The sequence below is a fragment of the Eschscholzia californica genome, unplaced genomic scaffold, assembly GCF_041429995.1.
Source record: "Eschscholzia californica isolate CP2 unplaced genomic scaffold, dmEscCali1.0.p SCAF_5, whole genome shotgun sequence".
Taxonomy (NCBI): domain Eukaryota; kingdom Viridiplantae; phylum Streptophyta; class Magnoliopsida; order Ranunculales; family Papaveraceae; genus Eschscholzia; species Eschscholzia californica.
The window spans coordinates 27652595-27724093 of record NW_028238472.1 but is presented as its reverse complement, the minus strand read 5'-3'; the positions used below and the strand labels follow the sequence as shown (position 1 = coordinate 27724093).

The 71499-nt window shown below is 41.1% G+C and overlaps 3 protein-coding genes and 1 non-coding gene across 12 annotated transcripts; 2 read left to right on the top strand and 2 right to left on the bottom strand.

Annotated features, from left to right (window-relative positions):
• Positions 1-14716: 14716 nt before the first annotated feature.
• Positions 14717-20501, bottom strand: ZCW7. 4 transcript variants are annotated; one of them, XR_015225237.1, is made up of 5 exons: positions 19789-20498; positions 19533-19677; positions 17767-18534; positions 15104-16505; positions 14717-15006 (listed from the first exon to the last, which is right to left on the bottom strand). XR_015225237.1 is itself a non-coding variant. In XM_086640580.1 (5 exons), exons 1-4 carry the CDS (start codon positions 20318-20320, stop codon positions 15129-15131), a joined length of 1005 nt encoding a protein of 334 aa, XP_086496706.1. In that variant the 5' UTR covers positions 20321-20501; the 3' UTR covers positions 14717-15006; positions 15104-15128. The 4 variants fall into 4 exon arrangements, 1 of the variants encoding a protein (XP_086496706.1); XR_015225238.1 differs by having other exon boundaries at positions 15104-15292; positions 18375-18534; positions 19789-20496; XR_015225236.1 differs by having other exon boundaries at positions 15104-16495; positions 17765-18534; positions 19789-20472.
• Positions 20502-29810: 9309 nt separating this feature from the next.
• On the bottom strand, positions 29811-36422 carry NPGR1 (no pollen germination related 1). Of its 6 annotated transcripts, XM_086644408.1 has the most exons (7): positions 36360-36422; positions 34765-35211; positions 34045-34290; positions 33694-33952; positions 31223-32436; positions 30994-31141; positions 29811-30343 (listed from the first exon to the last, which is right to left on the bottom strand). In XM_086644408.1, exons 3-7 carry the CDS (start codon positions 34234-34236, stop codon positions 30033-30035), a joined length of 2124 nt encoding a protein of 707 aa, XP_086500534.1. In that variant the 5' UTR covers positions 34237-34290; positions 34765-35211; positions 36360-36422; the 3' UTR covers positions 29811-30032. The 6 variants fall into 6 exon arrangements, with proteins under 6 accessions (XP_086500534.1, XP_086500536.1, XP_086500539.1 ...); XM_086644410.1 differs by lacking the exon at positions 36360-36422 and having other exon boundaries at positions 34395-35203; XM_086644413.1 differs by lacking the exon at positions 36360-36422 and having other exon boundaries at positions 34892-35183.
• A 28386-nt stretch (positions 36423-64808) lies between these two features.
• On the top strand, positions 64809-65204 carry LOC147538073 (uncharacterized). Its single transcript, XM_086642944.1, has one exon. It carries the CDS (start codon positions 64809-64811, stop codon positions 65202-65204), a length of 396 nt encoding a protein of 131 aa, XP_086499070.1.
• Positions 65205-67278: 2074 nt separating this feature from the next.
• TRNAS-UGA (transfer RNA serine (anticodon UGA)) lies at positions 67279-67365 on the top strand. The gene has a single exon. It is a non-coding gene; the product is annotated as a tRNA-Ser (tRNA).
• The last annotated feature ends 4134 nt before the right edge of the window (positions 67366-71499 follow it).

Below are 71499 nucleotides of genomic sequence, written 5' to 3'. Positions count from 1 at the left end.
CTTTAGGTTTGGCAACAGGTTTGCCTTTTCCTTTTGACGCGGTTTTCTTTTTCTATTTTCCACCTTTCTTGAACCCTTTGTCCTTTTGTACCATAAGAACGTCCTTCATAGTCTCCACTATAGCGACGTCCTTTTCGGTTGTTAGAGGCATAGAATGAAGTTCCTCCAACGTTTTATCCCATCCATTCATGTTGCAGTTCATCTTAAATTGATTAAAACCACTATAGAGGGAGTGAAGGATAGTGTCGGTAGCCGTTTGTTGGCTATAAGGGAAACCTAGTTTAGCCAGCTTGCCCATGAGTCTGATCATTTGACGAACATGAGGCCCAACTGGTTTTCCCTTTTCAAGGCGCATGTCCATAATTGCTTTAGAGGTTTCAAACCTCTCCAATCTCGACTGTTTCTGGAACATTTCCCGAAGTTGTCGCACCATGGAGTAAGCATCCATGTCTATGAACTGCTCTTACAGAGTCGGTTCCATGGTTGCTAGCATTAAACAAGTTACAGGCTCTGCCTTTTTTCCGCACACTCCTTTCTTAATCTATCTCTTCTTTAGTCGAAGTATCATCCAATACAGGAATTGGAGTTTCTAGTACAGTTGCTAGCCTTCCATCCTGAGAACTATTCCCAGGTTCCTCTCCTAGTCGAGGAAGTTGTGCTCATTCAGCTTCTCCTTGTCGAGAAGTGAGCGGAAGTTGAAAATATCTTATGTCATCTTTAAACTACATAAAAGAAATGGTAAAGTTTTAAAACTCGTTATCGTTTTGAAAAACTTAGTTTTCCCACATTATTCAATAAAAATCGTCCCCGATTGAATAAGTGATTCCATGATCGCAGTTCTTCGGAGTAAAGCGGACGAAGGCCCTACCCTTTAACTCCGTCGTTCCGAGTGAGTGAACTACTTCACTGATCATACCTTATGACTCTTGGTTGATAGATTTCATTAATTAATGACTAATCTATCATTTTGCCTCAAGTATCCAAGATTCTCTTGCTGATCTCGTTGAGTAGAACCATTTAGACGTGTAGGCCTCTTCTATAGACCTACCCGCATTGTCCCAAGGTAGAGGAGGTACTCTGCGAAGGCCGACCCACCTTCCTCGAACAAGGGCGCAACGAGTGTCTTAATCTGGGTAGGCGATTACTCAAGATTACGTTTTGGGGACTTTTAAGCTAGTCTAGCGTTTGTTATAGTGAACTATTTAGCCTAACTAACATCCACGATATAAAGCATAAATAAGTAAGTAAATGCGCGCGAGAAAATAAATCAAGCAGACATGGATCCTCGTATGGCCCCTAACCTAGAAGATCTAATCTCCTTTGGTTTGCTTCTTGTTTCGCCTTTTGGTTCGTCTAGATCTCCATCTTTGAACCTCCATTGATTTCTCCCACTCGCCTTTGGATTCCTTCCTTGAGTTTCTTCAATGGACTCATAGACCCTAAACTCTAATTACAAGACTTTAACGATTCGCAGATCATATAAACTAGAAATTAAAATTAATTACAAATATGCACCTATTTGTGCTTAAAACAATAATACAGAAACAAATCTATGGCCATACTAGTTTCCCGCATTCACATCACATGCATTCATATAATATTTAAGGCTAAGAATTATATATGCATGATTATCTTGGGAGACACTTTTGTCGACATCACATGTCACATTACGGACCTTAAGTCTAAATTCGAAGAATTCGACTAATGGTGCGTTCCGGTTTTATCGTTTATGATTTCTAAAATCAACTTCAAGAAAAACTCTGTTTCAGGGTTTGAAAGCCCGGGTCAATTTCGGAAAAAATATTGGTTCGATTCTTAATGATTTCATAAATCAATTTAAAGAGAAATCCGTTTTGGCCTTCTGATGGTCCGGATTAGTTTTGGAATTATTTGGTTGGAATCGAAAGAAAATTTGGCTAAAACTCCCACTCGAATGATGGTCCCTTTTCTTGGTCCGAAAAGTCTCGAAAAAGCCCGGGACAAGTCCTAGACAAGTCCCGGCCCAAGCCCACAAAAGGGTTCGGACAAGGTCCGGACATAGCACGGCCCATAGGGGCGACATGTCCTTGCCGAGGCCTATCAAGGCCTGGTCTCGTCCTGGCCGGAGTCAGGACACTAGTCCTTGTACCAGACGCGTCTGGTGCTGGACTGGACCAGCACTAGGTGTCTCAGACCTAATCCGAGACACCCAGAACCTCCCAGACGCGTCTCCAAGACGCGTCTGGTCGAGAGCTTTGGAGGCGTCCTAGACGCGACCTGGACGCATCTTAAGATGTGTCCCAGCTGCTCTGGTGGTCGTGTCCTATAGGCGTCCAGTAGCAATCTGGTTGCAGCTGCTGGACGCGTCCAGATGCTTCCATCGCAGCTGGTGGTCGTGTCCTAGACGCGACCTGGACGCGTCCCAGCTGCTCTGGACGCGTCCTAGACGCGTCCAGATGCTTCCATCGCAGCTGGTGGTCGTCCTATACGCGACCTGGACGCGTCCCAGATGCTCTGGACGCGTCCTAGACGCGTCCAGTAGCAATCTGGTTGCAGCTGCTGGACGCGTCTCCTGGACTCGTCTCAGCAGCTGCTCTAGACGCGTCCAGCAGCTTCTGTCTAGCCAGGAAGCTTCCTGGCCGGACACTAGGGTTTCCAAAACCCTAGTTTCCAAAAAAAAAAAAATCTTTTTGCAAATCTCTATTTGCTATTTTCCAAATTTTAAACTCTTTCTAAATTTTGAAATCCCTTTTAGAACACTTCTAAATTTCTCAAAACTTTTAGAAACTTTTAAAATTTCCAAACTTTGTTTCAGGGAGTTTCATAAAACTCAAAAACACTTCTTTTAATCAAGCAATTTTGGATCAAATTTCTAGGTTTTTGAAACTTTTTCAAGAACAATTCTGAAAACCAATTCAAAATCAATGAAATTCAATGTTTTGAAACACTTTCAATCATCAATTTTGATTTTTTAATTTGAAAAACTAGTTGAATCGTATTTATTATAATCAAATTATGAGTTTGAAGTACTTTTAAAACACTTTTAAAATACTTTTATAAACCCAATCTATTAAACTACCAAGCATATCAAATATCAATTAGATCGATTTTTAGCAAAAACTAGTTAATTGCAAGAGGCTCTGACGCCACTGTAGGGAATTATACCCTTATACCAGTGTTTATAGCGGATAACGACATCTAATGTCTAACACTAGTATCCCCAAGATCATCATGCAAAACTAGTAATTAACTAATAGGAAGATAGTAGATTACCTTAATCTCTATTTCCCTCGAGCTAGTTGAATAGATTAAAGAAGACCAAGAGCTTCAAACGTAGATCCTCTACTTGGACACCGAAGGGTGTATTTAATATCCCTCCTTGAAAGCTCGCTAGCACTCCAATGGTGGTTTGATAATATGAAGACCTTATCTTGCTTGACTAGAAGATAGCTTGGGAATTAGCTCACTTACTCCTCTCTACTTGATGTGGTAGAGTAAGAAAGCTTAGAGAGAAATTCCACACCTTATTCTCTGCCCTAAGAGTGTTTATATAGAACCCTAATGAGACTACACTTCCTCAAAGGTTTCCCAAAATACCCTTTAGAATAAGATTTAGGGAAATAGTCGAAAATAGCAATTAATGATATTTTTTCAATTCCCTAAGGAGGAAGTGTCCACACACCACGAAACTTTGCGTGCATACTACTAGGTATGTTAGAAACTCACCCTCCAAAATTCAGCCCAATCCGAGTCCCGGAAGTACCCGAACCGGCATAGGCCCAAAATCCTTATCTCGGGCCTTTTTGCTATCTTTTGCCCAAATTCTATTTAGGCCTGTGAGATATGTTTATGGGACATTCCCAATGTTATATCACACTCCCACTAGTTATATTATCCGATTAAATACCCATTCTTATGTGTAATCCGATTTAGGATCCGATCGAAGTTAGCCGTGAATTACTTCGTAATTCGACGATCGTAGTTGGTTTCTAGCTAAACACTATGACCCCTAAATCAATCGGAGTTGATGATCTTCTTCATCAATTGTCCTAGCCGATATATTGCTCGCATTTCCATCTTAGTAGAAGGACATCTCCTTCAACTCCTTTACTTTTGCAGGAGGTGTTTTCTTTGACAATCCATTTTGTAATCGTTCGAACTAAGTTGACTTGATGAGTAAGAGAAACTGATCACAAAAGCAAGATTCAGTAAGTTGAGGGGTTTGGTCAGTAAACAAGCCTTAAGCTTAGGATTGGTTCAAATCAAAAGTAAAATCTTAAGTAAAACAGAGTTAACAGAAAAAATGGAAGAAGAAAAAAAATCAAGGAAATATAAATATACCATAAAATAATTTCTGAATGAAGAAGCACTTATGATATAGTTGAAAATTGTCGCAAATGTTAAACTAAAAGCCACCTAAAAACAAAAGAAACAAAAGATGGGCTAGACGAACAATAAAGTTAAGGAACTTAAAAAAATACAAAAAGTGTGAGATGAAGATAAACCTTTTACTTCACAGTTAGAAGAAGGGAGAAAGAGCAAAAAAATTGAAGAAATAATTTATTTCTAGAAAAAGTTTTATGAGTGGCTTCAACTGCAATCAATATCTCAAACAACTACCTTCCCCATCTTTCTTTTCACCATTTTTATTTGTGGGCTTTGAACGCATCCTAACCTAATGGAGCCATTCTAACACATAAAAATGTATTTTCAAACCATGATATGAAATAGAGAAGATTAGTAAAAATATCAAAGTATAAACAAAAGTAAAATTGGCTTTATAAGAAATAATCTAAGGAAAAAATTGGAACTCCAACACATTTAAACAATCTTAAAATATAAATGTAATGGAACCAATAGTTTGAAATACTTACAAAGCGACTATAGAGGAAGATAGATGTGTTAACGGTTATGCCTACTTTTTCGAGCTATGAACTATATCATCTGAGTTCAACCATAACAACACTCTGAAAGGACTCAATGGATTAGTCTGTAACTAAATAGAGCCCCTATTTCCTAATTTTGATGTTAATTCACTGAAGTAGGATTGCTAACGAACTTAGTAATACAAAACACCTTCAACATTAAACAACCAAAAACTGTAAAAGTGGAAAGCAAAACAAAATAAAAAAACTAAGAATGGAGCCTAAAATCAATAAAAATCTAGATGAGGTTATAAAAGCATATTATAATGAATTTTTAAAATTAATTGAGATGCCATAATTTTCCCATAGTCAAATCAACATCTCTCTCGACCATAAGCCGAAGTCCACTGGTAATCTATGTAGTTGGTCCCGGTCTCGATCTTGGTCCGGACGAAGGCCGAGACCGAGACGGAGATGGACCGAGATTCTCGGCCGAGACAGCAAGTGTAGTTAGTAGCTAATGACCTACTACTAAGGCATAAAATAAATCCTAATCTCCTAAAATTAGGTTCTTGTGTTCTTTACTTCTTTATTAGTTCTTAATTCTAGTTTTTACTACTTATTCTAACTTAATAATTGTGTAAATAAATCCTAATCTACTAAAAATTTGAAAGTTTCTATAAGGCATAAAACCTAAAAATTCTATATAGTATTAATGTTATTTATATTAGATTCATTGGGAATACAATAAGTACTTAAGATTTAAGAAGATAATAAATAGTAGTACGCAATTAGATCTAAGAGTTTTCAAAAAAAAAAAAAATTCTAAATATTTAGAAATTACCGTCTCGGGTTGTCTCGGCCGAGTTCCGCCGAGAATCTCGGTCAAACCCTAACTCGGGATCTCGGCCGAGTCTCGTCTCGGGAGAGGGCCGAGACCGAGACGAGACCCGAGATTCTCGACCGTCTCGGTCGAGACCAACCACATAGCTGGTAAGTGTTCATTCTTTTGATCAGAAGAAGATACCCATTAATATACTTCATTACAACTCCTAATAGTTCATCAAATCTAATGATAGAAACCTTTACTCGAGTTGTTACAAAATGAGGTAGGAAGAAAAGCGTACCTGTCAGTAGTAGTTTGGTTTCGAAGTCCTAATTGGATTAGTCGAAAATCCTAATCCAAATCCGAGGGATGGAGAGGGAGAGAGACCAAGAGAAAGCGACAGAGAGCAAAAGATAGAGATAATGTAGTGTGTATGGGTGTGAGAAAGGGGGAGAGAGACAGACATATAAAGAAAAAGCAAAAGAGTATTTGGTGTTGTGAGAAGGATGATGAGGTGAGTAAGAGAGATGAGAGATGAAGAGGGAGAACGTGAGTGTGGCGGATATGAAAGATCAGGTGTACAACATTCAATCATACCTAAGAGCAGACTGAGCGGTTTGGTGAATTTGTGCATTTTCCCAAGTTTGCAAAAGGTTCAACTGGATTATTACCACTTGCTCCCTAAATGACATGAAAACAGATTAGTTCATACTATATCAAATTAAGAAAGATCAAAATTGGGTTTCTTTGAACACTTACATCAAGATCTTCCGGAAGACCAATAATTGCTTTTCCAATTTTGGTACTAATCGTGGACTTCAAAAATTTTCATAATAATTCCCGAGAAGCAATTTTACAGTCTAACTGGGATTGATCGTGGTTGTTGTTTCAAAGTTCACTGCCAAGCAAGACCGAAGATTCCTTTAACATATGACAATCCTAACCACTATGCGAGAACATCAATAAAAGAGCAAAAAAGGGGGTTTAGAGTAACTCAAAATAAAATCTTATAAAAGCATGTATACCTGCTGTTGGCAATTTGAACCATTGCCTTGGTTGAATTAAAATTAGGAGAGACACATCCCTAGGATTATGTCTCTCCATCATCTATATATACATAGTTCAGATTTCATTTTAAAAATATAGAAAAATCAATTAGTTTTCTGAGTTTATATAGAGTTTGCATTAGAAGTCTAAGAAGTTAAGAGAGTTCTCTACTTATTTGGTTCGAAGTTTCTTGAAGAACGAAGTGTTACGCTTCAAGAAGGTAAGACTGTTTTATACTGGGAGACGATTCATATATACAACCCGGCCTAGCACCATTGCGGGACGAATAACGTCTTAAGGAGAGAGTATCCAATACTCGACTCGGTCATAAAACTATTACTTATTCTTTTACTTATTTGCTTCTATAATTTGTGGAGCGGAATCATTATCGAATTGTGTATTCGAGAAGGACAATTAAACTAATTAGTCCAACAATCTTAAGACGTTATTCCGTGTATTCGCTCGACAAGCAGTGTATTTGATCAAACCTTTTCGACCTTATAGTTAGTCTTAAAAACAAAATAAACGTTTTTCCTTGTGTTCTGACTTAGTTATCTTTGCGTGAGAAAAAATGTTTGGTTTCTCTGTCTTCTTTAATTCTCTGGCAAAATCACTTTGGGTGGTTAAATTAGAATTCATTGAAACCATTAGAATTGAAACTGTTAGTCAATTGGCATAAACTATAATAATTTATTAGTCACTGGAACCAAAACAAATGTTGGCTATTGGACGTAAATGCATAATGTTTGGATAGGCATTCACATGAACATCTACGTTAGTTTGGCCACATCTGGTTAATTAATTGTTGTTGCCTTCTCATATCAAGTGAAGTCAAATCACCAACTTGAGTTTCTGGTATTGTTTGTTCTAAGTTACTGTTTATTTGATCCTGTTGTGTATTCTAACCCTTCCCGTAAGTTCAACCCTCACAAGTAGGAGCAATTAATTAACCTCCACAAATAAGAATACATAAATCGGGTACACTTATCATCTGTTTGTCACTGTTAGAGAACTTAAACCGAGATGTCACTGGCTATTGAACGTGGGTGACTATTGCATGAAAAGGAACTTTAATGCTCTTCTTTGTGACTCTTCACTGTATCATATTAATTAGATAAATCTGCCCACTTATACCAAGTAGTATTATCATATTGATTTATATTATATTAACTGAAACATCACTTTGCCGATTAAACCTATTTATGATATGTTCTGGAGTATGAGTCAAATACTAAGTTGATTTGATTTTGATTTATGCTAGAGTTTGTTGATGTTTCATTTATTCTGTAATTTCAAGTTTGAATTTTAGAATTTATCATTAAGAAGTTCTACAATCAAGAAAGATCTATTATCATTCACAATTCTTATTAGTCTATAAATTGTGTATTTAATAGACAAATGGGAAGTGATATTGGAAACAACATTTCTGTCCCTCCAACTCATGGAGAAAATCCTGAGAAGTTTAGTGGAGGAAAAGGAAAATGTCAAGGGAACCCAAAGAAGTTCAAAGGGACTTGTTATACTAGTAACAAGAAAGGACATCATGTCAAAAATTGTCGCTCCAAAACTTGGAAGAAAATTTTCAAGAAGAAAAAGACAAAAGACAAAGTGAGTGATAACTTGTCTGATAATGTTAAGATGATCGATTTATGTGTCGTTATTTCTGAAGCAAACTTGGTAAATAATCAAAGAGAATTGTGGGTAGACACTGGTGCTACTCGTCATATTTGTTCAGATAAAGGAGTATTCTCATCTTACAAAAAGGTGGAAAATGCTGAACCTTTATTAATGGGAAATTCAGCAACTTCAAAGATTGAAGGGAACGGGACAATCATTCAGAAATTCACATCTGGCAAGGAAGTAACTCTGAAAAATGTGCTTCATGTACCCGACATCCGACAAAACTTAGTTTCTGGTTCTTTATTAAGTAAGAATGACTTTAAGCTTGTATTTGAATCAGATAATTTTATTCTTACTAAGAATGGGATGTACGTGGGAAAGGGGTATTTAAGTGAAGGTCTATTCAAGATGAATGTAATGACTGTTATTTCTCAGATTAATAAAATTAACAATTCCGCTTATATTGTTGATTCTTGTATTAAGTGGCGTGAGAGGTTAGGACATGTTAATTACAATTCTTTAAAAAGATTAATCGTCATGGACCTTATACTTAAATTCGACTTAAATCCCAATCATAAATGTGAAGTGTGTGTCGAATCAAAAATGACTAAGTCGTCTTTCCGTTCAGTTGAAAGAGACACAGAACCGTTAGAACTGATACATAGTGATATATGTGACTTAAAAACGGTTCAAACAAGAGGCGGGAAAAAATACTTCATCACGTTTATAGATGATAGTACTAGATATTGTCATGTTTACTTGTTAAGAAGTAAAGATGAAGCCGTAGAAAAATTTAAAATATATAAGAGTGAAGTTGAGAATCAACTCGATAAAAAGATCAAAACTTTACGAAGTGATAGAGGTGGTGAATATGAATCACCATTTGCTGACATTTGTGATGAAAGTGGTATTATCCATCAAACAGCGGCTCCTTATTCGCCTCAGCAAAATGGAGTCGCTGAAAGAAAAAATCGAACTTTAAAAGAAATGATGAATGCTTTACTTATAAGTTCGGGATTACCCCAAAATTTGTAGGGGGAAGCTTTGCTTTCAGTAAACTATATTTTGAACAAATTGCCTCGTAAGAAAAAGGATAAAACTCCTTATGAGTTGTGGAAAGGAAAAAAGCCTTCCTATAAATATCTCAAAGTGTGGGGGTGTTTAGCAAAAGTGGCGATTCCTACACTAAAGAAGGTCAAAATTGGACCAAAAACTATAGATTGTATTTTCATAGGATATGCACATAACAGTAGTGCATACCGATTTCTTATACATAAATCTAAAATTCAAGAATTACATGTTAATACGGTAATCGAATCAAGAAATGCTACATTTTTTGAGAACGTATTTCCATGTAAATTAGACGATGAGAAAATTTCTCAAAAGAGAAAATTTGAGAATATTAGTAACAATGAAAATACAAACCAAAATGATAAAGAGAATGTGGTTCAAGAACCACAAGCAGGAGAAAATAAAGACGAACCCGAAGAGGCAAGAGACAAAAAATTGCCAAAACATACGGTCCTGATTTCCTCGCATATTTATAAGAACAAGAGCCTCAAACATACAAAGAAGCCATGTTTCTCCTGAATCTCAATTTTGGAAAGAGGCTGTAAATAACGAAATTGAGTCTATCCTTCAGAACCATACATGGGAATTACTAGATCTTCCACCGGGGTGCAAACCATTGGGTTATATATGGATGTTCAAGAGAAAATTAAAAACGGATGGTTCTATAGACAAGTACAAAGCAAGACTTGTAGCAAAAGGATTTAAACAAAAAGAAGGATTAGACTATTTTGATACGTATTCTCCGGTTACGAGAATACTATCTATTCGGGTGTTAATTGCTATAACAGCTTTATATAATTTAGAGATACATCAAATGGATGTTAAAACAGCTTTCTTGAATGACGAATTTGAAGAAGAAATTTATATGGAACAACCAGAAGGGTTTATAGTATCTGGTCAAGAAAAGAAAGTTTGTAAATTAGTAAGGTCATTGTATGGGCTAAAACAAGCACCAAAACAGTGGCCCGAAAAATTCGACAAAGCCATGTTGTCAAATGGTTTTAGTATTAAGTGTGATAAATGTGTCTACACTAAATCTACTACCAACGGAATTATAATTCTATGTCTGTATGTAGACGACATGTTAATAATGGGTAACAATTTAGATATGATCAAATCTACGAAGAAAATGCTATCAAAAGTATTTGATATGAAAGATTTAGGTAAAGCAGACTTAATTCTTGGAATCAAGATATGTTGAACTTCTAATGGAATAGTTCTATCTCAATCACATTATATTGAGAAAATTTTAGAGAAGTTCAACAAAAATGATAATCAAGTTGTTAAAACTCCAGTACACCTTAGTCTACATCTAACTAAAATACGGGTCATAGTATAACCAATTAGAATATTCTCGGATAATTGGTAGTTTGATGTATCTAATGAATTGTACACGACCTGATATTGCATACTTATTAAGTAAATTGAGTAGGTTTACGAGCAATCCAAATACAAATCATTGGAGTGCTCTGATAAGAGTTCTTAGATATTTAAGATATACTAAGGAGTATGGGTTACATTTTACCAAATACCCTGCAGTTCTAGAAGGGTATACTGATGCAAATTGGATTTCAGATACAAACGATTTTAAATCCACAAGTGGATATGTTTTTACTAAAGGTGGTGCATCAGTTTCATGGATGTCCTCAAAACAAACTTGCATAGCAAGATCAACCATGGAGTAAGAGTTTATTGATTTAGACAAAGCTGGAGAAGAAGCTGAATGGCTTCGTAATTTTATAGAGGATATTCCAATTTGGCCAAAACCGGTGACTGCTATTAAAATACATTGCGATAGTAAATCGGCAATTGACAAGGCACATAATAAAATGTATAACGGAAAATCTCGACACATACGTCGAAGACACAATACCGTTAAACATTTGCTCTCAAGTGGAATTATAACAATTGATTATATAAAATCAAAGGATAACCTAGCGGATCCGTTTACAAAGGGGTTATCGAAAGAGCAAATGTACAAGCTATCAAGGGGAATGGGCTTAAAGCCTAAAGTAAATGAGTAAATCGCAATAGAAACCCAACCTAGTTGACTGGAGATCCCAAGATCTAGGTTTAAAAGGGACAACATAGATGTGAAATACTCGTTAGTAACACTGAAAGAGTTATTCTCTTACCCATTCCTAAGTATCAGTGTTGTCTGTCAGGTGATAGGATAAGCGATGCTTTTAATGATGTCTATATTCTTGTGTAAACAAGTGGGGTACGTCAGGGTACTCTTCATAGGACATCACCTATGTAAGTGTAGAACTGATGTCGGTTCTATGAGAACGTCTTAAGGCGGAATTCTCTAAAGCACTCATGAATCCAGGAGCTATCCAGGGCCGAAAAGGCCACAACCAAAGAATCAAATATGTACGGAAGAAGTTGTGTGTTGGTTATTGTATCGACTTACTGCGAAAATTGAATAGTTCAAGACACCATATGTTCACTAATCAATTAGTAAGTCCTGTAGTCATACACTAAGGAAGGTTCAAAGCCAAAAACCACCTCTCCTAATGCAGCAACTTCCATATGAACTCTCTTAGTCTGTATGCATTGTCAGTTTGCATAGTCTTCATATAGAATAAATTTTAATTCATGTGGGGGATTGTTGGCAATTTGAACCATTGCCTTGGTTGAACTAAAATTAGGAGAGACACATCCCTAGGATTATGTCTCTCCATCATCTATATATACATAGTTCAGATTTCATTTTAAAAATATAGAAAAATCAATTAGTTTTCTGAGTTTAGAGTTTGCATTAGAAGTCTAAGAAGTTAAGAGAGTTCTCTACTTATTTGGTTCGAAGTTTCTTGAAGAACGAAGTGCTGCGCTTCAAGAAGGTAAGACTGTTTTATCCTGGGAGACGATTCGTATATACAATCCGGCTTAGCACCATTGCGGGACGAATAACGTCTTAAGGAGAGAGTATCCAATACTCGACTCGGTCATAAAAGTATTTACTTATTTGCTTCTATAATTTGTGGAGCGGAATCATTATCGAATTGTGTATTCGAGAAGGACAATCAAACTAATTAGTCCAACGCCTGCAATATAATGGTAGAAGTGAGCTGCAAATTGCTTGAGTTCAGAGTTGTTTACAACAGGTGCGGAGGAACGCCAATCCTCGATAGAAGCTTGGTTTGTGATATCTCCCACTCCAAAAGGCCGTCATAACTTTCCTTCTAGCCCTTTAACACACTGAGATTGTTGTTGAATTAACAAATTGTCGTAACTTTCCTTCTAACCCTTCAACACTTTGAGGTTGTTGTTGAATTAACAAATTGTCACTTTTAGAAGATGAATTGATATCTAGAAGGACCAAAACCAAGTTTTTCTTGCCTGAATAAAACACCACATCCGTCTAACCCGCATCATCTTGAGATTTCACCCACAGCATCTTGAAATTTCAGCCCTAAATATGACCTAATACAATCTTTGTGTTTGGAAGATGACCTAATACTAACTCAAACCCTACATTAAATTGGAAGCACTAAATCAATTTTCTATATTTGAAACAGAGGGAGAGAGACAGAGAGAAAGAAATACCTGCAGGGAGAGCATGAGAGAGGCTGAGGAAGATGGGAGAAGGTGATGAGAACTTGCTGTATACCCAAGTCAAGGTTAGTAGCTTCATGTTTACTCTCTCTCTCTCTAAGCTAGCCACAACATGGAGCTTTCCCCATCTCTTTATCTCTCTAAAACTTTTTTGGGGGTCTGAATCTTATCTCTCAAGAGATAAAATTGAGTGAACACTATTCTTTGCATTAGGTTGATTGGTTTTTCTAACTGATCTTTCTCTCCATTATTTTTATCTTTCTCTGAAGAGGCATACCATTTCTGTTCGATAGAGAGAATGAGAGATAGTGTGAGAGAAAGAAGAGAGAGGCGGGCAGAAGCTGCGTGAGAGAGAAAAGGTGTTTGAAAAGTTGAGAATGAGGGGAAAGGATAAATTTGGGGGGAGAAGTGCTTTCAAAAATGGCATAGGAAAAGTGCTTTCAAAAATGGCATATTTCCCAAGATGCTCTACCTTTAGATTTAAGCCATTGGATGGTCTCTCATGTGATTTTAAGCCATTAGATGTTTGGAGAATAAATCTTAGAGATAAATTTGTGTAGTGAAATCCTAGTCATTGGGAGGAGGGAAGAAGATACCCTCCTCCCTTATTATATAGATATAGATGTCTTATTTTCTTTCATACATAGTTCTCGCGAAGGGAACTGTTCCCTTCACCGAAACCAAACCTCGAGAAGGTTTCGCCAAACCCTCCTCGAGGATCAGGGTTTAGTTAGAGAAAACGACTCACTGACAGAGAGGGAGAGAAGATAGGCAAACATAATGTGTGTGTGTGTGAGAGAGAGAGAGAGAGAAATGATGGTGGTGGTGGTCGGAGGTGATAACGGAGATGGTGATCGGGAGAGGAAAGTCTTTGCACCCCGAAAAACATATGATGTACAAGATGGAATTTTACTGTCTAACATTACCCGCATGGAGAAGAAATGGTCAAGTAAAAATATTTCCGACTAACAATGTTTAGTGTTGTTAAAGGGTAATGGCAAGGGCAGTTTTTGTAATTATATGTATTTAGATAACATAAGGTCACCCTTCACAATCACACGGTCACAAACTCGAGCTCAAACCTCATGGTGTGAGAGAATCACGAGTCAGTATATGAACGTCCGAATTTAATGAAAAATCAGAAGAGATAACAAAAGGTGGGTAGTCACGTGGGTTGTTGGGTTAACTACTTGGGTTTAGATTAGGTTAAACGGAAGGTAAAATCGTATTTCACTTTTTGTTAGGATAAAATGTGTTTTCATGTGGTTTTGAACTATTATATATAACTATTCTTTTTGAAAAAAGAAGTCCTAACAAGTCAATTATGCGAATTATGTGAAGTGAATCCAAACCGCCAATCTCCCATAAGCGTGAGGATAGTCTACAGAATTCATAACCCTTCTTGGATATGCTTACCTTGTGACACTTCTAATCAAATCTACCGAACTTTCGGATATTAAAGGAAACTCCCTATATGACAATCCTCTTTTGCAATCAATTTAGCTTGGGTTATCATAAGCTTATTTTTTGAAAGTCTGTTCCACTAGAAGAGATTCTCAAAATGAACCACCAAAAGATTAACTATGGAGTAAATTTCATTTCCCAGAACCCTTTAACTATTGAGCTCTTTATGAATAGAAACCCTAGTGAGCTTCAACAGTATAATCTGTTATATAAAATGGAAAAAAAACGAGATAAAAAGTTAAAAACATAAACCCACACAAAAAATTGGGTTCCTGAAAAAGTGATATTTGATGAAGTTCCATTCAGTACCATATAATCATGAATCTTGGGTTAAATGTAACTTGAATAACTCTAAATATTTGGGAGTAACTTTTCTTATATCAAATTCATGGGAAATGTGAAGGTACTGAAAATTAAAAATGTATGCTACATGTACAACAATATTCGGGCAGAACCCTTTCGGCAAGACTAAAGATAACATTCTGCAAGCAAGGTGTCTATCTTACCACATCATGTCTCAGCCTCTGCGCCATTGGCACCAATAGTTCCTTCCCAAATGCTCTCTTTGTCCTAATCCTGCAATTACCAAAACGATTTCACATTTACTTGAGTTGCTCATAATAATCACAAACTCCAGAATAAAGAGATCCACATTTATGGCAGGGAATTGAACCTTAAATCTCTTGGGATGTGGATCATCAGAGCCAAAACGAACACGTGAATGAATACTTGGGGCTTTCACTTCTATACTGTCCTACGGAAGCATCGACTCGACTTATTCTTTCTTGTATAGTATTTCTTGAGTTTCGAAAAAGATCATACTTCTCCCAACTTATCTCGTACTCGGCTCTAAGCCTTGATCCTTGCTATTCAATGGTTCAAAATGTCAATCAAATGAATATATATTACATGATTAGACAGAAAATTAAATACATGCAAACAACAAAACTACATGCTGCCAATAACTATGCAACATATCATCTCATGTTAGCCCAGAGTACACCCGAAAATCATTCACCTGAAAGAGTTCCCTAGTTATGACTGAGCATCAGATGTGATCTGATAAAGTTAGATTGCTAGGTCCATGAAAGCAAAAAAATTATTCCTAGGGGAGAAAAAAAATGATTCCTAGGGGAAATTAGTTCTTTTTAGTTCCAGCCTTCAACGTCAGACTAAATGATGAACAGTCTAATTCAAGAGCTAGGTATATGGAGGTAGTAGTAAGATAGGTTGAAGCACAGGTTATCAAAGGCTTCGCCTACAACTTCCGAGTGACCACAAAAAATACTTTCTCGATTAAGAATCATTACATGATAACAATTGGATGTCAGCTTTACATGTAAAGCATAGGTATTACAAGGATGGCATAAGCATATTATAAACTGATAGAAACAACATCTGAACATTCATAACAAACCCTTAAGGCCATGATAGTTTAACATTGAAGCCATGATAACTACCTTCACTTTATTTGATACCTAGCAATTACATAGACCAATATCCTTTGACCTACTAGAATATAAAGGAGTACACACTTAGCATTTGGACATTTTAAAACTACACTTTCACCATATGCTGATTTAATTCACTAATGTATGGTGCATAATTATACATATTTATCTATTATATAAAACGCAATGGTGTTTTTTGAGCCTGACCGTTGATTTATCTCCGGATATTCAGGTTCGTAAGATTATCTATATAATAAGAGAGGAGGGTATCTTTCCCCCTCCTCCCAATGGCTAAGATTTGCTCTCCCATGTCTGTCTCTAATGTTTGGGATTTATTCTATCAAAGTTTGACGGTTCGGATTTGATTAAATATCAACAAAGGGTTGAGATTATAAGAAAGAGCATCTTTTCAAAGATTCCGTTTTTCTTTCAGAAGACTTAAAGGCACCCATATTGTTGTTGTAGGCGCCCCATTTACATATGTACCCCTTAAAACTTTAGCCTTTGAGGAGCGCCTATAGTTGCAATTTGGGGCGCGTATAAATCACCTCACGTAACGGATTTGATAGAACTGTCTGGATTGGACCAGGTGCGGGTAGCCTGGCCCACTTTTTCTTTTTGAAACTTAGAATGAATATATTATTGAAATAAAATAGCTATGTACATATGCTATGGGGGCTAGAAGTGATATTTCACGATATCCAGGCCTCCCAATTAACTACTACATCCAAATATGAAACATTCTTAAATTTCTCTATTTTCCTAATCCAGGAGTAAATGACACCCTTGACATCTTCAATGTCTATCACTGAGTTTAGGTTCTTTTCCTTAAAGATCTTGCTATTCCTGTCCTGCCAAATACTCCATACAATCGCAGCTGGGACCAGCTGCCAAACCTCCTTTCTGTGCTTCCTCTTGGACAAACCATCCCACTGAGTTATCATATTATGTATGGTTTCAGGATGACACCAATGTGTTGCCATAAGCTTGGCAAAATAGTTCCAGATGGCTGCTGCCACCCTACAATGGAGGAATAGGTGATCAGCCGATTCTTCCTCTTCCTTGCATAAAATGCACCTATTAGGGATTTGCAAACCCCTTCTCTTCAAAGCATCCACCGTGGGAACTTTCTGAACTAGGATAGCCCACAAAAAGAATCCCACTCTTGGTGGCAAAGCCTTGATCCAAACTGATTTGGATACACAAGGCTCTAGGAGGATGCCATCTCTATCCAACCTTTTGTAACAGTTAGCAACTGTCAGAGGCTCACTCTCCTCATTGCGCCAAACTCGAGAATCCGGTTCATCCAAGAAATTTGCTTCTTGGATGATTTGCAATAGATGGACATATTGCTGCATCTCCCAATCATTCAGGTTCCTCCTAATTACAATATCCCAAGAGTCACTTTCAGTATTATACATCTCTGCCACAGTAGCCAAAGGCCTAACTGCCAACCTGAAGACATCAGGGAAGCTTAAGCTTAAGCTACTCGACCCTATCCAACTGTCCGTCCAAAATTTGATTTTCAGACCATCCCCCAGGACCCATCTAGTAATATTATGGTAGTCCTTTAGGTGAGCTGTGATGCCTTTCCAAACTCCGCAGCCAAAAGATATATTCTTGCATTTTCTAACCCAAAGGTCACTGCTCGTGCCATACTTACTAGAGATAACCCTTTGCCATAACTGGTTACTCTCCTGATCCATCCTCCATAGCCATTTAGTGAGGAGAGCTTTATTCATGTATTCCAAATTTTTCACCCCCATGCCTCCTTTGCTTCTGCTTGTACGAACCTGGTTCCATTTCACCCAGTGCATACTCTTGTCACCCATAGTTTTGTTCCATAGAAAAGAGCACATTTTACTATCAATATCCTTCAGCACACCTTTGGGTATAGAGAACAACATTTTGATGTGAAAAAAGAGGCATAGAGTAACAATATCGTGGATTCAGGTCGAACCTTTGTTGGTATTAATAACTCTTAAACTAATAAGTTTATAACTCTACTTATTCTTTGCTTAAAGAATATTTTCGCAACCAAAGAAACAACCTCGCCCACATGTTCCGTATTCTCATTTGGAATATTTAGATGTATGAACTTATTAATTTAAGATTATTTTCACATTGAAAACTTTTGTTTTGAATTTCAAAACAAAATCGATTTGTGTTAAACTAAAACCAATTTCTTCTTATATGGTGTCTTAATGTTCTAGGTTAATACGCACCTCACTTAACGCACTTGATACATATATACGCCCCATACGTTGAATCCCCTAAAATTAGGGGATCTGCCCCAAAATAGTCGTAGCTGTTGGGTTGGCCCCAACGGCTGTTATTAGCCCCAGTCCCATACGTTGGGCTTGCTCTAACAACCTTCCATTGAAGATGATCGCAAGCTAGTGTGGAGCCAATCCATATGGAGTAACTATAAGAACAAATAAATAAATAGATAAAAAAAGAGAACGTCGGAAAGAGGGTATAACCAAGCCTTACTTTTTGCATTGAGCGACCACACAATACTTTCATAGCATTGCAGAAATCATCATATTTTTCGAACTGAACCACAACTTTGCACTGGAGACCAGATCCAACACTCTTATCACCCTCTTCCACATTCTTATCTAGATCATTGTCAGCAGCAACATTAAGATTCCTATTTGTCATGAGCAAAAGTAAGATCATGAGAGACAAGAATTTGTCAGATTATACAGCTATACTTCATACTAGAATCTAAAGGTGACAAGCAGAACGTCTGATTTATTAAAATCAGAACAAAAAACATAAAAAGAACACGCTATATTCATTTATGCACTTCCAACCATAAATATGTACATTATAAAGTTCCCTGCCGTTATTTCGATATAGGTCTAGCAGCGAAGTCAAAGTAAAGTGGCAAAATTTACCGTAATTTTTGTGTACCACAAAAGTTCCCTGCCGTTTATTTGACATAGGTCTAGCAGCAAAGTTAAAGTAAAGTGGCAAAATTAACCGTAATTTTTGTATAATGCAAAAGTAGTATGGCATGATATTGTACTTTACTAACCATAAGAAAGCCAATCTACACATTCCTATTTTTTTTTACAAACTAAAAACCTAAACTGTTTTGATGTTCTTGGTGCAATCACTACAACACTCAAGCTACAAGGCAGTTCATCATAAAGCAAAAGCTAGTTTACTCCCAAAATAAAAGAGATCTTTTGTTGGACATGTTTAAAAAAATTGATTCTTTAAGTCGTGGTACATGAATTCACAATAAGCATCTATCTACTAGTAGCAGACTAGCAGTACCAACTCCATTTTCCAAGAGCAAACACATATAGCTATTAGACTTTTATTCTTCTAAGTACTTGAAGCCGACATACAATCCAGTAGGTAAATAATTAAGTCGCTTTTATTTGTGTTCAAGAAAGATTTGACTGACGAGCTACATGATGACATTGATAAGGGACAGTTATTACAGAATTACAAGAACATGATTCTACACGAATTCCAGAGCAATGTTTAAAAGTCTCGGTAATGTTATTACCCATAAGAACATTTGGAGATTGTCATACTAGTCTTGGGATTTCACTAATCAGGATTAGATACAACCTTATTCATTGACCAATTATAATGCAAAACAAATATGGAACAATAACACTTCTTTATAACCTTATCTTTCCAAATACAGAGAAAATGGTATGTGTAACCAACAAAGAAGGCTTTGAAGAAACTCTTGGTTCTGCAAACCATCTCGAAGGAACGCCTCTCAAAACAAGCGTATCGGGATGTTGTTTTCCAGTCCTTGAAGAAACCCCTGAAAATGATACAAAAAAAACAACCCAAATGCTCAAATTGATCAAACACACAATGAACTATATTGAGAAAACTGAAAAAGGTGCAAAGTTTATCAATTTCAAAGTCATACCACGACTATCAAATGCATAAAACTCTTCCCAAGATTTTTTCAAGCCTAGATAATCATCAGAAGGAGGAAGAACAGCACTTAATCTAAACTTAACTCCTGCTAAATTTAAATCAATTCCATCCAGTTGTTTTACAAAAGAATCTCTCCATTCAAAAAACTTTCTTTCTATAATCTTCCACTCCTCTTTTCCTTCATCATCTATCAAAACCTCTTTCTTCTTGTAGTTAGCAATAAACCCTAAATCTCGAATGTAAAGAGTACCAGATGCGACTGGATCCTCGCGCTTTCGTTTCTTGAGATCTTTGAAACTATGAATGTCGATATCTTCTTCAGGAACCACAATGGAAATGGAGAGAGAGTTTTTAAGGAAGTCAATGAGAGAACGTTTGAGTTGCCATTCATCGATGGGTTTTACTGAGAGATCAGATCGGTGAATTGTTAGTAGAAGCTTCACACGAGGTACAACTGAAAGTCCATTCTCTATTTCTAGGGTTTCTGTTGGCGCCAGTGATTTCAATTTTGAGGAGCTCATCTCTCTCTATCTCTGTCTCAATGTGACGCAGCTTATCTCTCCAGAACTAACGCAGCTTCCTCGGGTCGGGGTGGGACGGGGGACTGCTGGATTACTCTCTCATCCGATCAAGCCGGCCGGGCAAGTCCCCCACACATCTGTCATTCTAAAACAAATCCTAGTGTGAAGTCCCTCACACATCTTGAATTGGTCGGTGTTACGGGAAATAAAGAAATTTTTCGGGGCGCAAAGTTTTGAGTGGAAACAAAAAAATTTAGACTTTTTGTTTCTCCCAAACTTTCAAGCCTTCATACTTTTCAACTTCTTCTTCACTCTTCTTCTTCACTCTTCTTCCTTTCTCACATCCACCATCAATTCCGGCGACATCCACTACAAATTCCGACGACACCTGTATCATCTTTGGCAACACTTCTTCTTCTCACATCTTTTCATTTTTTTCTTTTTCTCCTCTCTCTTTCTTCTCTCTCTATCTCCGGCGGAGAGGAGGAGCCCCTTCACCGGAGCTCAGGTTTTTTAGACGAGATCTGCTCACGTCTAGTTTCAAACCAGACGAGATCCGGTGAAGGGGTTCCTCCCCTTCGTCGGAAATAGTGAGAGAAAAGAGACTAGTGAGAGAGAGAAGATAGAGAGTAGAGAGAGAATATGATTCTCCAACGAGTTTTGTCGATCGGCGACTATGCCGGCAATATTAAATAGAGGGTGTGTTTGGGACAACATTTTTAGGTTACCTTCGCTTTAAAATTGTAATCAACTGTGCGAAGGATGTAGCTTTGGAAAGCAATAACTTAGAGATATTTTTTCAGTTGGAAAGGCACGAAGAGCTAAGGAACAACTAGAGTTGGTGGATTCATAATTCTAGGCCAAATGAGACTTCTTCTCATGGAGGTAAAAGGTATTTTCTTACTTTTACCGATGATTATAGTAAGAAAACATGGGTCTCTTTTCTGAAGCAAAGTCTGAAATATTTAAGATGTTTAAAGATTTTAAGGCTCATGTAGAAAAACAAAGTGGTCGTAGTTTGAAATCGTTTCGTATAGACAGATGAGGAGAGTCCACTACTAACCAGTTTTCTCATTTTTGCAAAAGTCACATAATGAAGTACCAACTCACAGCTATTATACACCCTAATAGAATGGAGTTTTGAGAGGAGGAATAAAACTATTATTGAAATGACACGTAGCATGGTAAAAGGAAAAATCCTACCAAAAGTATTTTGGGTAGAAGTTGTGTCTTTTGTGGTGCATAATATGAATAAATCTCCAACAAAAAGTGTACTTAATATGACACCAGAAGAAGCATGGAGTACTCATAAACGAAGCGTTGTACTTCTTCGAGTATTCGGTTGTGTAGCATATGCACATATACTAACTGAGAAGAGAAACAAGTTTGCTGGCAAGAGTCAGAAATGTATCTTCATTGGTTATAGTGATAGAACTAAAGTCTATAAATTATTTAATTCAAAAACATTTGAAGTTATTGTTAGTTGGGATGTTGAGTTTAATGAAGATGAAGCTTAGAAAATCAGGCGAAAGAAGAGAAAAATCAGATGGGTATAAATCTGAATGAAGAAACAGTTGGTAGTACACAACATGAACTACAAAATGCAAATTCTCCATCCTCTACCACATAACTAGAACCATTATTAGATAATTCCAACAGTTCAAACAATGATGCAACAGTTCGTAATTCACCAAGGTGACGTATTCAACTAGCACGTTTACAAGTTTATGTCATAATTAATGATAATGATGTATCTAATGAGGAGCTTGTAAATTTTGTGTTATCTGCAGATTGTTGTCCTCTTACCTTTTCTTTTATTTCTTTTTCAGGATGATAAGGACAAGAAAATTTGAGATCATTAGAGCTTCATCGAATTAGCATATATTTACTAATATTTTGGTTTAATTGTAATCATTTCTTTTTAGTTTAGTTCTTACATGTCATCTTCCTTCATAAAACTTAGCGATGTCCAGGAAGTACCATGAGGTCTTTTCTATATATATTTAGGTTGGAAGCGATAAACTCCAAACTTGTATTAAGAGTTTGAAGTCAATGTAATGTGTTTTATTTGATAAATTGTGTTAGTTTTAGTTATCTCGTTTTGGTTTTTTGATTTTCAAATAGGGACAACAGTAACAACAACAAATATTGCAGGTGGATACCACAGAATTCAACCAATTTTTTTTCTATAATGAGTTATTTGTAACGGCTTTAACACAAAAGGCCATTACAAATAGCCAACATTTATAACGGCTTCCTAATGAAAACCCGATACAAATAGTATATTTGTAACGACCTACTATGTAGTAGCTGTTACGAATAGGCTTCCATATTTGGCACCAAACTTTCTCCCGCCACTTAAGCAAACTTTTTTGTAACGGCTTATGTCTAGTGGATCCGTTATAATTCATTTTTTTGTAACGGTTACTGTTCGTTACAAATGTATTTGCAACGGAGTTCTTTGTAACAGCTGAAAATTTTTATAACGGTTTGAAGCCGTTACAGAAGATCTTTGTAACAGCTTGTCGGCATTTGTAATGGTTTTGGTCGTTAGAAATGTGATGTATTTTTGTAGTGTGGATTGATTGTTAGTTTCTGATTTTTAGGAGTTTTCTTCGTGTTCAAATGAGCCTTGATCATCTATAAATATGTGTCTCTATTAGTGTTAATTGATCATCTTATTAAAAGTAATAAAAGAATATTTTTTTCAGTTGTACTTTTATTCTTTTGCTATTCAGTTTCTTCTGAAATTACGATCAAACTCAGGCAGGAAATGTTGAGAAGCAACCTGCCAAGAATTTCATAAGAAAGCTAGACTTCTTTCAACAAAAAAAGAGAAAATTGGACTCGCTGGGTAAAAAGGTGAGATAAAAAGGGGCTAAGCGGGTATTACACGCTGGTAAATCTTTCACTGGTGGAGGGCATATCTAACTAGTACGGGAATAAAAGTGGTGTAATGAGGATGATGGGAGTCAAAACTGATCAGTACAGGTATTTCCATCCTCTACAATATGTTTGTTTCTCTTTAGATCTACTAAGAGCATCTCCAATGCAAAACTCGATTTTTAATTTCGGTGTGCCACATAGGATTTTTGGAATTTTTTGTTAAAAATTCTCTCCAATGTGAAACTCAACTAAGATCTCAAAGATGACGTGTCGAGGGTGGACAAGAGATATCTCAAGAGGACACTATATTTCTTGAGTCTCCTCTTGAGATATCTCTAATTGTACGTCTAACTTATCAAAAGTTGAATTTGAACCAATAAAATTGAAGCCTTCATATATTTCCAAAATAACTAATTATTTTTTTACAAAAATAACCATACCACGTAAGTTAAAAAAACAAGTTTATGAGATGTTTGGTTGTAGGATGCCTACTAAATATGGATTTGGTATGATTGAAGATTCCTTGGTCTTTGACTACCAAAAATTCAAGGACTCTTGAATCCTAAGGATTCCCAAGTCCAAACATGGTATTTGACTATAATTCCACCCTGCCCCTAAGATTTGCTAAGATTGAAGATTATTAAGCCCTAATTTCAAACTCAAAATCCAACTAAATATCTTAAAAAAAAAAAATTTATTCATGATAACTGTGTTTTTTCATAACCTTTTTTTTAATGAATTTTTTTTTTTATCGAAAATCATTTTTTTCTAGATTTCTTTTTTGAAAATCGGTTTTATGGGAACCTTTTTTCTTTTGAAAACTCGTTTTTTATTTCGAAAACAATTTTTTTCCGAAAACATTTTTTCACCAATTGTATTTTTTTCCAATTTTTTTTTTTCAGAAATCTTTTTTCGAAGAAACCAATTTTTCAAAAACCGTTTTCCTTCTGCAAAAACACTTATGTTCAAAAAACATTTTTCGTGGGAAAAAAGCGGTTCTCGTGTAAAGAATACTTTTTATGAGGAAAACGGTTTTCGTGAAAAAAAATGGTTTTGGGAAAAGAAACAATTTTCAGAGGGAAAAAAGTTTTCGTAGAGAAAAAACGGTTTTCGTGAGGAAAAAGATTCTCGTGAAAAACAAATTTCGAGAAAAGCAAAGAAAGTTTTTCTAAAAAGTAATAATTTTAAAGATGTGTTTTAAAAAGGGTCCGTTGGTATATAGACCAAAATAATGTTCAAAAAGGGTTTAGGGTCCAATCTTGTCAAAAAATGGATTTTTAGACCTTTTGTTCTTGGGTCTAAAAACCCATACTATCTATACAACAATTCCATCCGTGTCCCAAACCATTTTCACGGGATTTTAAATTGTGGGGCCGGATCGAAAATTTCAACAGCTTAATTAACTGTGAATTCGGGATAAACTATAGGAAACAAAATTGAAACTTTCCCAAAACGAAACGTTTCCAAAAACCCTAACTTAAATCTTCGAAACGCCATTGCCAGAAACTAATCAAACGCTGAAGAGAAGGAAATCAAATTTGGGCATGATTTAAGGGATTTATTAGCAAAAAAACGGATAGAAACAAATCATAATTTCTCTCTCCTCTAAACAGATTTGGAAATTAAATTTATTTTCTCTCTCTAAACTTTCAGATTTGAAAAGAGTATATTTTCCGAGATTAATTTAGCGTCATTTGGGGGTTAATATACAAAACGTATATATCACTTTTCTCTCACTTAATTTTTAGATTTGGAAATGGTATATTTTTCTGGGAACATTACAACAACATCTATTTTTGTTTTTACTCATACATAAATACACATCGAATACAAATTATGAAACAAATACGTAAATTAAGTGTTATTTATGACGAGGAAACCAACATTTGTCATGTATACAACGTAATTTATCAACTGTATGTGTGTCATGTTCAATAAATTACACATAATTTCTTTTACATTACACATCGTTTACATTCTGTTACAAAATATCGTTTGCACTATATTGTCGAAGAGCATGTGTAGTCTTGAGCAGGACAAACAACATTAATACTATATTGTCGAAGAGCATATCCAAATGTTTTTGCACCACCAGGAAACAAATGACCAACTTCAGTAGGAAATTCCATAAGTAACAGCAAAACTACAAAAAGAAAACATATACATTTGTCAACAAAACATATAATTTACTAGAAACGACATGTATAATGGAATAAATTATGCATACTGTTTGTTAAACTTCATAATGTGTTAGGAGACAAACATAACTTTAGTTTGAATCACAAGGTCACTGTTATGTGAAAAAATATGTATAATGTGCAATAAATTACATATAATTTTTGGAACATTTATTGTACTATAAACGACAACTGTTATGGGAAAAAGTACGCGTAATGTTGAATAAATTATATATAATTTATTTAGATTTATAAGATGTTTTTGATATTATTTATAAAGTATGTATAATTTGTAACAAAATACATATATTTACATTCTGTTATAAAAACATCGTACAGAAGATGTTTGCGTTATGTATGTTTTATGTTTAGTAAACATCATGTAATGTCGTGTAAATTATATATCGTTTACATTCTGTTACAACCAAATCGTACTAGATCTTCTCTGGATCAAAAATGATATGTACCTTATTGTAAACGGTCCGTAATTTATTTTAAATTATATATCATTTGCATTCAGTTATAACAAATCGTACGAGATCTTCTCTGCATAAAAAATTGTACGGAAACCTAGATGAAGATTAGAAAAAATGATCTAAAAATCAAAATCTGTAACCTAAAACTACTAAAAAGTAACAAAATACATAGAGACAAACACTTCTTAATCGAATAAAATGAATTGTAAAGACGGATTTAACATTAACATCATAAAATCGGTTATGAATCTGAGAGAGAGAAAATACTGAATAATGATGAAGATTTGATTAGATGATACAGAGAGAAATTTGATTATAATGAAATTCATGAACAAAGTTAAAGATGAAGATGAAAAACATTAAACAAAAAAGAAGAAATCAAAACCTTTAACATTACCTGAAAAGCAATATTAAATCTAATTTAGAATCTGTTTCAATGGAACGAAAAATGACTTTTGTAATGTGTTTTACCTGATAAATGATGAAGAAGATGATTTCAACTGCTTTAATGAAGAAGAAACAAGATTTCTGAAATTAATGGATGATTATCAAACGATTCTGATTTAGAGAGAGAGAAAATAAGCAGGTTTCGGTTACTGAAGATGATGAAGATCACGGTTACTTAGTTTAAAAACGTGATTGGAGAGAGAAAGGTGGGAGATAAAAATGGAAAAAGATATTTAGGGATTTTGAATATAAATCTGTTTTATATATAAGGAAGGTTAGTTTTGGTATTAAGATTTATTGTATTCTAGGGATTTGTGTTGGGAAATTTTAAAAGGCCCCCCCGTTTTTGTTAAAAGGCCTCCCCGCTAAAAGCGCCTCTCATTATAACCCATTTGGTTATAGGGCCCCCTCTACAAAAGAGCACCTCCTTCATCAATATTTGACCTAACGGCAAAGTTAACGCCGTTAGGTCAAACTTAACCCAAGACCGGTGATGTGGACCACGCCACATCATCATCTTCTCCGGCAGGGTCGCCGGCCGGCCAAACTTCCGGCCGGCGACCTTCAAATTTTTTTTTTTTTTTTTTTTTCTTTCTCTCCTCTCTCTCTCTCTAAGAACTCCGGCGAAGGAACCCTTCGCCGGAGTTCGTCTGTTCTCACGAACAGAGGACTGTTCGTGAGAACAGCTCTGTTCTCACGAACAGAGGACTGTTCGTGAGAACAGATCTGTTCTCACGAACAGAGGTCTGTTCTCACGAACAGAGGTCTGTTCGTGAGAACAGATCTGTTCTCACGAACAGACGAACTCCGGCGAAGGGTTCCTTCGCCGGAGTTCTTAGAGAGAGAGAGAGAGAGAGGAGAGAAAGAAAAAAAAAAAAAAAAAATTTTGGTTTGAAGGTCGCCGGCCGGAAATTTGGCCGGCCGGCGACCTTGCCGGAGAAGGTGATGATGTGGCGTGGTCAAATGATGTGGGTGAAATACACCCTTAAAGGGGGTTTTTTTCACCCATTCAAAGAGGGGGCCCTTTAACCAAGCCAAGTCAAACGTGTTTTACCAAGTCAACGAAACCATGGGGAGGCCTTTTAACAAAAACGGGGAGGCCTTTTAAAATCTCCCATTTGTGTTTTCTCTCGAGATGGATACAAATGGACTAGATATCCATTTACTTTAATATTTTGGTTTTGAAACCCTTTATAGGATTAGAGAGGACTAAATTTCTTATTAGGGCCCGTTTTTTGGACTATAAACCCAAAAATTCTTTTAAAAATAATTTAAGTAATTATGAATCCTTAGAGTCTTACTAGTTACCAACAAACCAAAACAAAAAAAAATCATCTGGACTCATGATTCTTTTATCCAAACACCATTCGAATTTTACTTTTGAAATGTACAAGAATTGAGGATCTTTAGGAATTAGAATCTGACACAAGACAAATAGAGATTTTTCTGAGTTTTGCATTGGAGATGTTGTGAGTTATCCAAATATAGGTAAAGGTAACTGATTAGTATCCAGCTCTCGGAGAATTTCTTTAGGGAATTTAGAAAAGGTAAAAATTGAAAGAATACCCATCTGTTGGTTTCTTCTGTGTAGTTTGTTAGTCAATCAGTTGTCATAAATCACAGTTCTACTCTAAACCCTAAAAGGAATAAAGAAGATGAAAGGGTTTCAAAAAGACTCGCGAGAGAAATTGATTTCAGATCAAATGATGGTTAGCAGGAATCACACAGGTCGTTGGTTGGACGAAATAAAGTGGTGTATCACTCAATTTCACGGTAATTCAATACTAGGCAGACTGGGAGGCCTAGTTTTTTGCGGGTTCATACATCATATATGGTCTGAGCGAAATAACCGAGTGTTTCGAGGGAAGGTCAGGCCAGTCCAAGAATTATTCAGGTGGGTCGTTAGTGAAATCAAAATTAAAGTGCTGACATGGAAACGGAAACCCAATAGGCTGGATGGGTCTCAACAAATTCTGGATCGGTGGAATCTGTCTATCCCACTTCAGGTAAAGGTAGCCAAAACGTGTAAATGGTCTGGCCCTTTGATAAATAAGGTCCTAATTAATACTGATGGGGCCTATGATGCTGATTCAGGGGGTTTTGGAGTAATCTTAAGAGACCACTGGGGAGATACAATTGTAGCTGCAACGTCCAAAACGCCGAGAAAGTCGGTGTTGTTTCATGAAATGCAAGGGATCAAACTAGGTCTACAGTTAGCAACTACTTTGGGTCAGACGAGGATGAGGATTGCCACTGAATCCTAACTAGCAGTCTCTATATTGACAACGGAGGGTAAGAATCCACCATGGCAGATGGTCAGAATAATTCGTGAAATTCGGGAGTTAATGTCGCAATTGGAAGAATGTTCTATTTCTCATGTCTATCGCGAAATAAACCAGGCAGCTGATTTTCTATCAAAGATGAAACCAATATCAGGCTACAGAGAAATGAGATTGAACACATTACCAGCTGAGTTAGAGAAGATTGTGCAGGATGATAAAAGGGGAGTCATTAGAGTGCGACATGCTTAACTTCTCGATTGTTAGAGTTTTCTATTCTAGTTTCTTAGTTCCGACAATTATTTATTTGTTTTTTATTTGATTAAGTATTCTTTGTTCGGGTCGGGCCCTTAACCCTTTGACAAATTCAAATAAAAAAATAAGTCCCCAATCCAGTCTCTTCTTCTTATTCTTGAAGTAAATTATACACAAGACATTAAGATCAGGGTTAAAAGATGTAAGATGGTTTGTGGTGGGAGATGATGATACAGTATTTATAGGTGAAAATCTAATTAGGGGTTTAGACAGAAAGAGAGGATAAAGCTTCTTCGGTTGCTCTGTCATTGTTGATTAGATAATTACAAGATAATGAAGCTATATCTTTTAGATCTTGAAATATTTGGGACTTCGCTTGATCGTCGGATTTCTTATTCTCGATCCGTTTAATATTATTTAAGTATCTCATTCAACCCACTAGAGCACAACGCAGATGCAGCTTATGGCAATGCTCAACTGATATGAATCCATTATATATTACCAATAAGCAAAACAGGTCGCCACCTTAGCACTGTGTGGTTTGAAACAAGTTCACACATTCAACCAGTGAACCAGACAGGACACAGCACGAGACAATGATACTCTTGCTGTACCAATGGACTATGATATACTGAAGTCCACTATAATAGTAGTTTTAACGCGACAGAACCAGTTAGTTCACATGCCTATCGTGTTACATGCCATATTGTCAGGACTCACTATGCTTCTCTATCTATTGAATTCTGAAAAAAAGTGGAGTCCATCTATACAAGCTCCCAGAGTTCACATTGTCATGATTTTAAGTCAGACGTCTTTTATACAATCTTGGTTTGTCTTCAACTTTTTCCGATGTCTTTGTGTTACATCGATACTCCAGTCATCAAAATTTACACTTTTATTTAGCTACCTTGATGATGCTGAAAAGGTAAAATATTATGGGGAAAGTAAGCAATATAGTACTATTGAAGTATAACTCAAAATCGAATCGGCTACTTCTCTCTATTATGTTAATTCATATCCTTCATAATATTAAATTAATTTTTGTACACTCCATCTCATTCACAACAGAAACTTACATATTTCAACAATGGTTGCTTTAGAAGGATTACCACTAGTAAGAAAGTGAGAAATAGATATTTGGCGTGGAAGTACATTATCCTAAAAGAAGAGTGTTACAAAGTAATAATTAAGATCACACAAATTTCTGAACTGGAACATATTGTTTGAGCTCATGTGCTGCTTGGAAAAAATCTGCAGCTTGATGTAACGAACCTTCCATCTTCGATATATAACCGAGAATCAACCATGCCTCATGGTTAGTTGGTTCTAATTGCAAAGCGTTCATCAAGAAGCTTCTTGCTATCGGAATTGATCTTTTCCCAAGTTTCCTCAACACTGATGCTGTTGAAACCATGCTTCGAACATAGTCTGGTTCGATAGAGAGTGAGACAGAATAAGCTACAAGTGCTTCCTTGTACATAGACTGAGCTTCGAATAGCATTCCTGTAGGGTAACAAAGAAGAAAAGGAATACATGGGATAAGATCTTCAGCATATTAAAACTTTCATTGTGATTGATTAGACATGTTTATTGAGTTTTTACTTGTAGAGCAAGTTAGAATTCCAATACAACTTCATGATCATTATCAATGTTCTTGAACATGTAAGCAAAGATGATCAACAACTGGATAATTGACCTATTTTTTCCCTGAAAAGCTATAAGGTAACTTACTAAATTTTAAGAAGACGGAGGAGGGTATGAAAGAGTGTATTTGTTCTATATGCATCATAGAAAATATCCTTTTTCATGGTAAACAGTTCAAAATGTGCAGCTAGTCAAACTAGTGTAGCGAGAGGACCTTATACCACTAGCATACCACATAGTGAACATGATAGCATACCACTTACCAGAGTGATCTGCTTTTGCGGTAATGATGAAAACCACGTCATATCCTTCATCTACATGGAACATGTCATTTGGAAAGAAGCTATTCCATTCTTTAAAGGGTCATCGCCACAAGCTAAGGAGCTTACATGGGAACGGGATAATGACATGGCAGACATGCTACCCTCATCTTTTCACCCCATAGGTATGTGCATAGAAAATTAAGATGCGTAAAGAACTAAAAGAAAAAAAAAAAAAAATATCGGTACCTGTAGTGTGCCAACTTTTTGGGGAGTAATAATTAATAGATTTGGATTTATTAGCGCAAATTTCAGCACTAGGCCACGATTCATGAGTTGTGTAAATATTTGCCAAGTCCTGCCATGCATCCATTTCTAAATCCTCATTATCTACTACCTGTATATAATTTCATGAAAACCGTCTTCAGTATCCAATCAAGACAAAATATTAATCTAGAAAGCAGGCAAAACTGCAAACCTCGGACTCAGGATTTTTAACTTGAAGTTCTCTTTGTGCTTGAATCAAAGCAAGCAAGCTTCTGTAGGTCTCTATTGCGTTTCGGGGCTGTTCCTGGGCAATTTGAATAACAGCTTTTAACTTGAGAAGTTCTAACCGATGTCTTCTTTCAGACTCATCCAAAGCTATATCTACAATCGTTTCTGCATCTTCAAACCGTTGTTGTGCCGATATTACCCCGGCTAGTAATTTCCACCCTTTTAATGAGCTTCCACCCGTAATGTCTGAATATAGTGTCGCGTTTTCCAGAGCAGAATTTAGGTTGTTTTGAACAGCATACTCTAAACCGAGGCTAAATATTGTTTCTGGATCTTCGCTCTCAATAATGGCAGCCTCACAAAGGGATTTCAAAGACTCGTTTTGAAGTAAAAATCTTCGGGAATCTGATACAGAAACTCTGGCAGCAACTCCATAGCAAACACCAAGCAACTGATGAGCTCTCCATCGAAGATGTTTATGTCTATTTTTTGTTACTTCGATTGCTTTTCGAGCGAAATCTGTGCCCAGATTGGTGTGTTGTGGAAACCGAGAACATAACTTAGTTCCCAACAGAAGTGAATGAAGATGGATTTCATGTTTCGATTCAGATGGACCTACAGCTTTTTTTAGAAGGTTCAAAGCAACTTCATCCTGGCCAGCAGCACTATAACATAGAGAGAGAAAGTACCACCTTTCAGCTCGATTATAAATACCCGGAAGAACTTGTTCAAAATGATTGGCCAAAAATTCAAACTCCCCTGATATAGAAAGTGCATAAGTGAGATGATCCATGATTTCAGGATCCCAACTTATTTCACGAGATGCTACTTTAGCCATGAGAATAAACAATAGCAAGAGAGCTTCCTCAATGTTATTCTTAGGAGTAGTCGAGCCCCATATTTGCAACTGAGGAGGAAGGCTTGCTTCAACTCCACCATGCAGTAAAATTGCAGCCAAGTCTTTTTGGATGCCGGCTAACTTTTGGGGATGCAGATTCCACGGTTTGGTTAGAACCCGGCGATACGCGATTATGGCTTCATCAAGAAAACCAGCTTGGTTCCAAAGTCTTGGAAGCAATTCTAGAGCCTTGTGAAATACTTCTTGCAATTTGCAGTCTTCAACAATTCCTTCTGGCAATCCATTTGGAAGTGCAGATTCGACTGTGTCCAGAATAATTGTACATTCTTTTGCAGCATCTGCAAGATTCAGAAAGATAACAGGATCAATATCATCAAAAGGTTTCAGCCTAGATAACTAAGCAAAAGCCTCAGATAATCTATAGATGAAGTGTATTAAGGTTTGATCAAGTCGACATGGTTCAGAATTTCGGACATGAATTCTTAATCAAATTAACTGATCTTTGCGTAGCATGACATTGCAGGAGGGTGTCGGATACACAAAGAAAAGAAGAAGGCGGGGATACGGTATACTATATTTTGTTGTCTTAGTAGTTAGGTCCTCTATTTTATTCCCAATTTCACTTTTGGATCAACTAATGATACATCATATACAAATGACGACAGTAAACTAAAGTGGTATTTCATAGTCCTAATAAGATAGTGTCCAGTTTTACCCAGATGTACATCTCTACCCACTCAAGTGACTGCAAGTACCTGAGTATCTAATAAGAATTTTTGTATGACGCAACAAAATACTAAAAGTAAAGGAGTATGACTATTATATAGCTGGACTTAGATCCTCGTTGTCTGAATTCTTCACTAAGGTTCATTGTAAAAAAAGTAACTCATAGATGTGAATAGCAAAAGCATGGGAGTATTAAAAAAGTTATTAGAGCAATATGAAAATCAATCTAGACTCCACTCCCACATTAGAAATATACCTAAAATCAGGTACCAATAAAGGACACTGTATTTAACCTTGCATTAAAACAACTCATCGAGCCTCCAAACCCGATTCACAAACCGACCCTAATCAAGTAACACTACCCCACATTAGTCATTTACATGCAGATTATCCCACTCACCAAGCCTTATTTTATTCAACGACATTATTGGCCTTTAATCATGCATTCATAAATAAAGCTCAACTTATAGGCTGGCGGCTGCCACTTCAGTGACTTATAAGCTACCCTTTTCATGACTATAGACTGCCCCTTCAATGAGTGAACCCCAGATATGGGGCAGGCTCTGATATTCAATCTCAATCGCCCAAAACCTCAATGTACTTTATGTCGTAATTACTAACACAATACAACTTTTCACCTCTACACAGTCAGTACCTTAGCTGGTACCGTCTTCTGTATATCGACAACAGATACAATGTAACACCTAAACAAACAGAGTTAGTTAAGAATAAATGGAGCTTTGACTTACTATATTGTTGATATAGTTTGGTTATCTGACGGCAATTTGCTATGTGACCTTAAAGCTCTTCGAGCATGATTAAGAACCATACATGATCACATTACTTGTACGAAGAAACAAGAAGTGTACCTTTGACGCAGCCAAGAGCTTCCAGTGACTTCGCTTTAAGCAATATTGCTTCAAGCAGCAAGCTTACTGAGTGCATAGACATTACACGAACGTGCGAGTTCTCAGTTTTGCTACGACTTTTTCGTTGACGTGTTCGTCCAATAATAGCCTGAGTCATTTGTGGAGTTATACATCGAATGTTTATCCCTTGAAACACCTGAAGTGCAGCATCAAAGTTTCCTCTTTGAAATTCTAGCCTCCCCAACAAAGATCTTGCCTCCTATTATAACCCAAACAAATAAAATCAAAACTAAAAATCGAAAGCAATAGCAAAAGTAGAAAGAGTTAGTTATGTAAGAAAAAGTGATTCACCTCATAATTTAAGGAAAGAGCTTCCTTCAAAGTGGATTCAACATCATCAACTTGGCTTTCTTCAAACTTTGTTTCCCAATCTCCGGTCCTCGACGAGAGACCACTAGCCGAAAAATCTCTAGTTGCTAGGGATTCCGGCGACTGAGGAACCTCTTCAAACTTATATTGTTCACCAGAGCAAGTACACAACATATTGTCAAAATCTTAAGAAATCCAGCTTCTTGGCCCCTTCAGTAAATACTCCTACTACAAAATGAAATCAACCACAATGTTTCAGAACCAAAGTCATACTAGTAGTAAAGCATCAACAAGTAACTACATTACATTGTTAGAACAAACAAATAATCTACCTTAGTAACCCTAGAAGTTCTGATGAGTTTGAAACAAAACCCAGAAAATCCAACCAAAACCCCCAAAACAAGTGGTATATAACAAGTAATAGAGAAGAAGAAGAAGAAGAATACCCATTTCTTAACAAACATACCTCTAGAAAATCAGAACTGTATTAAACTATAAACTGAAAGTAAGTTATTTGTGAAGATCTGAATAGTTGCAGGAACCCAATTAACGATTTAGTTTGGAAAATCGGTTCAAACTAAAGAAAGGACTAGTTAGAAAACAACTTATGCTATAGAGGGGAAATAAAAGACAAATGTTGGTAAAAGCTGAGAAAATAGAAAAAGGGGCGAGACAAACAAGAAATCAGAGCTTGAAACTTACAGCAAACCAAATCCAAGAAAGGTCTATTTTCTCTGAAAGATTCTTCAATCTCTTTCTAATTTTGTGATTTTTTCAGGTCTGATCTTGTCATTGTGATAAAACACAAGAAAGGGTAAAAGAATATGACCTTGGTTTTAACTTTTTTTTTTTTTTTTTTTGAAGGGAGAGATCTGATTTTGATTTGATTGGTTTACTGAGCAGAAGTCGTAAAGTGGTGAAGATAATTGAGTTGAATGAACAGCTAGGACTTCCTGCACGATAAGTTTGTTTAAATTAATCAATCAAGTTTCAATCTTTCTCCATTTTATTATTATGATATATTTGAACTATTCCAGGGAAGTAATAATAGACGACGCAGTTTCTAGCTAGGAAAGAGAAACCGTCGCTTATTTGAATGAGAAATAAATGTGTAATTCTTTGGGAATGTTGGTTGGTGAAAGGGTGCTTCTAAAGGCACCGAGCCAAAAGGCTGTTAGCATCCAACTCTATTAGCACTAGGCCCAACTGTTCGTTTCTCTGTTAGCACCGTCCAACTATGTAGGCACCGGTCAAAGTGGAGTTAACCCTAACCCCTCCATCCATTTCTCACAAAATCTGAAAATTAGAAATTCCAAACTTTCTCTCTCTAAGCTTTCTCACAAAATCTCACTGTCCATTTTTAATGTTTTTCTTATTTTCTTCTTCCCTTCCCCATCTTTCCTTTCCACCACCGTCAACTTCATTGACACCTCCCACACGAATTCCGGCTGTCATTTGTCTCTCTTCTTTCCCTCTCTTTTTACTCTCTTCTATGTTCCTCCCTTTAATTAGAAGATTGTTTTGTTTGACTCATCTTAGTGATCCATTCGGGCTGATTTTTAGTCCCTTGAGTCAGAAATAATATAGGTTTGGTTGATTTTATAGTTAGTGAGTTGTGGGATGTAATTGCTGCAGAAAAATGCAAAAGTTGTTACGATTGATGGGTATGAAGATCCTCCAGTCATTGATGAGAATGCTTTGAAAAAAGCAGTTCCTAATCATTAATCAACCAATTGTTGTTGCTATTGAAGGTGGTGGTTGAGTTTTCCAACTATACCAATCTATTCGGCTCTCTCTCTAGCTAAACATATAACAACACACAAGCAATATTGGTAATTTAAACCTAAATCTGTAAGTGTATGTTATCTTAGTACTGATTACCTACGGAGAAGAAAGGCTACGAATTTCTTTAGTAAACACTTTTCCAGGGTATATTCACAGGAAAATGTATTTGGGAACTAAACATAAAAGATTGGCTAAACCTAAAAGTGATAGGTATGCTTTCAGATTAGGAGATAAGTTGATGGAATCTGTACAAAAGAATGGTCGGCGGTAGGTATCGGTGCCGTTGCTGGAGAATGTTTACTCTTTTCTAGGGTTTTGTTTTGGAAGAAAAATTAATTGGGATTCCTTTTGTTTTGGAAGAAGAAGCAAACAAAGGTGAACGTCACCCGCATTAAAAACTGGTGCTTATAGAGAACTCGGGTCAATGACCATTGACCCGAGTCAATAACAATTCCGGATGCTAACAACCGTTTAGCCAGGTGCCTTTAGAAGCACCCTTGGTGAAATTATACAAGTACACACCACAAGGATACAACTTACTATAACTTTTATTTTCATTTTCCAAAAAGATATTTTCATTTTTCAACAAAAAAAAAAAAAGATATTTGTAAAAGCACCACAAATTTGATTGTTATATGTGTTCATAAATCATAGGTACCATTTCTACCTTATATACAACCCTTTCACGTGTGAAACTTGTGGCGGTTGCTCACACATTTGAACCACAACTAAATTTGACATATTCAACATGGGACACTACCAAATTTGACATATTCAACATGGTTAATGAATTCTTTGACTCCGATTGTGTCCCTTTTCTTGCTAATCATACTCACATCTGTTTCTTCCCCAAAACCAAAGTGCCTCAAACTCCTTCTGACTTTAGGCCTATTAGACTGCTCAATACTACTGATGTCGAAAATTGGTTCCCGGTTAAATCAGCATGAAAAATGGAGTTGATGCATGACAGCCTCTGCTATGATGGTATATTCTGTTTGGAGAGGAGAGATTCCTCTGTCAGCTCTGCTTCTCTGCTCTGCTCTGCGCCTCTTCTCTGCTTCTCTGCTCTGCTCCTTTGCTCCAGTTCCTCGCTCCTAGCTCCTTGCTCCTGTTCGTCTGTTCCCGAGGGGGGGAAACCTGCAAAGGGTTCGAAAACCGCTCTGACGCTCAAGACAGTCAGGGTGCTCTTTGTAGTAAAAGAATGAATATTGATCGATCCTTTTGGGGGCGAGTTGTGAGAACTCTGAGTATATCTTTTATGGGGTGAAGAGATTGTGTCCTGTGAAGGACGAAGTGGGGGGCCTTTTATAGGCGAAGTTAAACCGACTGTGATTAGTGGCGGTGGTGAGCCGGTGGTCGTCAAACCGTAAGGGAAGTTACCTCTTTTGCGTAAGGGAAGTTACCTCTTTTGCGTATCTTGGGTTTCTCTTCGAGTCTATCACGGATCTTTGATAAGCGAAAGTTCCTAAGTTCAAGGATACCTCGTATATATCTTGCCGGAGTGATAGACTTTAAAGGAGAAGTTTCCTCTTCTAGATACGTGGAGTCCAATTGGGCTTAAACACTTCAAGATGTGAGGCCGACTGAGATCTTTCTAGAAAGTCCGGGATTAAGTCATTAGGTCGTGCAGCGCTGATATCTCCCCAGTTCTGGGCGTAAGATATGGGCCGAACCTGTGGAGACCCCCTTATTCCTTTTAAGATCCCAAGGCTGATCTATCCATGCCAAGGGCGTTTAGTGCAGAGCTAATTTCTTCCGGCCGACCTCCCAGTTAGGGGAACGTATGGTGGATCGTCAGGTGTTTAGCTGTCCTGGTGCCTTAAGCTGAGTCGTTCCAAGAGACTTCAAGTCTGATTGACTCTTCAGACGGTAGTCAACGTCTGGACATTTTATGCATCATCATGAGTCCCGCCACTCCTTAGTTGAAAGTAAAGAGACTAAAGAGTAGAAGTAACTCGTGTATTTTTACTTTATTTGAAGGCCTGAAGTCGAGAGTATTACCTATCCCAGAGCTGTATCGAGAAACTCTTTGGGTCTTACCTTGACCAGGGTTAGTTAGTGGAACTCATTATTGTGGTGATGCTTTAGAGCTGATTGGTATCTGCTAAATGGAGATATTTTTCGTCCAAGTGGTGTTTCGGCCAGAGTCATCCCAGCTGTGCTTTTGTCTCGACATGTGGTTTGCTTTCCCAAGACACGTTTCGTCTTCTGCGTAAGTAATCAATTTCTTTCCCATGCGTGATTTGGTGACATCATAGATTTGATCCTCTGGTTACGCGTTTTCAGCGTTGATCTTCTGGGTTGCTGTGTACAACAGCTATGGTGGACGCGTGGTCCTTTCTGAGTGGGGGATGAGTGCTCTTTTAATCGGTGATTGAGGAGAAGCTAGGGTTTCTCTATGCCAACTGATGATCGCCACGCGTCCTTATCTTATTGGCCTGGTGTACGTTAGCTTGAATCCTCAAGCTGGGTATATTTAAGCCTCCGGATTTGCTCATATCTTCATCTCTTTTTTCTTCGTTTAGTATGTTCTTCTTTTCTTGAGTTGTGATCTTCGTCTTTTCTGTTTCTTTAAAGAAAATGTCAACTTCCTCTCCTGCTGCTGATTTCGCCGGCCAGCACCGCTTCTCAAGTCAAATGACTCAAGGGGATCTTGACGTTCTTCAAAATGATCATGCGATTCCAGCCACTTTAGAGCTTCTTCTTCCCTCGTCCGATGACAAAATCTACCTTACTGATGATCGTCGTGTCGGTGTGTACGAGGTCTTTTTTAGTCTGGGGTTAGTGGTTCCTTTCCCTCCTTTTCTTGTTGACCTGTTGAACCATTATGGACTGCAACTCTTCCAGATGAGTCCCAACGCCGTCATGACTACCATGGCGTTTTACTTCCTCTGTATTCATCATGGTGAGAAAGCGAGTCTGTATGCTTTTGATAAGATTTTTTCCGTTAAGTCCAGCGACCGGTGCTGGCATTATTTTTCTTATCGAGTTGGTCCATTTTTCTCTGCCCCGAACATCCCGAAGGTTTACAAAGATAGATTCTTTTTTGTTCGTCCCTCCCTTGCAACTGAGGACTATGGTTTTCGTTCATCTGGTTCCGCCCATGCTCGTCCAACAATTGTTCCTGATGAAGGAGACGTAATATGTCTTGCGATTGTAACCGCTTTGACCAGGGAGAAATAGGGTTTTATTCCTGAAGGTGTTGCTGATCTATAGGATCTTTATCAGCAAAAGAAGCTCCCCTCTATCCCAAGTGAGTTCTGGCCATAGATTTTTCTTCCTTCCTTTTCGATATTTCTTATGCGTTTGACTTTCTTGTTTTCCTTTTTTCTTTTTAAGCTTTCCTGATAAGACGGAGCAGGGCTGACGATATTCCATCTTCCTCTGGTGTGAAGAAGTCTCGTACTAAGTCTTTGGCCAAACGAAGCGTATCCGGTCTTGTTATTCGGCAACCCGTTGGTTCTTCTTCACCTTTGGCCCCTGCCAGTTCTTCTCATCCTGTTCCTCTTTTGACCAATCGTGGTGTCGTTGCTTCCAGGACTAGGGCAAGCGTTCATTCTTCGGCTGGTAAGGGGAAGTCTTCGTCTGGCCTGAGTTTATCGGCAAAAATGACCTCTTTTCCTAAGGTCGTCCCCCGTCACGTGACTTCTCTGATTGATGGCCTTTATCTCTATTTTCAGAATGAGGTACTCCTAGCACCAGTTCTTCACTTTCTTTCTTTTTTTATTCTCTCTTTTCTAATTTTTCCGTATTTTTCCCCTTTTCAGAATTATCAGGTCAGTCATAATGTCGCGTCCCACTTATCCTCGATCGAGCGTCTGGAGTCCCAGCTCGTAAAGGCTGAAAAAGATGCTTTGTCTTAGAAAGCCGAAGCTGAAATCTTGGCTAATGACGTGAAGATAGCTTCCGCCGAACGAGATTCGTGGAAGTTGGAGACGAAGCAGTCTAAGGTCAGTGCTGAACTTCAATTTTCTCAATCTGACGCTCGTGTTACCAGTCTAGAAAAGAGACTTCAAGCCCTTCAGGAGAAAGATGTCACTTTGATTCAACAGAGGGAGAAAGATAGGGCTGCTCTTCAAGCTTCTTACAAGAATATCTTCGAATTGGCCGACTCGAACCGTCAGAAGGCGGTAGCGACTTTTAAAGAGGGGGATGAGTTCTCGGCGATCTTGAGGCGGCAACGTAAATCTGCGTTTCAGGTTGCCTAGGATGCAGCTCGTCGTTCTTACGTTCCTAAGGAAACTACTCCCCTGCGTCATCTTGATAAAGAGCGAGTCGCTTTGTCCGTTAATGCAGCCGTTGTTGATTGAGGGTTGGAGGAAGACTTTCCCTTCAGCGAGGACGAGTGGGACCAGGAGGTCACCAACTCCGTGGTCCACGTGGGTGATGATTCCGACGAAGGCTCTGCTTCCTCCGTTCCGGGTCCTGATGGTCGTTCTGGTCCTATCCCTTCTAGTGATGAACTGTAGTTGTCTTTGTTTTTCTTTTGTCTTTTGGATGCTCTTTCCTTTCCTGTCTGAATTATGATCCTGCTACAATAGTTTTGTTTTGATCTTAAGGGTTTGATTTGCTTTTATATCCTGTTGCTGCACATATGAGAATCTCCCAAAGTGGGATATGGTTAGGCTATCCTAAATTATGAATGCAATTTCCTAAACTTACTACGCATGCTCCAAATGATCGCACCTGTCAAAGAACAAATTTTGATCTAGTCTAGTATGCCTTAAACTTACTACTTCCCACTGCAAAATAGAACCAAGTTAGCCCTGTATAGAAAATTTTGAATGGTGTTTCGAGTTTTCAGCTCTGTCCCTGATCGTCTTTACCAGGGCTATTTCTGCGTAACTAGTTTAACTAGGACTTCTCCTTAGACCTCTGATCGTAGCTTTCGCTATCAGAGCTGATTTCGTGAGCTTGAGCTCGACTAGTTTACCTAGGACTTCTCCTTAGACCTCTGGTCGTGGCTTTCGTTATCAGAGCTGGTTTCGTTGGCTTGAGCACAACTAGTTTAACTAGGAATTCTCCTTAGACCTCTGGTCGTGGCTTTCGCTATTAGAGCTGATTTCGTTGGCTTGAGCACAACTAGTTTACCTAGGACTTCTCCTTAGACCGCTGGTCGTGGCTTTCGCTATCAGAGCTGGTTTCGTTGGCTTGAGCACAACTAGTTTAACCAAGACTTCTCCTTAGATCTCTGGTCGAGGCTTTTGCTATCAGAGCTGGTTTCGTTGGCTTGAGCACAACTAGTTTAACCAAGACTTCTTCTTAGATCTCTGGTCGTGGCTTTTGCTATCAGAGCTGGTTTCGTCGGCTTGAGCTCGACTAGTTTTACTAGAACTTCTCCTTAGACCTCTGGTCGTGGCTTTTGCTACCAGAGCTGGTTTCGTCGGCTTGAGCTCGACTAGTTTCATTAGGACTTCTCTTTAGACCTCTGGTCGTGGCTTTCGCTACCAGAGCTGGTTTCGTCGGCTAGAGCTCGACTAAGTTTCACTAGGACTTCTCCTTAGACCTCTGGTCGTGGCTTTCGTTACCAGAGCTGGTTTCGTCGGCTTGAGCTCGACTAGTTTCACTAGGACTTCTCCTTAGACCTCTGGTCGTGACTTTCGCTACATGAGCTGGTTTCGTCGGCTTGAGCTCGACTAGTTTTCGTCCCGAGAGATCCATCTTTTGGAGTATATTCCTGAGTGGTTGGTCCGTCTGAACCACTATTGTGTGAGCTTGGAAGTATGGACGCAACTTCCTAGCAGTCAGAATGAGCGCGTAAGCCAATTTCTGTATAGTCGGGTAGTTCAGTTCTGCCCCACCCAACACTTTGCTAACAAAGTATACGGGGTGCATGAGTCCTTCTATTGTTTTGATTATCGCTGTTGAAACGACTTCTTCGGAAGTCGCAAGATAAATAATGAGCTCGTCCCCAGGGCCTGGACTGACCAGTAGTGGTTGTTTCATGAGGTGTACTTTCAACTCCTGAAACGTCTTTTCAGCCTCGCCGGTCTAGGTGAAATCGGGTTCCTTTCGGAGAGTTTTGAAGAAAGGTAGAGCCTTGTCCCCCATCTTACTGAAGAATCTGGAGAGCGATGCCAATCTCCCAGTTAGTCGTTGAACGTCTTTCCGACTTTGCGGGCTGGGCATATCTCGTAGGGCTGTGATCTTGGCGGGGTTGGCTTCTATCCCTCTGTGGGTGACCATGAACCCCAGAAACTTTCCCGACGTTACGCCAAACGCGCACTTTTCTGGGTTTGGTTTCATATTGTAGGCTTGGAGTTTGTTGAATGCGGTCTTAAGGTTGGTGATCAGGTCTCGGCGAGCTTTACTTTTTACGATCATGTCATCCACATAACATTCGACTGTTTTCCCGAGTTGATCCCCGAATATCCCGTTAACTAGACGTTGATATGTTGCCTTGACATTCTTAAGACCGAAGGACATTTGTTGATAGCAGTATAGCCCTCGATCTGTCAGTTATGCGGTATTCTCTTGGTCGGCCCAGTGCATGGCGATCTGGTGGTATCCCGCGAAGGCATCCATGAAACTTAATAGTTCGTGGCCAGCCGTGGAGTCTACTAGCTGATCAATGGACGGTAGCGGGAAACTATCTTTTGGGCAAGCCTTGTTTAAGTCGGTGAAATCTATGCACATTCTCCACTTTCCATTCTTCTTCTTGACCAAGACCACATTGGCCAGCCATTCTGGATATCGGGCTTCCCCTATTACTCCTGATGCCAGGAGTTTCTCGACCTGCTCGGCGATCTCAGCCTGCTTGTCCGTTGAAATTTTTTTTTCTTTTGCTTCACTGGCTTGCTTCCCTCTCTGATATTCAATTTATGGGTGATGATCCCCGGGTCTATCCCGGGTACCTCGTCTGCCCCAAACGCAAAGACATGGCAGTGTTCCCTCAAGAAACTGGTTAATTCCGCCTTCTCGTCGTCATCCAAGGTACTCCCAACATAAGTCACTTCAATGTCCCTTTCTCCGATTTGTACAGGTATGGTTAAATCTGCCGTTCTTTCCTCTTCTTCTTGGATTTTTTCACCTGTTGGTGCCTCTGTTTCATGTATTGGCCCTTCTGGAGGAGGTGGCTTTACCGCTGGATTGGCGGCCTCTTCCAGTCCCACCATTCTGTTTTCCTGGTAGATCTTTATAGAGAAGAGTTAGTTCTGAAAAAGTATTAAGTTGGATTCGGGTTACCGAATGTGGTGATTTGCTGGAGAGATCCCCTCCTTCTAGCGCCAAATGCTGATGTCGAAAATTGGCTCCCGGTTAAATCAGCATGAAAAAGGGAGTTGATGCATGACAGCCTCCATTATGATGGTATATTCTGTTTAGAGAGGGGAGATTCCTCTGTTCTGCTCTGCTTCTCTATTCTGCTCCGCTCCTCTGTTCTTCTTCTCTGCTCTGCTCCGCTCCTCTGCTCTACTCCTGCTCCTGACTCCTTGCTCCAGCTCTTGATTCCTTTCTCCTGTTCGTCTGTTCTCGAGGGGGGAAAACCTGCAAAGGGTTCGAAAACCGCTCCGACGCTCAAGACAGTCAGGGTGCTCTTTGTAGTAAAAGAATGAATATTAGTTGATCCTTTTGGGGGGTGAGTTGTGTGAACTCTGTTTTGGGGGTGATCCTTCTGGTATGAAGAGATCCTATGTTTAGGAGAGATGGTGTGTTTGTTCTCCAGAGGTCGTGTCCTTTGAAGGACGATGTGGGGGGCCTTTTATAGGCGAAGGTAGGCCGACTGTCCTTAATGGCGGTGGTGAGGCGGTGGCCGCCAGACCGTAATAGAAGATACCTCTTTTGCGTATCTAGGGTTTCTCTTCGAGTCTATCCCGGATCTTTGATAAGTGAAAGTTCCTAAGTTCAAGGATACTTCGTTGATATCTTGCCGGAGTGATAGACTCTAAAGGAGAAGTTTCCTCCTTTAGATACGTGGAGTCCAACCGGACTTAAGCACTTCAAGATGTGTAACCGACTGAGATCTTTCTGGAAGGTTCGGGATTAAGTCATTAGGTTGCGCATCGCTGATATATTCCCAGTTCTAGGCGTAAGATATGGGCCGAACCTGTGGAGACCCCCCTTATTCCTTTAGAGATCACAAGGCTGATCTCTCTATACCAAGGGTATTTTGTGCAGAGCTGGTTTCTTCTGGCCGACCTCCCGGTTATGGGAATGTGTGGTGGACTATCAGGGATTTTAGCTGTTCTGCTGCCTTAAGTCGAGCTGTTCCGAGAGACTTCTGGTATGATCTTTGACTCTTCAGACGTTGGTCAACGTCTGGACATTTTATGCATCATCACTTGGGACCTTGGTGAAGGGTCAATTTTACTCGAACAAAGTTCAGTTTAACTAGGACTGCTCCTTAGGACCCTCGGTCGTTGCCGTAGCTACAGAGGCTGTCATGTCTCTGGTCGTGGCTTTCGCTAGCAGAGCTGTTTTTAAATTAGGGCCCTTGGTCGTTGCTCTTGCTACCAAGGCTACCTTTAGGTCCCCTGGTTGTGGCTTTCGCTATCAGGGCCACCTGCTCGATTCAGAGCGAGATGAGTTTAACCAGGACTCCTCCTCTCACAACGTCTTATGCTGAAAATATTTTATTTTATTAGATAAAATATGCAGCGAGCAGCGCCACTTTTCTTGCCTAATGGCTAAGATAGCATTTATATATATATATATATATAGATAAAATATGTAGCTAGTAGCGCTACTTTTCTTGCCTAATGGCTAAGAATGTAATTATATATACATATATAGATAAAATATGTAGCTAGTAGCGCTACTTTTCTTGCCTAATGGCTAAGATAGTATTTATATATATATAGATAAAATATGTAGCTAGTAGCGCTACTTTTCTTGCCTAACGGCTAAAATAATGATAATATATATAGATAATCTGTGTGAGGTTAGGGAGCAATACTGACCTTAGCGGCGCTACTCCTGCATGTTCACGGTGCGATTAAAGTCGGTGACTTTTTCGGTGCTCGAAAGGGTGGGAACCACTGCTTGTCATCGACAATGCCGAGCCGAGACAGCGTAGCATTCTCTTGCGACCGCCTGGTATCCCTTTACTGTTCCCACAAGGTTCGATCCTGGGATCGAGAATTTTATAGCTAGGTGGTTCAGTGAGGTCACAGCTCGTGACTCTCTCAAGAAATTCTTTCCTAGGATAATATTGTACGCATCTAGCTTGTCGACGATCACAAATTCTAGCATCAGTGCTCTGCTGGTCGCCCCCTTCCCGATAAGTATGGTAAAAGTAACCTTTCCCCCAGCTCGTACTCGATCATCGCCAAAACCTGTTAAATAATGATCATAAGTTTTGGTGTGATGCGCTCTCACCTGGAGTTGAGAAACAAAATTGGTTAAAGAGTTGTTTTTAAGTTTTGGAAACTTTTGAAAAACAAAATTGGAAATTTTAGAAGTGTTCTAAAAAAAATTTGAAATATTTTAGGAGTTGAAGGAGATGTCCTTCGACCAAGGTGACAATGCGAACAATTTGTTGGATAGGACAATTGATGTAGAAGATCATCAAGTCCGATTGATTTAGGGATCGTAGAGTTTAAGCTAGAGACCAACTACGTTCGTCGATTACGAAGTAATTCGCGGCTAACTTCGATCGGATCCTACAACGGGTTACACATTAGAGTGACAATTTGATCAATGATATGACTAGTTGGAGTGAGATATAATCATGGGAGTGTCCCATAAACATATCTCATAGGCCTAAAAAGGAATTAGGCAAAGATAGTACAAAAAGGCTAAAAACAGGGTTTTTGGGCCTAGGCCGATTTAGACACTTTTAGGGCTCGGATTGGGCTGATTATTGGAAGGACGTTTCCTTATGTTATGAACATTAAATCTGCCAATTTTTGCTGGGTTTGGACGTCATCTCCTTAGGGAATTGAGAAAATATCAATAGTTGCTATTTTCGACAATTTCCCTAAATCTTATTCTAAAGGGTGTTTTAGGAAACCTTTGAGGAGGTGCATTCTCATTAGGTTCTATATAAACACTCTTAGGGCAGAAAATAAGGTGTGGAATTTCTCTCTAAGCTTTCTTACTCTACCACATCAAGTAGAGAGGAGAAAGTGAGCTAATTCCCATTACTATCTATCTAGTCAAAGAAGAAAGGTGTTCTTCTTCCAACCACTATTGGTGTGCTAGCTAACAACAAGGTGGGAGATCAAGTTGATTGCTCGTGTCCCAAGTAGAGGAGCTACGTTTGAAGCTCTTGGTCTTGTCAAAAGCAATTGGAAAGGTTCGAGGGAAAAACTAGCGAATAAGGTATTCATCTTCTAGTTTTGCTTTATTATGGGCTTATGCACGTGATCCTGGGAATACTAATGTAGACATTAGATGTCTTATTTCCGTCATTGACATTAGTATAAGGGTGTAAAACCCAACAGTGGCGTCAGAGCCCCTTGCAATTAGCCTATCTTATCTATGTTTTGGACCAATTCCATGCTTTTCTAGATAGATTATTGTGTTTAAAAGTGTTTTGAACACAAAATTTTGATTAATTTTGAATAGGATTCAAGTATTTGTCAAAAGATTCAAAATTTGTTCTTGAAAAGTGTGTCAAAAACCTAAGATTTTGATCCAAATTGGTTTGATTAAAGAGTTGTTTTTAAGTTTTGGAAACTTTTGAAAAACAAAATTGGAAATTTTAGAAGTGTTCTAAAAAGAATTTGAAATATTTTAGAAGTAATTCAAATTTTGGAAATAACAACTTAGAGTTGCAAAAGGAAAAAAAAGGGGAAACTAGAGTTTTTTAGAAACTCAAGAGATCCGGCCAGGAAGCTTCCTGGACGGACCAGTAGCAGTTGGACACGTCTGGCAGACGCGTCCCAGCACTTGTGGATGCGTGGCCAGACGCGCCCCAGCTACTGGAGGACGCGTCTGGGAGACGCGTTCAGTAGCTACAACCAGACGCGTCTTGGAGACGCGTCTGGGGTCCTGGGTGTCTCGGACTAGGTCCGAGACACCTAATGCTGGTCCGGTCCAGCACCAGGACGCGTCTGGTGCATGGACTAGCGTCCTGGCTCCGGCCAGGACGAGACCAGGCCCTGATAGGCCTCGGCCAGGACATGCCGGCCCTTTGAGGCATGCCAAGTCCGGACTTTGTCCGAGCCCCTTTGTGGGCTTGGGGCGGGACTTGTCCCGGGTTTTTTCAAGGCTTTTCGGATCATCAAAAGGGACCATCACTCGAGTGGGAGTTTGACCAACTTTTCTCCCGATTCCAATCCAAATATTTCCGAAATTGACCCGGGCCATTCGATGCCCAAACAGAATTTCTCTTTAAAATCGGATTTTAAAATCAAACCAAGACGTCGCACCATTAGTCTAATCCTTCGATGTAGACTTAAGGTCCGTACATGACATATGGATGTCGACAAGAGTATCTCCCGGATATACATGCATATATAATTATTAGCCTTGAAATATATTATATGATTGCATGTGATGTGAATGCGGAAACTAGTATGGCCATAGAATTTATTTCTTATTCCTGTTTTAAGCACGGTTGGGTGCATAATTTATAATAATTTTAATTTCAAGTTTACACGATCTGCGAATCGTTTGAGTCTTGTAATTAGAGTTTAGGGTTTATGAATCCATTGAAGAAACTCAAGGAGGAAATCCAAAGGCGAGTGGGAGAAATCAATGGAGGTTCAAAGATGAAGATCTAGACGAATCAAAAGGCGAAACAAGAATCAAACCAAAGGAGATTAGATCTTCTAGGTTAGGGGCCATACTAGAATCCATATGTAAGCAGAGGTCTCATAGTTGTGCCTTCATATCCAAGTCATAGAGAAGACCTTAACAGAGATTTGATTAGGGACCCGCTCATAGTTCGTAGCAACAATCAAGTGGCGGACATTTTCACTAAAGGATTACCTGAACCAGCCTTCCATCATTTTCGTGGCAAACTGCTGTCTCCTGCCTGCCCTTCTCTTGAGCGCTTAATCGGTTATACGAATGACTGTCTGTTAATGAAATATGCGATTCCCTTCTCTTTCTCGTTATCGGTCAATCGGCTGTCCATCCATGTCATGCTATAAACAATTCCTGGAATCAGTCTGTCTCTGTCTCTATGGCTTGATTTATTTAGTCAAAAGACTTGTTAAATCAATCGAATAGGTCAATTGGGTAGATGGTGGGAAATTCAAATGATCTAAATGGCTTTCTTTTTTGTTTGAGTTTAGCATCCCTTGCTTAGTTCCCATATCTCGGTCAAGGCTATCAACCGATTCATTCCTCTTCCCGCTGGTATTCTTTGTGCCTGTATGGTGTTTACGGGGTGGGACTAAAAGGTGTATACCTTCCCTGTGCTTCGAGCTATTCGCTATTCTAAGGCAGTCTTTCTTCCTATAAAGGCAGGAGAAAGATGGCTACATATCACAGCTCTATGCCGTAAGTAGATTCAGAGGTTGAATCCGTCTTGTCATATCTCTTCCTCCATTATCTCTCTTTGTCTAAAGCTTCGAATGAGACTGAACCCTTAACCCTGGGGTGAATCTGACGCAAGCAAGGAACTGGTCCCCCTCGTATGACCGTAAGCTCAAGGGGAAGCTCGTGCTCATCAAGAAAAAGACTAAGATCCGCCAAAGCCAGGGGTTTCATCTTTCCAGAGTGACTCCTTTGTACCGATCTGCAAGGGGGGTGTACTCACTTTAGGATAAATAGCAACCTATTTATTATAGTACACCAACCTATTTTATTACAAAAAGGTTGTTTTGTTGAATAAGATAGGGTGCTCGGACTTATATGGCTATTGCACTCGCAGAGAGAGAGCCAGTATTGGACCCATACAAATACGGCATCCTTAGTGCAAGTGCAACAAATTGATTCTGCTTGGGCAAGACAAGCAGTAAGACAATCGGGATACAGAGGTTGACTCGATATCGGGATAGATAGAGGTGGCTTGATGGCTTTACCCCTTTATTGTATTGAAGGATGAAAAAACCCTTCGATTACAAAAGCATTTATGTACTCAGATAGGTGGCTAAAAAGATTGGTTGAGAATAGGAAATAGCAACCTATGAACTAACAACCTATTATTAGAAAATCGGTTGCTACAAAGATAGGTTGTGGAAAGGACTGGGCTTCAGTGCCTATGTACCCATTTCGTAGGAAAGAAAATCGGAGTTAGCGGAGACTTTGACTTGCCTTTAGGCCCGCCCACTATCAACTATTATCCTCTTACGGGAAAGAATCAGGTGTGGACATAGTCAACCTGCTACTAGGAGCTACGCCCTTAGCCCATTACTGACTTTAGGCAGTCATCGAGGGTTGACGAATTCCTTATCAAGCTAGAAGCAAACTGAAGGTATACCTATTATTCCCGTAAACAAAGGAGCTCCAGCGGGGGGGGAATTCCTCACATACAGGAACGGGAAACAGAAGCACGCTGCGGGTCTGGGTAAGTAAGATAACCCTTTGACTACCTCTTATAAATAGATCTGGGGTTGGCGAACCCTTTGCTCAACGTCGAAGTAAAAAGAAGGTGCATACGTGTCTAGTCTAGCCTAACAAAACCGAACCCAACTAGCTATTTAGCTAAAAACTGCAATCGCTTATGCTCGTATGCTCGGTCGGAGATAGGAGAGAATTCCCTGCCCGGCTAGGCGCGATCGGAGCACGCTTTGATGGTAGAACCCGTCGGGATGAGGCAACTTTGCTCTAAAGGAAAGGGCGATCCATTTCGATACGAAAAAGACCAACAACCGCCTTCAATTGTAAGGGGAAAGAACTCCAGAAGAAGGTGGACGTAGGAGATTCAAACCTAGCTTATACTCCTCTTTTAGTAGAGCTCACGAGAAAAGAAGCGTAGGATATTTAAACCAGCGAGACCTTAGCCCGAGCCCGGGTTGCCGGGAACAAACTAAATACCTGGGGAAGAATTCCTCGAAAGGAGAGGGAAGAAGAGAAAACAGAAGAACATCTGCTCGTCTTATCGTCTGCGTCTGCTCAATACTAGCTGCTCAAAGGCACGTAGGAAGAATGACAACTAACTAGCGTACGCAGACTCGGATACTCGATCTAACTACTAGAGAGACCCACAGGCGGGAGGGAAGGGGAAGCAAAATAAATGTATTTTTATATTTTATACTACAAGTCATAGAAGTCAGATCATGCAGACGCAAGAGCGTCAGTCTGCTCAGTCTGAATCTAACCTACAATAAATGGATTGTCGAGAAGAACCATTTCATGAGACAAGTTCAGTCTGCTGCGTCTACTAGTCCCATCATCGTCGGCTAATCACATAGCGTGGAAAAAGAACCTAGTATGGGCGATCCGGCTTAGTAACATACAAAAGCTAGCTCCATGGGAGAAACTTCCTCACATACAGGATAGGTGGACCAGTACTCACTTGAGGAAGACTTTCAAGACTTGGTTTGGTTCCTCATCTTGGATCAGGACCGAACACTAGCAACCTATTCAGGGAAAGAATCGGTTATGTCAGAAATTGGTTGGGGGCTAAGATAGGTTGATACTCTGAACAATAAACAAAACACATATTCAATACCAACCTTTTGTTGTACACAATCCGTTTTGGAGCTCCTACTCTGGCTAGTCCTATTTACCTCGCCTCGGAGGGAGAGCTCTTATTCGACATAGACTAATACGGCCTCTTAGGGGCCCAAAAGCACTTCTATTTGTTGAAGGAAATGTGCGGCTACTCCTTCTCTTGAGAGGTCCCTTCTTGCTTCTTGGAAAGTTCCCGAAGGAACAGAGCAATCCTTGTAAAAATGAAATACAAATACGGAAGATTAGGTGCCCCAAATAAATAAAAGGCAGTTCGTGCACTGAAGGAATAGTATTGGACTTATTTCCATAAACAGAATAACTCCCCCGGGGGGAATTCCTCACATACAGGAAAGCACAGGGCATTGTCCTGCCATTAATTACCCGAGGGAAATCTTTCATCTTTGAATGGTTAGCCCGAAAAGCCAGATCGGGATAGCCGCGCTTACCTCAATGGCGGGAGAGACGGGGTTCGAGAACCCTTATTTACTTAGATTGGTAGGGAATCCACAGGAAGAACGAACCAGGAGACAATGACTTTCGGGGTTAGCGGGCTTACCTCGTGGAATGGCCTCGGAGTGAACGGGGGTACCTCAATGAGAGTAGACCCTCTTGCACGTGGAATTCCTCAAAGACAGGAGAGGGAAGACCAGAGACTTTTCCATTAATTAAGAAGAAAGCCGAGGGGTTTCATCTTTGGTTGCAGAGTGACCCCCTTTTTCCCGATCTGCCGGGGCGGTGTACGTTAATGACTTTGGACTGCCGGGCAGGGGAAGCAAACTCACTTATTGAGATAGGAGCACAGTTAGGGGATCCTGCTTATTCCCACCCACAAGCGAGCTCCTGAGGGAAGACTGACTCCCAAAAAGGATAGGGATCACCGGGGACTTCCCCCTACTTTCGGTACATGCCTATTTCTTTCATTTCCCTCGGGGAGGGGGCTAGTCTTGGACACATAGAAAGACTGACTATTAGGTGCCCCAAAGAACTTATAGTTATTCCACAAAAGGGGACCCTACTAGGATAGGGCCAGGCGAGAGAGAGAAGAATAGCTTCTTACACGGGCTTGGCTTTCAGGCTTTACCCCTTTAGTGGCGGGGTTACCGGGCTTCGAGGAACCTACTTGACTTCTTCGTTCCGTCGTTGACCCATGATCAATGGCTTAATCCACTAGACCACCTGGAACTGCTCTTGCCTTTAGGACCGACCACTACAAAGGGAAAGAATCATTCATTTCTGTACTCAGATGGGCCCCTACTCTTTCTATTCTAAGTAACTCGGGCAGAGAGCAATTCTTTGGACAGATACACGCGCCTAGCTAGAAGAGTAATTACTCCATTTATGCCTTTAGGCAGGAAGAGAGACCTATTCTCTTACACAATTTGTTCAGTAACAAGATAGCACGCGGGTCTTTCTATTGCTATTTACCTCGGGGAGAGAGGAGGTCTTGCTATATTACTTACTAAAGACAGGAAGAGAGCACTTGGGCTACCTCAAGAGCTACTAGGAGAGGGGAGGGCTGACCTTAGCCCAACCCTTCCTACAGGCAGGCGAGAATGGAGGGCAGGCAAGCTAACAACCTTATGGAGCTAACGGGGCACTCAAGAAATCATGCTTATTGACATAAAAAAACTAACCCCCTAGGGAAGACTGACTAGCAGACCGGATAGGCAACCCCGGAAAGCCAGATCCGGGTAACCGGGGCAGTGTCCTCACTTTAGGAAGAAATGCAAGACTTGGGATAAAAACCTAGCTACAGAGGTTGAGGGAAAGGCCGGACTCTAGTCCTGACTTTAGGCAGGTTTAATCATTCTTCTAAGCATCCTCCCTTATGAAACTACCAGTGTCGTTAAAGTATGCTTCTTATTACAATTAACAAACTAACTCAGTAAAAGGACGTTACCCCCCTGCCTCCTCGGGGGGAGATTCCCGTTGTGCTCTGACATCACATACTTGAAGGTCCAATTAGAAGCCCCCATCCCACTGCCAACGTCTTGCGTCTTCTCTTTCTCTTTCTCCTAGTTAGCAGACGCAGACGATAGTTGTAGAGAATCTTTTTCTCGTTTTCATCGTCTTATCTATAGTGATGGAGTCATCTTGACTGGCTTCTCCCTCCTTCTCTGTCTCCCTCTCTTTCTTTCCTTTAGGACAACCCTTATGTTATGGGTGTAAGTTCTTCGATTTGAATGTGGTAAGCATGTGTAGTGATTACTCTTATTTTCTTCTATTGCCTATTTCTTACTGGTAAGAAAGGGTGAGGACAGGTAAGACTATCTGAGGTATCTTTCCTCTCTCTTCTCTCTTTCTGTCTTCTCTTCTAGGTAAGTTTGTTCAAAAAAACCAAGATCTCCAGTCCACAGTCTCTCATCTCAGTCCATGTCTTCCCTTTCAATATGCGTTCAGTCTCAAGCGAAAGCCAGTCCAGTAAGCAAGCACAAGTAGCAGTTCTATCAGGAAAGGGAGGCTAAGTGCTTCAAGGGCTAACAACTCAAGCAATCCGCGGGATAGATTCATCGATCAACAGGTTCGGGTACTGCACGAGGACAAGACTATACCAGAAGTCACTAATTTACAAGTCTGCACTGCTTCAGCTATACAATAAGCTCCAACATTGATTGTTCGATATCAATCCTTCTCCCCATAGAGATATCTCGCCCTTAGATCAAGATTTTGAAAATGTCATAGATGAAGAAGAGAAGGAAAAATGACGACTCTCTTCAGGCGAAACCTCTCTTCGCCCTGACAACTTCTTGCTTTCTTCTTGGTTGAAAGAGAAGAGCTGGCCCAATGTTGGATGATGCTATGCAAAAATGACACGAATAGCTCAGTCAAGACAAAGGGACAGGGACGGGGTTGGTCTACCCTTCGTGATAGAAGAAGCGCCCCCATCGCGGCGAGTCGGCGGGGGAGAAGTTCCTTTCTTACTACCCAGTCTATATGCAATACACATGCAGTCTGTGTTATCATAGAAAGGCGGTCTCAAGAGATGGAAAGCAACAGACCGGTTCCTGCAAAGAACAACTTGAATTAAACCATTGGGAGACGGCTTTCCTTTCCGGAAGGAACGACTCTATCGCCGGCAGCCCAATGTACTAGCTCGCGGACCAAGGGTTAACAAAATTCTGATCGACCTTGGGAGGGATCTTGAACAGGGTCCCCGGGTGCAAGGAAACCCCCCGTCCGCACACTTCCTGTCTAATTAGACCTTTAGTAGAGCTTTGTATTCACCTGTCTTTCAGTTTTGCTTGAATTCTGGAGTTCCTTCAGTGCGTGGTGCAACTTCCTTTTTCCTTGGTTAGGTAAAACCTCCCTAATAGCACTTCTCCTCTTTAGGATGCCTAAAATGGCACTTGATTTTGCAGCGGAAAACCTAACAGCAAACTTCCTAAAGCAACAATGCTGAAGCACTGAAGAAACGATCGGAAATTTAATAAAGCGAGGCATCTTGGGCATCCTGGCGGCTAACAAGACTTCCGCTAAAGATAAATCCCATTCTTTTGGGCCCCTAAAACCATCCTCAAGTCCTTTTAAACAATCTCATCAGGCAGAATGAAAGAATTTTCACCCGGCTTATGGAAAAAGGGTAGAGCGGCAGTTAAAGAATACAGAGTGGCTTTACGTTTGAGAGCGAAAAGCTAAAGTTTCGGAAGTTAGAATGGGAAAACCATGAGAAATAGACTCTTGTGAGGAACATGCAAAGGGCCAAGCAAGGGATCGCGCCAATGCTAGAGTAATAAAATGGATTACTCAATGAAGGGAGACTGATTGCGCCTTCTCTAATGCCCCTATGCGCCACTCCTCCTTTCTTTATTTCCTGTTCCGCTAAGTGCGGATCATTCTTAGGGCAGGCTTAGGGGCAGGTAGTAATCGCGAACAGCAATCACGAACAGCAATCACGAATTCTTTTCCTTCCCTTTTGATTTGAAAAGGCTCTACCTTCTTGATTCCCTATTAGACTATTAGGAAATCCCTATCCCTTTCTAACTCACTGCCAGAACTAGTCGTTTGACAACTCCTTCTAGTCTCCAGTTCAATTTCCAAGTTTTTAAGGGCCGACCATCATCCCAGCAAGAGACCTCTCCCTCGTCAAATATCGTTGAAGTCCCATATGTGGATGGCAATCGTGATTTGCCATTGTAAAGAAATTTTGCAATGAAAGGCTGCTCAAGATTGCGTCCCTATAAGAAGGAAAACCCGGGGGGCTAAGTGGGGCACGGGTGGAACAAACATCTTAAAGCATTGGCGCAAGTATCCCCTGCACGACTTGCATCAAGATCATTTAAAGCAGTTGTTCAAGCTCGAGATAGGCTGTTGCTTGAGCCGGCTGCAAGCAACTGAAGAAAGTCTTCAAATCCATTTTCTCTCATTTAACTAAGGAAAAGCAGACTTTGAGAAATTCTGGGCCGATCCAGTACCCAAAAGAGTAAGTACAAGTTTCGGAGACCAAAAACCAGACCCGCTGCCCGGAGATAAGAAGAAAGGTTTAGAAGAAGAAGCAATTTCAGTTGCATTCTTCTAAGGAGACGGGTCCTCATGAGATCAATAGCATTTCGTCGGAATCAAAAAAGTATATTAAAAATCTCGATCAGAACTTGAGAACGAACGGAAACCATAACAGAAATAGGTAGTTAATAGAGGTCTCTAGTCTATTTTCATGTTCCGATCTCTCCATTTTCTGTATCCTATGAGTGGATAACTAACGACTGATTCACGGGATATCCTTTGCGCCTTAGCTCCTTAGTGCCTTAGCGTTCGGTGAAATCTCTCTAATTATAAAAAAAAGTTTTCCATCTGCCATGCCGTGACTCACTCCGTCCAAAGGAGTGACGAACTGAGTCGATCAGTTATCGAGGGGAGGCCCCGATTCCTTTTGATAATGAATCAATTCTTATGAGGCATCAGGCGGGGCTAGACCCGAAGGAATCCGTCAAGTCTGGATTGAATCCTTTCTCTTTAAACCCAAAAAGCCAGTAGCTGATAAAATAGACTAAGTCGGGGAAAGACGTAAACAAGCGAAAAGAGCAGGCCGAGCTGTAAAGCGAGAATAACGATGTCGGGTCTTCGTCTTCGAGTTGTTCAGTAAGCAAGCAGAAAGGAAAGAGATTCGGTCAGAAGCAGGTAGTTATTTGAAAGCTATACTATAAAGGGAGGGTTCAAGCAGTGAACAGTAAGATCAAGGACATAAGCAGGAAAGGGGAAGTAGCCTATCGCAGTACCAGTACTAACCCCAGTCCCTCTGAAAGGCGGTCTCTTCTCTCAGATCCCTATGTTCCCGCCACCTACTTCCTCTGAAGGGAGTACTGTGATAGAAGGAATCCAAATAGTCACTGGAACCAGCAGAACCTCTGTCTCATCCAAGAGAATAAAAAGAGAATACTTCATCAACAAGGAACGAAGTCGCTCGACCACCGGGAGAGGCCCATTAGTAGGGGGGCCCCTTACTTGACTCTCAAAGGCTCTCTGAGACCTTACGCCATACTAATAGATAGCCTATATAAAAAAAAGATTTGTAGGGTTAGCGCATACCCTTTCTTGGTGGGAGATGTGGAGCACTAAAGTCGGCGGAAACAAACCGTACCTGGCTGGACCGGGCTCGGACAGAGCATTCGACTCCCCACCTTCTCATCTACCTATGTTTGCTGTGTGCACCGGATGGCGAAACGACGAACTTCCCCTCTCTCTCCATTGAAAGGTAAGGGCCACTCCCTATCTCCTGCCTCTGCCGCTACTGATTCGAATCCCCCGGCATCGACTTCTCTAGTTTCCCGCTCTCCCACCTACAGGAGACACATAGGTATCCCGCCTCCTCCTTATTCCCAGCTTTGGACTCACTTTTGAATTACGAAGCATCGACAGGAGCTGCACCAACCGGGGAACCTGATATTGCATCCGATCCTAGCGATCTCAATTCATCAAATCCATCTTCGGGATCCGATCCATCTGCATCTCATGCACCTGCATCTCCTCCTGCTCCAGCTGGCAAGGCACCAGAAGCAGAACTTAACACGGATCGGGAAAGGAAAAAACAACGGGTTCAGTGGGAGGTCCCGTCGCTGCTCCCTACTTCCTGTTGATAGCTGCTTCTGCTGATGGCCTCGGTTCGAATGATGCCTCTATGGTTGATGGCAATGAGTGAGATCCCGGTCCCCACCACAGGTTCCGATGATTCCCCTTCTCTTGCTTCCACTAGATCGGACGAAAGGAGTAGCCGGGCCGATGAAGCTGATTCCTTTATCTAAGTACTTGCAAGCAAGCGACGGTTCAGAAGAAAGAGCTGGGGAAGGAGATGCTTAGATGGAGATGGAGACAAAGGGAGCGGAGGTGGGGCTTAGTTCCGCCTCTTTGGATGGCAACATCGAGAGGATATAAGTACCGGTTACAAGCTATCGGAGCAAGGGACGGACCAGGAACAATACCGGTCCGGGATGGAGCATGGATGAATAGAATCCCCGCATCCACCCCAGGTTACGATCGATGGAATCTCCTGCATCTAGCGTGTTCAAATTCGCGTGCATGCTGGGGAAGAGGGATCGGATTGGAAGCCAACGGACCTAACCTCGAGCCACGGATTGAGGGAGAGCAGGGGATCGGTAAAGAGATGGATTTCTCCACTGCTTTCATCGGAAGGAGATCGACAGGGGAAAGCACACCGAGCCAAGCTAATCGCCTAGGAATAGATAGTAAGGGCGACCTTTCTATGAGAGTACATTTGCTCCATTTGATGGATTGCCAGGAGAACCATTGGCTGAAGGCACAGGAGAGATAGATGCAGGAGAGGAAGGTTCCGCTTCACCGGCAGCTAGGGATCGGAATGGCACTCCTTTATTATTTACGTCATTTCTTTCGAAAGCTAACGAGCTACCTCCTAGCCGCATAAACCCTGAAGAGGGGAAGTCGCTCCCTGCCTATAACTCCTATTCATGAACCCGCGGGAATAAGGCCCTTCTCTGCCCTGGATTCATCTTAATGTTGCCATCCACAGAAACGGATATGGACCACCGCTCAACCAAGGCTTTCTTCCAATGCTTCTGACCAGGGCTACCCATCTCTTTCTAGGTTCTCTGATCGGGCTCTAGTTCCTCTTCCTTCTCCAGAGGAGGGCAATCCGATACAGCATTCGGCCTCCTTGGATCTGGCCGCCAGAACAAGGACGAGAACGAGACCTCGATTTCTATGGTACTTGGGAATGCAATAAGGGTCCCAGGCGAAGCAGATCGGGAAGAGGGCTTGCCTTCCCCCGGGGTGGGCCGGTATCTGTTATAAGTATTAACAAGCGAGGGGATGGAAAGGGTTGGGCGGGTTGAATGATGGCAACTTTCTAATCAGTAGATAATCGCGGAAGCAGAAATGGAGAACGAGGCCCGTGCCGCTGCATTCTTGAGTTTTAGAGCTCTCCCACTGAAGGTGTTGCTCAGAAGACAGACTCAGGCTTACAAGGAGATTGAAGCCATTATTCCCACCTCCGGCTTTGTTCCTCCCGCCTCTGCCTCTATGGGTGAACCCTCTGTCTATTCCCTTGCTTCGAGGTCAACTAAGTCCACGCAATAAACTGGCTTGATCGTTGGGGAGGGTGGGGAACTACATCTCGATTGACTGTTGGTGGATCCACTTCCTACTTCGATGCTGATGGGTAGGATGCAACTAAAACTGAGACTGATTCAAGGTTCTCCTCCTTCTTTCGCGGCAGATCTTGGACTGGGCGAAGGGAAGCTGGAATAGGAGAGGATGCTGGCTTTCGAATAGGCTATCTAAGTGGGTGGAAGGCCAGGCAAGATGCTTTCTATACTGCTACCGGTGCTGAAGTAACTGCCTCCGCCTCTGTTCCAATCTGTGCTCAAGCTGCTTCAATTGATAATCCTTCTCTCCATGGGAGGTAAATACGCACTTGTTCCATAGTACGTACGATGCATGCATGTGTCGCAAATGATCACATATGAATTGATCGATGCAAATTGCGTTGATTCGTTTTGATGCAGCGTGGTGGAGGGTCGTTTCGATAGATGCATAATCTAATATACGGGAAAGACCATTTTTCTCTCGTGAATCGAGCATACCAAATGCATCAAATGCACTGGAACATACGCCCAGAGCAATAACAATTATGATGTGCGCGTGTTCACGTGTGTGTTCTGATGTGTGATCTGGCCCAGGTTCGACTACAAAAGGATGGGGCCGGGCCTATCATATCAAAAGGGAAGTGATTCTCCAATCGCGCACCCATTATTTGACTTTGTCCAACATCCTGCAGTTCTACGAAGCTTACTCGATCAATTGGTTGGTCAACCCGAGCCGTTGAACGAAAAGCTTTGAAGGCGTAGTTGGTGCTTGAGAACAAGGATTGGAATCCACAACTTAGCTTCTTTCGGGCCGGCATCACCAGTCAAGGCTGAGGGCGAGGGATCTCAGTCAATGGATTCCCCATCCTCTTCTCTAGTGCTTTCGTGCGTTTGAAGGGATTCAAAACAAACTCTTTATCCTGTGCTTCCCTCTGCTCCCAGGTGCCAGTAACCAGGATTGGAATCAGTTGAGTTTGCCTCGGGTCGGGTGAAGGAGCCTCGAATACAGCTTCCAGCTTCCAATGGGTAGTTGGGCTTTGATACAGCTTTTGGTGAACGAAGAGACATGGATGTGCATTCAGTCGGAGGAACGGGAACAAGAGAGTTTGAGGCAGCCTTAGAAGGTCTTACTTCGGGCTGGCTCGCCCCGGGTAAGCTTTTACTTGGTGCTCTGGTCCCTTTGATCTACTCGATTGAAATGCTTCGGACGATGATGGCAGGGGAGAGAAATCCCAATATTGATAAGCTACAGGGGTAGGCTTAGCATGCTTTGAACCAGAGAGTGAAATGCTAGCTTCAGAAGAGAAAGAATTGGTTTGCCTTGAGGCGGAGGGACAAACATCGGAATAAGGACTTGGAAAGATAGACGGATATGGAGACCTTGACCAAAGAGATTTAGATGCATAGCTGGGCGGGCCTCCGATTCTGGTTGTTCAGATGCTGCTCACTCGCTTCCAGCGCTTAACTAAGGAACACTCAATGGAGACAACACATTCTAGGTTCGAACTTCCGTACGGTTGCTTCCAGCCACTTGGTTCAGCCTCACTTCCTTCCCTTTCGCCTGTTCCCTCCGCTACTGGGTCCGGTGGAGTGGATAGCAATGAACCGGGAGAACCAGAGTTGGGAGGTTCTTACCTGCCATCGCTAGGATCGGAACAAAGAGAATGAGTGGAAGGGGACCTGGAATGACTCGTTCTTGGGTCACTACCCGGTGGTGAAGGGGATTGAAATGGGAACCCTACCTTTCACTGTTAGATGCATTCGATGATTCCGCTTCTTATTTCATTCCGGCTTGTAGTGCCCGGACCTATATAGTAGCAGGGGTTCTTTCGTTAGTTCGATGCCGATTCGTAACCATTGGTTCCTGGGAAAGAGGGTAACGGAGGTTGGCTCGCACTTAGATGTTCAATACCCCCCCCCCCCCTTACTCCATAGGGGCCCAACCTGCTTATATCATTTAGTAGTGTAAAGCCGGAGAGATAGACAGACTCCAGGGATCACTAAGCTGGCCCAACTAGATAGACGTAATCGCTTAAATAATGGTCTCACACTTCGTTCGAGTTGAATGAGAGGATACTTTTGAAGAACATAGAATGTTAAATAAAGGTATTAATGGGTAAGGCTATTCTACCTGTCTAGCTCCTTGGCCCTACCTCTCCTACTTGCGTATACAAGGCCACCCACCCCTACTAGGTCATCGGTGAAGAAAGCGATGGGCGGTCAAGTCGAAGGTCCAGAGTCTTATCACGTGGCAAGCTCCTTCCTAATAAGGTGAAAACACCAGCACCAGCAGCTGACTGGCGATGGCGATTCCTGTACTACCTATCATCGATAAGTAGGCTTTATCCTTTCGAATCGTGTAGTGCGTATAGCTTGCCTAAGACTGAAAAGCTTAGGGCCAGGGAACAGTACAAATAAGTACAATCCGCGATTTCCTCTTGAAGCACGAGGCTATTCCATAGTCCATCGAACACGAATAGGGGTCTCGTCTCGGGAAAATATACCTCGTGACTAGAGTGGAGCGAAGGAGGCAGAAGCCCACAACGTTGAACGGGAATAGACGAATACCGATACGAGGGACCAGCGACGTGACCTTGAACAGGGACCGGATTGATGATTAACAACCGGACGAAGGAGCTTAAACGGGTTGGTTTGGTAGCTTGCATTGTTCTGCTTAAGAATAAGAAGACGCTCGCCTTTTGAGTATAGCCTGGACCAGGAGGAGGAGTTGGCTTGCTTGTTAGGCACAGGCTCTGTAAGACCTCCGTCGCTTACCTTTACCTACTACTCTCTTGTCCGCCAGCCATCAGGAAAGCACGCAATCGAAGAAAGAGGTAGCAAACAAAGGAAAGAGGCAACCGAACCCGCACTCGTAACCTGAACAAGCCACCTCAACCACAGGGAATCGCAGATTGTAGAGTGACCTGCTCTTGCTTATGGTTATTAGCGCCTCCAGTCTCTTCATATTAATCCTTTGTTTCCCCCTCTCCCAACTTGAAGGCCCGAGCAATTCCCCATCCTATTCTTCATCTATAGCTATCGAAAGAAGCAAGTCGAGTCTTATGTCGGTCATATTCTATTCCATCTCCCTCCGAGGCAAGTCCTATTCTCCCAATCCTGGCCAGGGAACCACCAGCTGGTGAAGCAGAACCTGGGTCACTAGACCTTTATTCCTCCATTAGGCAGCATCTGCACCTGGAACCTCAAGTCCATCTACTCCATCTCCTGCTGGCAAGGCTCTAAACAAGCTATTCCATCCCCGGCCCCAACTAGCCGGTGTCAGGAACCACTGAATTGAGGATGGATGTTGTTAATATAAGAAAGACAGTGAGCCTTCTCCGGGCCTGACCTTTCCTCCAATCCAAAGGCATCTAATTCAAGTCCCCATACTGGCCATCTAAAAGATGAAAGCTCATCTGCTGATCTCGACCCTGGTACCTCTTCTCTGTCTCCCGCATTCTTGAATGCAATCCAGTGCTTTATTTGAATCCTTGCCATCAGCAGAACTTCTAAAGCACTCTAAGCCATCGTGTATAAAAATAGGAAAGGGCAAGCATAAGCTAACCAGCTCGAGCCAACCTGCATCTTCTCCATATCTCTCTTCCGCTGCCAAGCGTCCCACTTCCTAAGCCATCTATTTCCAAGTCCGAGACCACCCCGCGCCCCACCAGAAGTAAGTACGAGCCCTCTCCCGATCTCCTGGCAGTAACGAATGGAAGCAGAAGCAATAGAAGGCCTGGTAGTGATGTCATCGATGCCTCTGACCCGACCAACCCATCGCTTTGTGTGTGCTCTCATCCATCTGACCCAATAGGAGATAAGTACTCGCCATCAAAGGCCAATGAGCAGACCCAAGGCACTTCATTCCCTCATCTCTTCTCGAGAGGAAGTAATCGCCAGATCTTTCTCCCATGGACTCTCCTGGCTAGGCAAGCATCTAAAGCTCCATCTGACCATCTCGTGTTCTCCTTGCCGGTGACCCCGTTGCGGGAGAGATTTCAAGTTATCCAGCTGTTGACCAGATATGAAAGCTCATTTGCAGGACTTAGGTGATCAACTACTCCTTCAAATGCATTCCCATCTCCCGCTAATGCGGAGCTGGCGATAAGCCCCCACCGGAACCAAGGGAAGGCTCAGAACTCCTTCCAATGTCCAATGTTCTCCTTTCCATCAAGCAATGAAGGCTCCGAAGCACCCGGAGGCTCGAACCATTCCTCCGAATCCTGTGGAGCGAAGAACTTCACTCTAAGCAATCATCTCCCCACCACCATCAGAAATCCAGTAGAGAATGTGCAGCAGTGAGCCTTCCCCCTCTAACCCTAATGGCCAAACGAAGCCATCTCTGTCTCTTGGTCGGATACCTATCCATCTACCAAATCTCCAGATTCTTCAAACAAACGCATCGCATCGATTGCCAGTAGAACCAACTACAAAGCAATCTTCTCTAACCGATTCAAGTGGCTCGGGTCCTCTCCTCGAAGGCAATGACCCGATTCAACCTCCAAGCGGAACTACTCATTCCAATGTGTCCCCAACTCGTCACCTGTCTCCAATCCCGTCTTCTCTTCCAACCCCGGTCCCATGGGAGGTACGAAGCGGCAAGGAAAGGAAGTACTGGCCTAGCAGCTATCCATCATCTTTTCCATGTCTCTCTTCTGGTCGAAGGGAAGCAAGTGAACCTCTGACGCCTTCTCTTTCCTTCTGAGCAACCCCAAGCGATGTTTCCACATCCAAGTCTTCTAGTCTCAGTTAGCCATCCCCTTGGAGGGTGGGATAGGGCCCAAACGAACAAGCACGCAATCTAACCCCGACAACTCCTTCTCTCTTTCCGCCAGCCAGGGACCAGGGAAAGCCCGCGGAAGGCCAATGCAGGCTCTAAACCGGATATTCCAACGTCAACTCCAGCGGATAAACAACCCAACGAAAGGAATGAAGCTGAACCATCGATCTCATCTAATGCCTTTAAAACCCCGCCCCAACAAGCAACGGATGCCCCTTTATACTTTATTAAATTAAGGCTCCTTACGCCAGGAAAGCCCCTTACTAATATAATATAGGCGTTAGCGCATACCCTTTCTTGGTCCTTCACTCCTCTCCGGATCCTCTAGCTGGGCATCTATCCGATGGTTGCGAATACCGGTACAACTCCCCTTCTGCTTGTTCCGGTGCCCATCCAAGGGAAGTCATTCTTTATCTGATACAGATGCCCATCAACCTACTAGCAATGGGGGAGAAGCAAATGACCTCGATTCGACTCCATAACAGGTTTCCCCCCGAAGGGGAAGCAAGTGAGCCATCAACAGCAACCATTGTTTCTCTTCCCTCTGCCCAACAAGGAACTCCTGAGCTAAGCCCTTGACTCTACTCTCAAAGGCTCTGTGAGACCTTAAAAATACTAATAGATAGCCTATATATATATATAATTATATATATATATATGGCGTAAGGGGCACGCACATACCCTTTCTTGGTTGTTTAAGCCAAGATTGAAGTTGCTTGTTGGAGCTGGAAATCACCACGTGCCTGAGAGGCACGAAGAGCAGGGACAAGCCAGTCCCGACACTCCCGCGTCGGAAGATTCGGTGAGAAGGGCTGCAAGTGCAGCCCGACATCCTGTTGGGCAAAGTAGAGCCCCGATGTCCAGGCGTGAGAACGCTCACAGGGCCTACACATCAGAGGCCGCCGGGGGCGTCCCCCCCTCCCCCAACTAGTAGAAGGAACGTGACCGTGGAATCGGAGAGAGATCTTCTGAAGGAGTTGGTTTCCCAGGTCGTAGACGAGAAGGGAGGAAAGTTCCTCAACATGCTTGGCCGGGGGCTCCATACCCAGGCCGGCAAGATAGCAGACGCCATCGCCAAAGGAGACCAGGACTCTCCATTCTCCTTGGAGATTCGCCAGTACAGGATACCAGCTGGGTTCAAGCCACCCAAATTCAGACTTTTTGATGGGACTCAGGATCCCAACGATCATGTGCTTCAATACAAGCACACGATGGCGGCATGGAGGCATGGGGATCCTCTCATGTGCTTGATGTTTCCAAGCAGCCTTACTGGAGAGGCCTTGATATAATTGTGCTGTCACTGTGCTAGCCCAGCAGATGTTTCTCCCATTAAAAAAGGTTCTACGGGCTCAGGAAGGAGTCCCTTTGGAACTTCCATGAAGTTCAGACCGCGTTCTTCCAACGCTTTTGGCACAATACCCGTGTCAAAAAGTGTATTGACGCTCTCTTCCAGATTCGACAGAATCACGGGGAGGGCATCAGAGAATTCTATCGGCGGTTCCGGGAGGTGGTCGCTGACATCGATCATTGCGACGAGCAGACAACCATCATGGCTTACCGCAATGCTCTGTTGAGGAACACCAGGCTCTATGAGTCCCTGGTAAAAAGCATTCCAGACAACTTTGAAGAGCTGATTCAGAAGACGGAGAAATACGCCCGCTTGAAAGAAGAAAAGAAGAGCACAGTGCCTGCCGGGATAGTCCCTACCGGGATAGATAGTCCCAACAGGGCAAACGGTGGCTAGCACTCTCAAACCCGGTAATGCCGGTGGAGAGAGTTCATCTCACGGAAAGAAGAGATTTCGGACGGACGACCGTTCAAGAACATTTTATCCCCTCTGCAAACCACTTGATGTGATCCTGCGGGAACTAAAGATGAACCCGGCCTACAAGCTTCCTCCTCCATTTCCACAACCCCCGGAGGATAAGCCCGGCGTCAACATGAGGCAGTACTGTGAGTACCACCAGTAGTTGGGGCATCGAACTGCCCACTGCCGAACTTTGAGGCATCATCTCCAGAACCTCTTCGACCAAAACCTGCTGTTGGAATACGTCAAGAAGGATGAGAAGGAAGACCAGAAGGACAGTAGGGCCACGCCTAGTGTCCTACCCGTGACGGCCATGAGGTCGATCCAGAGACCTAACATCAACACCGGAAATGTCATCGGTGTTATATACACCACCCCATCGGGAAAGGAGCGACCCGCCGAGTTGACAAAGAAAGAGCAAGACAGAATCGCCCGAGAATACAGTGGGAGGAACCTGCAAGAGTTGATCATTTGCCAGGCTGACCGGCTTACAGAAGAGCGTGTAGTGGATCACACGCTTGCTAACCCGGATTCGTTGATGGTCTTTTCTGACCAAGACCTAGTGGGAGTAAAAACCCCTAACTATGATGCTCTGGTGGTCTCCATGCAGATCGGAGACTGGGAGATCCGAAAGATTATGATTGATGGTGGCAGCAGTGCCGACATTCTGTTCTACCCAACATTCTGTTCTATGGGAAAGAGGATCTGAGTCCGACTTCAGCCCCTTTAATTGGGTTCAATGGTGCAGCATCAGAACCGGTTGGCGAAATTGTCCTGCCTTAACAGGCAGGGGACGTGGTGCTGATAACCCGGTTCATAGTAGTGGACGTTCCCTCCCCAACCAACGCCATACTTGGGAGGTGGTGGATCCACCAAATTCAGGCTATCCCGTCAACAACTCACCAAGTGGTCAGGGTTCCCACTCAGTATGGGATGATGGAACAACAAGGAAAACAGAGTACTGCCCGAAAGTGCCGCTCGGTCGCATTAGACCGACTTTTGGAAGCCCGGTTTATCAGGGAAGTGATTTACCCGGACTGGTTGGCAAACATTGTTGCCGTACCGAAGAAGAACGATAAAGTCCGAGTGTGCATCGACTTTACCGACTTAAACAAAGCGTGTCCGAAGGATCCTTTTCCCCTGCCAATCATTGAGTTGCTAGTGGACTCCACGGCGGGACATGCTATGCTGTCCTTTATGGATGGCTACTCCGGATATAACCAGATCCCGATGCATCCTGATGATGAAGAGAAGACAGCGTTCATCACCGATAGAGGACTCTATTGCTATAGAGTCATGCCCTTCGGTCTAAAGAACGCAGGGGCAACTTACCTTACTAGATAGGGGGGCTATGACTACCCTCTTCCATGATATGATGCATAACGAGATCGAAGTTTATGTCGATGATATGATCGCTAAGTCATGGGAAAGGGAGGACCATCTGATCAACCTCCAGAAGCTGTTCGATCGTCTCAGAAAGCATCAACTCAGGCTGAACCCCCATTTCTAGTACCCGTTTGTCTTCGGTGCAACATCAGGCAAGCTACTGGGGTTCATTGGTTGCAAGAGAGGAATCGAAGTTGACCCAGTCAAAGTCAAGGCTATTCTCGATATGCCATCACCGTCAACAGAAAGAGAAGTTCGAGGATTCCTAGGAAGGATTCAGTACATCAGCCGCTTCATAGCTCAGCTTACTCCGATCTGCGAACCGATCATAAAGCTACTAAGGAAAGATTCTCCCAAAGAGTGGAACGCAGATTGTCAGGAAGCCTTTGATAAGATCAAACGGTACTTGATTCATCCCCACCAAGAAAGGGTATGCGCGTGCCCCTTACGCCATATATTAAAATTATATAGGCTATCTATTAGTATGGCGTAAGGTCTCAGAGAGCCTTTGATTTGAGAGTAGAGTAGAGTAAAGGGCGGCGCTCAGGAGTTCCTTGTTGCCTCCCATCATCCCCATTACACCGCTTTTATTCCCGTACTAGTTAGATACGCCCTCCACCAGCGAAAGATTTACCAGCGTGTATCCGGCTAAGACTCCGTTATCTCCGAATAGGTCCCTGTAGCCGAAGATAGTGATTGTGATAGTCTGTTCCTGTCTCCCCGACACGAGAACCCACCCAACAGCGTGGTGCCATTAGTGGTCTCTTTTCAAATCCATTCCTACTCTTTCGACCTAGCTTTGAGTCGTCCGTCCCCCCTCGGGGGATTGAGGGGGGTAACGTGCCAATACTACTCTTAGCTTGGCTTGGGACTCAACTCTTGTCTTATCAGTAGTAGTGAGTCTTCTTCAACTAGCTCTTTTTATGTTTAGAAAGAGACTCTAATATTTTTTATATTACAAGTGTTCACATAGAGTACAGATATTCATGTGACTACTACAACTTTTAGATGACTACTACTAAGATAGAGTACTAGTCCTATTCGTATATCGATGACTCTTACTAAGTACTAGTTCAGTCTTGCCTCGATCACTCACTCAACAAGCACTCTAAAGAAAGTCTATCTGCTTGGCTAAGTCTTATCCTCACTCACTCTTTTTGTTTGGTTGGAGGATCATTCGTTCTTCACTCTCTTGCTATTACCCGCAGGGAGCGCAGCAACCAAGGTGCATATTATCATATAGAAAGAAGCGAAGCGTAGCGATTCGTACTACCGGAAAAGTCTCGCTAACCGGCAGACAATAGAGTCAGCCGATAGGCGCAAGCAAGCGTAGCGAATCACATAGAGTTGCCCCTACCTGCCAGCAGGCGGATAGATAGGGCGGGCGAAGCGCGAAGGGATGGATGTCTGAGCGGTTGAAAGAGTCGGTCTTGAAAACCGAAGTATTGATAGGAATACCGGGGGTTCGAATCCCTCTCCATCCGCGAGGTCATAAGTTCTCTCTTGCGTTATCTATAGATAAGAACGAATCGGATCGACTCGACTGATATGATAGATGGAATGGGTAGACGGTTGAGGTTCTTGTGTTATGATTTAGTTAGGACTTTGTCTTCCTTTCGTTATCTTCCGCCCCCCATTCAATCGACTCAGGATTAAACTGCCCTACCCTTCTTTACTGCCTTAGGCTCGGTTGCTCTCGCTTAAGGCCCTAGCCAAGGAAGTACCCCTATAATATAAGGCCCAATGATCAAGAACTGCGCAACCGTGGCCATCAAATCGAGAATCTTATATGGATGGAGGGGACCAGGGGTGTGCCCCATGAAGAAGATTATTACAAAGAATTTGATAGCAAGAAGCGAAGCTAAAGGCCTCCTAAAGAAAGAGTAACGGAAATAAAAAAGTAATCCAAAATCTTTTTGTTGGTACTTACTTTGGTCCCTTGATGCACCCGAAAAGTTTGCACACCCAAGCGGAGGTATCAAGTAGTAATCCGGCAAAGCCGGGATCGATCCAAGGATAGGAAGGTAGTTTGGATATCGAAGGGTCTTATCCCTCGGTCTAGATATTAAAAGCTAACTTAGACTAAAAGGAGAAATACAAAGGTAAACGAGGGTTTTGATTGAATAAGAAATAAAGAAAACAATTAAAGCAGGTTAAAACTAAACAATAAAGTAAACGGGCGAGAGAGATTCGAGAGAAGTGTCGGAGGAACAAGAGTCGGGAGACGGTAAGACTCGATTCGGGCAACAAATAAGTGAGAGAGGTGTCAAAGTCCAAGAATCCATGATGATAAACCTACGACTATGTGTAGTCCGATTTGATGTGTCGAGGTACAATCGATATTCGACTCCTAAAGTAGATGTCTCTAAGTACTATGTATATCCGGAGATCATACTTAGTCAAACAAACGCCTAAATCGGTTAATCCCGAGTCATCGAAAGTGTCGTCTAGTCGCCTAACTATGTGAAGTGCATGACAAGACACATGAAATTGTGACTTAGACTACTATCGATATCGAATACCTCGTTTCGTCTATTAACTATGCGAAGTGCTTGACAAGACACATGAAAATACGATCAAAACGATAATCGAATCAAATGAACATCAATTCATAATCAAAACATCAAATCATATTAAACATAATCGCAAATTCATCACATTTCATCTCATATAATCGACACACTAAGGTTAGCTAAACATGGTGATTGAATAAGAAATGGAGAGAAAATGATGAGAAAATCCCCCTTTTCCGATGTGGTTCGAGGCTAAGATCGTCGGAAAATATGAGTCTCTAAGGTGCAGCCGATCTCCCCTTAGCAAATTATGGGTTCCCCATAGCGACCACCATCATCTTCTCCATTTATCACAAACCTCCATTAAAGCTAAACCCTAGCTTTTTCTCTCTAGCAATCTTCAACCAAAATCAAATCAAACCACATGGGAAGCTAGATCAAGACATGGGGAGCAAAAGCCCTAAGTTTTCCGGCCAAGAAAGTGGCTGGAAACCCTAGAAAACTCCGGCCAAAGAAGGTGACTAAATCCGGCCAAAACCCTAGATCCGGCCAAAACCCTAAGCATCTGGCCGTTCCGAGCTGCAGCCGTGTTGGAAGCCTCCCGTGCATGAGAAGGAAGCTGCTGGTCGCATCCGTCTTAGTGCTCCCGTGAGCAGCAGCAGCTCCCGTGAATGCAGCCTGGAGCTCCTGCTGATGCGTCCCGGAAGGTGCTCCTGTGCACGCCTGATAGCTGCTACCGTTCCGTGCATAAGGATGCACCGTTCTTGCTGCTGGTGCGTGCTTCCCATGGCCATCCCGAGAGCAGCTTCCATGGTGCTGCTCGAGCTCTTGTTGTGCCGGCCTAGCTCGGCCGGCCTAGCTTGGCCGGCCAAGCAAGGCCGGCTACTCCTTCTTCCTCTTGCTCTCTCTCTAGCTCAAACTCTCTTCCAAACCACTCACAAACCCTAGCGCCTTTAGCCTCTTTTTCTCTCTCTTGCTTGGGGAAGAAGATGAATAGTGCCTCTCCCTTTCTCTAACTTGTGTATACCCAAACCCTAGACTTAGTCAAGTTTGACTAAGTCTTGGGCTATTTTGACTTAGACTTCTTTAAGAGGTGCTCATAGAAATCTTCCTTGCTTTCTCTTCTTTGGGCTCTTGGTTATGGGTTGGGCTTTGGCTCTCATCTAGAAATCAAGGGGAGTGCCTTCAAGGAAAGACTTTGGCTTCTTTCTTTTGTAACTTCCCCGTCCGAACTCCGAATTGAATTCCGTTTTCACCGTCGGACTCGTCTTTGACTCCTCTTCTCATATGATTTGCTTGAAGTCCTTTTCTCTCATTTTGGGTACATGAAATGATAGTGATAATTCGCTCCCTTTATTCCGAATTCCATGCTTAACTCCAAAATAAGTACCTAACATGAAAAACACATAAAATATTATTGATAACACTCGAAAAACACTAAGTAGTCTAAGTTAGGCTCTCCAAATGTGACATTTTCGTGTCACATCAAGATCCCCAAACTTAAACTTTGCTAGTCCTCGAGCAAATAAAACAAAACAATCTAACTCACTTTCGGAGGCATCCCGGTTGCATTTAGCGTATGCAACAAGCCGTTAAACCCCTAGGTTGCCCTAGTGGACGAGTGTGGTCTCGTGAGGGTTTCCATAGATGACACCCACAAACATCATGGTTTCAAATACACAAGGGTTCAAAATCCAAATCGTAGATAAGCATGTTCATATAGTGAAGGGTTTAAGCATGTCAAAACATAATGAATCAAGTAAACAAGTTCATGTGAAAGCTAAAGATCTCTTCACAAATGATCTAACCCTAAAATGCAAGTGTCATACCATAATGAGCACATCTATGTTCCGAAGTCACAAAACATTGATTCCCAAGTTAGTACATTTCGCCTCGACTTCGGCCTCACGGACATACACTCCAAAAATGAAATCACTCAAGAATGGTTCGCTCGTATGTGTGAGTGTGATCACTTAACAAGGACTCAACACATAAAAAGGGGTGAGGACAACATTTTGGAACAAATGATCTTCGAAAAGGAATTAGTCACTAAATAGAGTGGGGAAGCTCACTCACCCTTCTCACCCATTCTACCCTCTAAAAATGCCTTCTAAAGTTTAGCGGATACTAGAGATGGATGACGATGGTGGATTCCCGAGAATTTTGACCTCTTCGTTATGGTAGAACCTCTTAAGCATCTCAACATTTGTTTCTTGCTTCGAATACTTATTCATGAACAAAAACACCAACACATATATACAATCACATCACTCCCACAAAAGAGCTAACACATGCTCAAACATACACAAAAATCACTTTATTTCAATCTTTTTCTTTCTTTTTTTTTTCTTTTCTTTTCTTCATTTTTCATTCCTTTTTTTTTTTTTTTTTTTTTTTTTTCTCATAACACAAATACAATCAACCAAAACAAAATACAACACACACAACTCTATTCTTGCAATCAACTTTTCATTTCATACTTGCTTTTGACATTCTTCATTCTTTTATCTCATGTCTTCATTCTCGGGATATAAGATGATGGATGGTGATGGAGTATCCGCTTTCCTCTAGTTGGCATTCTCATTGGGTTTCATGGACTACAAGGGCAAGGTTAATTCGCTATCCTAATGTCACTCCTAGTGGCTAAGGAAATTGAGCACACGAGATCAAATGAGCTCTTTTACAAGTTACGAGGTTGAGTAGCTCTTCATTCTACTCGGAGTTAGCGCGGAAGAGTACACTCGAAGGACAATTTAGGCTTTGAGCTCTCACATGGGTTAAGTCTCCACTAATGACTACTTTAGGTCTCTTAGAAATGTTTCTTCTTCACTAAGATGTCACTCACATGGCACAACACAAACACTAAAAGACTCGACTTTCATGCAAAGGCCATTAGCAATCACAAAACTCAACAACTCGACACATGCATCAAAATTCTTAAAACTATCACTAGAATCACATGCAAATCTACTCAAAATGTTCAAAATTTTCAAATTTTGGCTAATTTGAACCCTTTTGTCTTTGAAACCCATGGTCATGCATTGGTTATGGTCATATCCCGCATCCCCAAACTTAAAACTAACATTGTCCTCAATGTTCTAAGCA

Bases quoted from the DNA above. Each gene is read 5' to 3' on its own strand.
- ZCW7 (XM_086640580.1), bottom strand. From the start codon at position 20,320: ATGAGCTCCTCAAAATTGAAATCACTGGCGCCAACAGAAACCCTAGAA. The intron at 19,678-19,788 runs GTATGACTTTGA...TATCATTTTCAG, and splicing joins TTATGCATTTGATAGTCGTG to GGGTTTCTTCAAGGACTGGA. The intron at 18,535-19,532 runs GTTATAAAGAAG...CATGACAAATAG, and splicing joins TCTGTATTTGGAAAGATAAG to GAATCTTAATGTTGCTGCTG.
- NPGR1 (XM_086644408.1), bottom strand. From the start codon at position 34,236: ATGTTGTGTACTTGCTCTGGTGAACAATATAAGTTTGAAGAGGTTCCT. The intron at 33,953-34,044 runs GTGAATCACTTT...GGGTTATAATAG, and splicing joins CTCTTTCCTTAAATTATGAG to GAGGCAAGATCTTTGTTGGG. The intron at 31,142-31,222 runs GTTTGCAGTTTT...AATTATATACAG, and splicing joins TTAAAAATCCTGAGTCCGAG to GTAGTAGATAATGAGGATTT.
- LOC147538073 (XM_086642944.1), top strand. From the start codon at position 64,809: ATGAGGTCGATCCAGAGACCTAACATCAACACCGGAAATGTCATCGGT.